General features: G+C 41.9%; 1 protein-coding gene across 2 annotated transcripts; it reads left to right on the top strand.

The window, feature by feature from the left end:
- The first annotated feature begins 27,299 nt into the window (after window positions 1-27,299).
- On the top strand, window positions 27,300-70,764 carry LOC109865055 (DENN domain-containing protein 2A). 2 transcript variants are annotated; one of them, XM_020453175.2, is made up of 20 exons: window positions 27,300-27,657; window positions 28,705-28,776; window positions 29,409-30,700; window positions 30,814-30,881; window positions 30,967-31,064; window positions 31,372-31,584; window positions 32,200-32,293; window positions 32,375-32,425; window positions 32,570-32,781; window positions 47,194-47,303; window positions 48,961-49,030; window positions 62,719-62,796; window positions 62,959-63,099; window positions 63,344-63,492; window positions 66,126-66,303; window positions 66,417-66,458; window positions 66,604-66,712; window positions 68,140-68,394; window positions 68,470-68,556; window positions 68,694-70,764. In XM_020453175.2, exons 3-20 carry the CDS (start codon window positions 29,550-29,552, stop codon window positions 68,723-68,725), a joined length of 3,138 nt encoding a protein of 1,045 aa, XP_020308764.1. In that variant the 5' UTR covers window positions 27,300-27,657; window positions 28,705-28,776; window positions 29,409-29,549; the 3' UTR covers window positions 68,726-70,764. The 2 variants fall into 2 exon arrangements, with proteins under 2 accessions (XP_020308764.1, XP_031653991.1); XM_031798131.1 differs by having other exon boundaries at window positions 68,140-68,556.
- The last annotated feature ends 1,325 nt before the right edge of the window (window positions 70,765-72,089 follow it).

Raw genomic sequence — 72,089 nt, 5'->3', positions numbered from 1 at the left:
CGATATAGGCCGATAGTTTTCTGGGTCAAGGTTCACTCATGACTTGATCCCATATTTTTCTGGCTTGCTGGGCATATACTGCCGGAAAGGACAACGACCTTTGGCAAGAAGAGATTAGCATCATCGGTAATTATTAGTATCAGTGTCACACAGAAACAGTCACAGACGTCAGTAGTGAGAATCACTTTTATTATATATATATATATATACAGTGCCTTGCGAAAGTATTCGGCCCCCTTGAACTTTGCGAACTTTTGCAACATTTCAGGCTTCAAACATAAAGATATAAAACTGTATTTTTTTGTGAATAATCAACAACAAGTGGGACACAATCATGAAGTGGAACGACATTTATTGGATATTTCAAACTTTTTTAACAAATCAAAAACAGAAATATTTGGCGTGCAAAATTATTCAGCCCCCTTAAGTTAATACTTTGTAGCGCCACCTTTTGCTGCGATTACAGCTGTAAGTCGCTTGGGGTATGTCTCTGTCAGTTTTGCACATCGAGAGACTGAAATGTTTTCCCATTCCTCCTTGCAAAACAGCTCGAGCTCAGTGAGGTTGGATGGAGAGCATTTGTGAACAGCAGTTTTCAGTTCTTTCCACAGATTCTCGATTGGATTCAGGTCTGGACTTTGACTTGGCCATTCTAACACCTGGATATGTTTATTTTTGAACCATTCCATTGTAGATTTAGCTTTATGTTTTGGATCATTGTCTTGTTGGAAGACAAATCTCCGTCCCAGTCTCAGGTCTTTTGCAGACTCCATCAGGTTTTCTTCCAGAATGGTCCTGTATTTGGCTCCATCCATCTTCCCATCAATTTTAACCATCTTCCCTGTCCCTGCTGAAGAAAAGCAGGCCCAAACCATGATGCTGCCACCACCATGTTTGACAGTGGGGATGGTGTGTTCAGGGTGATGAGCTGTGTTGCTTTTACGCCAAACATAACATTTTTCATTGTTGCCAAAAACTTCAATTTTGGTTTCATCTGACCAGAGCACCTTCTTCCACATGTTTGGTGTGTCTCCCAGGTGGCTTGTGGCAAACTTAAACGACACTTTTTATGGATATCTTTAAGAAACGGCTTTCTTCTTGCCACTCTTCCATAAAGGCCAGATTTGTGCAATATACGACTGATTGTTGTCCTATGGACAGAGTCTCCCACCTCAGCTGTAGATCTCTGCAGTTCATCCAGAGTGATCATGGGCCTCTTGGCTGCATCTCTGATCAGTCTTCTCCTTGTATGAGCTGAAAGTTTAGAGGGACGGCCAGGTCTTGGTAGATTTGCAGTGGTCTGATACTCCTTCCATTTCAATATTATCGCTTGCACAGTGCTCCTTGGGATGTTTAAAGCTTGGGAAATCTTTTTGTATCCAAATCCGGCTTTAAACTTCTTCACAACAGTATCTCGGACCTGCCTGGTGTGTTCCTTGTTCTTCATGATGCAGTGCAGGTGCATTTATACGGAGACTTGATTACACACAGGTGGATTGTATTTATCATCATTAGTCATTTAGGTCAACATTGGATCATTCAGAGATCCTCACTGAACTTCTGGAGAGAGTTTGCTGCACTGAAAGTAAAGGGGCTGAATAATTTTGCACGCCCAATTTTTCAGTTTTTGATTTGTTAAAAAAGTTTGAAATATCCAATAAATGTCGTTCCACTTCATGATTGTGTCCCACTTGTTGTTGATTCTTCACAAAAAAATACAGTTTTATATCTTTATGTTTGAAGCCTGAAATGTGGCAAAAGGTCGCAAAGTTCAAGGGGGCCGCCGCTCAACCCACTTTTCCCAGACCTCTCTTATGGCTGCCAGTTTGTCTGTTGCACGTCTTGCAGGTCTTGACTCACGTTCATCAAATTGTAGCTGTCTTGAGTAAGTGTGAAAGACTTTGAGTGGCATGGTGGCACGGAAAATCGCCCTTCCACTCCCTGCATCCCATAGACTAGCTGCAGCCTCACCTCGGGACCTGTATACACCTGCTAAGATTAGCAGCCTTATGTAGGCATGCAGGTCAGTCTCATCCACCCCTTTCCAGCTGTCTCCATATTTTCGAAACCCCTCGAGATTTGTCATGTCCAGGATGATTTTTTTCTATTGCCGATGTGATGAACAGGTAGAATGTTGAGGCCATGTCATGGGCATGGGAAATGGCATATGTTGTTGGTCCTGGGGTCATCTCCATGACCTTATGTTCAGCCTTCCTTCCCTGTTTGTGATATGCCATTGAGGATCATTTGATTTTGCCATTTTTTGGCCAGGAAAGTCTCGCTTTCAGCTAGAGGGATTTCTTCTTCTGAAGATGATACATCATGCTCTCGGTTGTATTCCTCCCCATCTTCATCTTCTGACACATCCTCCATTTCCTCTTCTGAATCAGAGTAGTCTTGCTGGACATTTGAAAAAATCTGTTCTAGAACCTGTTCAGCAGTGAAATGCACAGTCAAGGCTTCAGCGCCTTGGACAAGACCAGTCCGGACATGTAACCATGACAATATTATAATCTGTTGTTTCGTACAGCTTACACGGGGACATGAATAAAGGCAACATTTCACTTCTGGAATATTGGGGTCAGTCTAGGACAAGTCATCAAATTTCAAGTATACTGATATCATAATATTACAGAGGTAATTGTTTTCACTGCTGTAGTGTCAGGTTAAAATGACCCAACAACAGCGGGAGGGTTAATCAACACAGTGCCGGGTCACAGTGTCGGGTCAAAACGACCCAAGGACAGTGGGAGGGTCAACACTGTGTGGGGTCAAAATGACCCGAGGACAACACTGTCGGGTTTTGGGTTAATGAACAACTGTCCACAACCAAAACGCACTCAGGCCAAGACATTCTGTACAGGATGCAGGGGTCCTTGGCGATAGGGGCCCAACGTCTTATATTAATGACTATACTAATGACAGTAGCAAAGATCATGGTGTGAAATGAACAGTGAGTTGAGTCAAAGAGATACAGGTCTACAATTGGCTGGTAGAATGTGACACTTTCACTAGGTGTCATGATTAAACTCCTTCCCACGGTTACTTTGGGTTAGGGTTAGGCACAGTGGGTGCGGGGCGTTTTTAAAATGAATACCCAAACGCTCATGGGGCACAATTCATTTGCTATTCTCTTCTCTCTCAAACTCTCTCTGTAACTACACTTTATGCCACTGAATCACTCTCGCAATTGTTAGATGTATTGCATTCATCACATATCCCCGGTTCGCAGAGTGAATTGGGAAAGTTGCTTGGCAAGACTGACTATTTTAAGAAACACTGTGCGGTATGCCTTTCATAGTAGTGACGGAGAGACAGATGTAAGGATAGATACACATACTCAATAAAATGGGAGACACCGCCATGTTCAATAGACTGTTCAGTTATTTATTATGTATTCGTTTTCATTGTCATAGTACATGCTGTACAGGCACGGTGTCATGATTCAAGAGATGAGGCTCAGCTGTTGCTAGATCGCGGTCAAGTCAATCTCGTGGGGTTGCTTGTTTCCAACGATGGCTGTTTGCCGTGTAACAGCATGAAGGCTCACTGAACGTGCCTATGGGTCCAAGGTCCAGGTCAAACCTTTCCTTCCACTGGTGGATGTACTGTGATGACGATCATCTTCTTTACTTTTAGGCTTCTCTTTTCATGATGTCTCTTGGCTTGTCTTTTCTTTCCCTTACTCTTGTCTTGTCTCCCCTGCAATTGACAGCTGATCATGATGCGTGGACAACTCGCTGCACTGCTGCAAATTGCACGTGTCTCACAGGATAGTCAAACAAGCTTTTCACTGTCGGGTAGACACAGCACGCGTCATGGCTAATAGGGCGTCGAGATGCTGGTAGTGCGTCAACTCCACGTACATGGGTCTGGTGAAGGAACTGTCCTTGGGTCCTATCATTACATTGGGGCAGCAGGGTAGCCTAGTGGTTAGAGTGTTGGACTAGTAACCTGAAGGTTGCAAGTTCAAACCCCCGATCTGACAAGGTACAAATCTGTCGTTCTGCCCCTGAACAGGTAGTTAACCCACTGTTCCTAGGCCATCATTGAAAATAAGAATTTGTTCTTGACTTGCCTAGTTAAATAAAGGTAAAATAAAAAACATCAACTCTGTTGTGGATGACGGATCTCACGTTGAAACGGTCCAGGTTTTCCTTCTCGTGATCTGTCAGGGTCCTATTCTTCAGGAGGCAGTTGTACCAAGTGGCCATTGCGTTAGTCGATTCGGTGGGATCCTGGTGTAGATGGCGGGTTACTAGGGAGGAGAGGATAGGAGGTCTGCTTCGGTTATCTGAGGGGTTTGGTGAGAACGGGGAGCGAGAGTGACTGACTGGGCAGAGTTTGCTGCACCGAGATAATGTTTCCCCAGCATCACTTTCTTTACTTCTTTTGCCGTGGGTATGACTTCTGGTACTAAACCATGAGACGGTTTGCTGAGGAAGCTGTTTGTAAATACTGGGATGTGATGGGAGAGGAGCGCTCAGTGACACGCGCTCTCGAGCTTAACCGTTATACAGTTCCTCATGTGATCCCGGTGACCCTCGTATAGAAATCTAGATATTGTGGGCTTTACCTGGTGTAGCCTTCTTCCGAACCTTTCGGTGTCGGCTGCAACCCAATATGACAAGCCTGCCTCCCTTGTTGTTTCTTGTTGTTTTCTCCTTGGTTTTGTTCTATTTCTCATTCACATTCTTCTCAACTCGATCCTCGCTCCGTACCCAGTCACGTTGGTGGTGTCGTGGACGAGTCTGATATGAAGCGCCTGAACGGTGATGTGCACTACACTGTGACAGTGCACAAGAGTAGTCAGCTTGATAGGAAGGGTGATTGTAGTGGGAAGTTACCCAGATAGATAAGTGTTATCTCTGAAGCACACATAGTCCTCTCACACTCTCACAACCGCTGTTTTGACTGTATGTCTCTTTGATTACATTGTTCATCACAACCATGTTGGATTCAGACTCCAGAAACCATTCATTCTGCTCCTCATATTCCACTGCCGACTCCACTGATAGTGTTGATATGATTATTTTCTCATTTCTGTGGTACCCAGTTGTAATTATGAAAGTAATAACGCGCATCTCTGTCATTCGCTAGATGCCTGGTGGGCTGCTGCATTTACCCTTTCTTCAAGAATGAGTGTCTGGACACAGTCTACCACTGCCCTATCTGCAACGCTTCGCTGGTTGTAATAAAGAAGTGAAGTGAAGCAGCTATATGGTCCAGACAACTGTACGGTTTCATATGAACCTAAACCTGTGAATATTTTCTATGTTCCTATTCATAATATTTTCTGTTGAACGTCTGTCAATAAAGAGAGACCAGACTCCAAGAAATTGAGTCCTTGTCATTTATTCACATAGATACCACAGGTTGATCCACGACACACGTCTATATCGCTGTGACAAGTGAGGAAACACAAAGGGGGATCGCCCAATCACACAGGAGCCTATTCTGCTATTTGTACGATTGTTCCCTTGTTGTGGCCAGTGTATTATTCAGTTCAAAGAACTAATAAAAAAAGACAAAGAAAACGTGTTACATAACTCATTCGAAGGAGACGTAGGGTATATCCTGGAGGTACTGCTGTAGACATTGTTTTAATTTCTTCTGAAGTGCCGTGTCAGGTCAGCTGCTTTTGTGTATTGCTGATGCAGCTCCTGACACCTGGGCTGTAACCACAACACACAACACACTGAGGTCCTTGAAAATTATAGTAATAGCCATAACAATATACTAACTTCTCCAGAGACCTGCAGGCTTACAGCCTGTAGGGCGTGCTGTTCGGGTGCGTTCCAGCTCTAGGCTCCCTTTGTTTCTCAGCTCAGATGGAGGCGGAGACGTTAGAGAGGCTCGAGTTCCTTACATGAAGCTGGATTGTGAATTGTAAGGGTTGATGCTTCCTCTCGTGTAGTCTCGATCTGAGGAGGGTATGGTCACAGCCTCCGGGATGTCTCTACGATTATTTCATGCTTCCCCTTTAGAATGGTCGAAGTCAGCACCATGGTCACCACGTACATGATGTAGATTATGATGTTGAACACGGCAATAGCGCACTACATGTTATGCAGCCCCTGAGCTCCGCTGATCAGAGGTCGGTACAGCAACTCCATGCAGCCCTCGATCCCAGCCATGAACAGCTCAGTGTTCATCATGATGAGGCATGCCAGCACGGTCCTGGTGCTCTTGGTGGACTCCGGACCCCTGTAGGAGCCCTTGGCGTCGTCCATTTTCCGTTTGCTCTTGGAGGCGAAGTAGCTGAGCACTATACTCACGACCATGGCCAGGCACCCGAGCGGGATGAGGGCTAACCCCGAGTGGATGTAAGCGTACTCGTAGTGAGGTCTGCCTTCGGAAGGAGGTGACGACGTGGAATCTGCTTCCAGCTTGCCCGTGGTTCTCGTACCATGCCTGTTGTTGATGAAGTACAGAATGTTGTTAGGGATGGTCAGAAACCCCACAATGAGAGAGGTGATGACAGCTTGCCCCTGCGCCGCGCTCAGGATGGTGCCGTTAGGGACGGCTGACATTCTGCTGTTAACCTCTCTAGGGTATGTGGGACGCGTCCCACCTGGCCAACATCCAGTGAGATTGCAGAGCGCCAAATTCAAATACAAATATGCTAATTTAAAAAAATCTGAAAACAAAACATATATTACATGGCTTAAAGATGAACTTCTTGTGAATCCAACCACGGTGCAGATTTAAAAATGCTTCATGGCGAAAGCATACCTTACGATTATTTGAGAACATAGCCCAGCAGACAAATCATTACAAACAGTAACCAGCCAAGTAGAAGACTGGCTAGCTGTCTAAATCACCAACCAACCTCTCCACTCACCGGACCCTTTTGATCACTCGACTAAGCATGCCTATCCTTAATGTCAATATGTCTTGTCCATTTCTGTTCTGGTTAGTGTTTATTGGCTTATTTCACTGTAGAGCCTCTAGTCCTGCTCACTATACCTTATCCAACCTATTAGTTCCACCACCCACACATGCTATGACATCTCCTGGTTTCAACGATGTTTCTAGAGACAATATCTCTCTCTTCATCACTCAATACCTAGGTTTACCTCCACTGTATTCACATCCTACCATACATTTGTCTGTACATTATACCTTGATGCTATTTTATCGCCCCCAGAAACCTCCTTTTACTCTATGTTCCAGACGTTCTAGACGACCAATTCTCATAGCTTTTAGCCGTACCCTTATTCTACTCCTCCTATGTTCCTCTGGCGATGTAGAGGTGAATCCAGGCCCTGCAGTGCCTAGCTCCACTCCTATTCCCCAGGCGCTCTCTTTTGACGACTTCTGTAACCGTAATAGCCTTGGTTTCATGCATGTTAACATTAGAAGCCTCCTCCCTAAGTTTGTTCTATTCACTGCTTTAGCACACTCTGCCAACCCGGATGTTCTAGCTGTGTCTGAATCCTGGCTTAGGAAGACCACCAAAAATTCTGAAGTTTTAATTCCAAACTACAACCTTTTCAGACAAGATAGAACTGCCAAAGGGGGCGGTGTTGCAATCTACTGCAAAGATAGCCTGCAGAGTTCTGTCCTACTATCCAGGTCTGTACCCAAACAATTTGAACTTCTACTTTTAAAAATCCACCTCTCTAAAAACAAGTCTCTCACCGTTGCCGCCTGCTATAGACCACCCTCTGCCCCCAGCTGTGCTCTGGACACCATATGTGAACTGATTGCCCCCCATCTATCTTCAGAGTTCGTGCTGCTAGGCGACCTAAACTGGAACATGCTTAACACCCCAGCCATCCTACAATCTAAACTTGATGCCCTCAATCTCACACAAATAATCAATGAACCTACCAGGTACCTCCCCAAAACCTTAAACACGGGCACCCTCATAGATATCATCCTAACCAACTTCCCCTCTAAATACACCTCTGCTGTCTTCAACCAAGATCTCAGCGATCACTGCCTCATTGCCTGCATCCGTAATGGGTCAGCGGTCAAACGACCTCCACTCATCACTGTAAAACGCTCCCTGAAACACTTCTGCGAGCAGGCCTTTCTAATCGACCTGGCCGGGGTATCCTGGAAGGATATTGATCTCATCCCGTCAGTAGAGGATGCCTGGATATTTTTTTAAAATGCCTTCCTAACCATCTTAAATAAACATGCCCCATTCAAGAAATTTAGAACCAGGAACAGATATAGCCCTTGGTTCTCCCCAGACCTGACTGCCCTTAACCAACACAAAAACATCCTATGGCGTTCTGCATTAGCATCGAACAGCCCCCGTGATATGCAGCTGTTCAGGGAAGCTAGAAATCATTATACACAGGCAGTTAGAAAAGCCAAGGCTAGCTTTTTCAAGCAGAAATTTGCTTCCTGCAACACTAACTCAAAAAGTTCTGGGACACTGTAAAGTCCATGGAGAATAAGAACACCTCCTCCCAGCTGCCCACTGCACTGAAGATAGGAAACACTGTCACCACTGATAAATCCACCATAATTGAGAATTTCAATAAGCATTTTTCTACGGCTGGCCATGCTTTCCACCTGGCTACTCCTACCCCGGACAACAGCACTGCACCCCCAACAGCAACTCGCCCAAGCCTTCCCCATTTCTCCTTCTCCCAAATCCATTCAGCTGATGTTCTGAAAGAGCTGCAAAATCTGGACCCCTACAAATCAGCCGGGCTAGACAATCTGGACCCTTTCTTTCTAAAATTATCTGCCGAAATTGTTGCCACCCCTATTACTAGCCTGTTCAACCTCTCTTTCGTGTCGTCTGAGATTCCCAAAGATTGGAAAGCAGCTGCGGTCATCCCCCTCTTCAAAGGGGGGGACACTCTTGACCCAAACTGCTACAGACCTATATCTATCCTACCGTGCCTTTCTAAGGTCTTCGAAAGCCAAGTCAACAAACAGATTACCGACCATTTCGAATCTCACCATACCTTCTCTGCTATGCAATCTGGTTTCAGAGCTGGTCATGGGTGCACCTCAGCCACGCTCAAGGTCCTAAACGATATCTTAACCGCCATCGATAAGAAACATTACTGTGCAGCCGTATTCATTGATCTGGCCAAGGCTTTCGACTCTGTCAATCACCATATCCTCATCGGCAGACTCGACAGCCTTGGTTTCTCAAATGATTGCCTCGCCTGGTTCACCAACTACTTCTCTGATAGAGTTCAGTGTGTCAAATCGGAGGGTCTGCTGTCCGGACCTCTGGCAGTCTCTATGGGGGTGCCACAGGGTTCAATTCTTGGACCGACTCTCTTCTCTGTATACATCAATGAGGTCGCTCTTGCTGCTGGTGAGTCCCTGATCCACCTCTACGCAGACGACACCATTCTGTATACTTCCGGCCCTTCTTTGGACACTGTGTTAACAACCCTCCAGGCAAGCTTCAATGCCATACAACTCTCCTTCCGTGGCCTCCAATTGCTCTTAAATACAAGTAAAACTAAATGCATGCTCTTCAACCGATCGCTACCTGCACCTACCCGCCTGTCCAACATCACTACTCTGGACGGCTCTGACTTAGAATACGTGGACAACTACAAATACTTAGGTGTCTGGTTAGACTGTAAACTCTCCTTCCAGACCCATATCAAACATCTCCAATCCAAAGTTAAATCTAGAATTGGCTTCCTATTTCGCAACAAAGCATCCTTCACTCATGCTGCCAAACATACCCTTGTAAAACTGACCATCCTACCAATCCTCGACTTTGGCGATGTCATTTACAAAATAGCCTCCAATACCCTACTCAACAAATTGGATGCAGTCTATCACAGTGCAATCCGTTTTATCACCAAAGCCCCATATACTACCCACCATTGCGACCTGTACGCTCTCGTTGGCTGGCCCTCGCTTCATACTCGTCGCCAAACCCACTGGCTCCATGTCATCTACAAGACCCTGCTAGGTAAAGTCCCCCCTTATCTCAGCTCGCTGGTCACCATAGCATCTCCCACCTGTAGCACACGCTCCAGCAGGTATATCTCTCTAGTCACCCCCAAAACCAATTCTTTCTTTGGCCGCCTCTCCTTCCAGTTCTCTGCTGCCAATGACTGGAACGAACTACAAAAATCTCTGAAACTGGAAACACTTATCTCCCTCACTAGCTTTAAGCACCAACTGTCAGAGCAGCTCACAGATTACTGCACCTGTACATAGCCCACCTATAATTTAGCCCAAACAACTACCTCTTTCCCAACTGTATTTAATTTTTATTTATTTATTTATTTTGCTCCTTTGCACCCCATTATTTTTTTTATTTCTACTTTGCACATTCTTCCATTGCAAAACTACCATTCCAGTATTTTACTTGCTATATTGTATTTACTTTGCCATCATGGCCTTTTTTGCCTTTACCTCCCTTCTCACCTCATTTGCTCACATTGTATATAGACTTGTTTATACTGCATTATTGACTGTATGTTTGTTTTTTATTCCATGTGTAACTCTGTGTCGTTTTATCTGTCGAACTGCTTTGCTTTATCTTGGCCAGGTCGCAATTGTAAATGAGAACTTGTTCTCAACTTGCCTACCTGGTTAAATAAAGGTAAAATAAAATAAATAAATAAAAAAAGAGTTACACAAGTCAGAAATAGAGATAAAATTAATCCCTTACATGTGTAAGTGCCATTCTAAATTTTTTTAAATCTCCTCCATCAGTTCGTATTGGTCATACTAATTACACAGTACCCCAGTGGCCGAAGACACTGGCCTCCTAAACTATGGATTGTGAGTTATAGTATTTTCTGAAGTGGCTGAAATCAGAGTGGCGCAGTGGAAGCGAGCTGGGCCCATAACCCAGAGGTCGATTGATTGAAACCATTCTCCGCTAACCAGCTTATTTTTAACATTGAAGTGCGAACAAAAATAAAATAAAATGTGAAGTTTCATTGCATGTAAAAGTGCCATTATACATTTTTTTTTACCTCTTCCATCAGTTCGTATAGGTCATACTGATTACACAGTACCCCAGTGGCCTAACACACTGACCTCCTAAGCCATGGATTGGGAGTTCTAGTCTTTTCTGAAGTGGCTGAAAGCAGAGTGGCGCAGCGGAAGCGTGCTGGGCCCTTAAACTAGATGATAGGAACATTGTGGACAATTTTCAGCAAGTTGCAACCATGAAATACAGTTTTTCTATAAACAAGGTCTGAAACATGTTTGATGCTCTCTGTAAGTAATTATTTTTGCAGTACTGTTTAAACTAGATAGGAACACTGAGGACAATTTTCAGCAAGTTGCAACCTTGAAATACAGTTATAAAAAGGTTTCCATAAACAAGGTCTAAATCATGTTTGAAGCACACTGTAAGTACATTTTTTGCAGTACTGTTTAAACTAGATGATAGGAACACTGTGGACAATTTCCAGCAAGTTGCAATCATGAAATACAGTTATAAACAGTTTTACATAACCATGGTCTCAATCATGTTTGATGCACACTGTAAGTAAACTGCTGCCTGTGACTGGAACGAATTGCAAAAATCGCTATCTGAGCAGCTAACCGATCGCTGCAGCTGTACATAGTCTATCGGTAAATAACCCACCAATTTTACCTACCTCATCCCCATACTGTTTTTATTTATTTACTTTCTGCTCTTTTGCACACCAATATCTCTACCTGTACATGACCATCTGATCATTTATCACTCCAGTGTTAATCTGCAAAATTGTAATTATTCTCCTATCTCCTACCTCCTCATGCCTTTTGCACACAATGTATATAGACTCCCCTTTTTTTCTACTGTGTTATTGACTTGTTAATTGTTTACTCCATGTGTAACTCTGTGTTGTCTGTTCACACTGCTATGCTTTATCTTGGCCAGGTCGCAGTTGCAAATGAGAACTTGTTCTCAACTAGCCTACCTGGTTAAATAAAGGTGAAATATTTTTTTCAAAAGTAAAAAAAAAACATTTTTGCAGTACTGTTCAAACTAGAAGATAGGAACATTGTGGACAATTTTCAGCAAGTTGCAACCATGAAATACAGTTTTAAACAGTTTTACATAACCATGGTCTCAATCATGTTTGATGCACTCTGTAAGCATTTTCTTTTGCAGTACTGTTTAAACTAGATGATAGGAACACACTGGACAATTTTCAGCAAGTTGCAACCATGAAATACAGTTATAAACAGTTCTATATAAACAAGGTCTAAATCATGTTTGATGCACTCTGTAAGTAAAAATGTGTGCTGTGCTGGTAGGTCGAGATGATAGGAACACTGGACAATTTTCAGCAAGCTGCAACCATGAAATACAGTTATAAACAGTTTTACATAAACAAGGTCTAAATCATGTTTGATGCACTCTGTAATAACATTTTTTGCAGTACTGTTTAAACTAGATGATAGGAACACTGTGGACAAATGTCAGCCATTTGCAACCATTAAAAACAGTTATAAACAGTTTTCCATAGACAAGGTCTAAATCACGTTTGATGCACTCTGTAAGAACATTTTTTGCAGTACTGTTTAAACTAGATTATAGGAACACTGTGGACAATTTTCAGCAAGCTGCAACCATGAAATACAGTTACAAACAGTTTTCCATAAACAAAATGGTTTTAAAGTCTTTTTTTAGGCCTATCCGGAATGTCGCTTATTCGGCAAGACCGGAGTCACCGTTTCTGGGTCAAGAATATGAAAAAACAAATCTGCACTTTTTCGTGAAAATGTTTCTAAGTCACGATTATCAACAAAAAAAAGAGCACGTTATTGTGAAAACGGTTTTACAATCTTTTTTTTGCCCTACCCAGAATGTCGCTAGTTTGACATGACCGTAGTCACTGTTTCTGGGTCAGGAAAAGAAAAAAAAAAATCTGTACTTTTTCGTGAAAATGGTTTGAAAATCTTTTTTTTTCCTATCCAGAATGTAGCTAGTTCGGCATGTCCGGAGTCACCATTTCAAGGTCACTATTATAAAAATATTTTAGCACTTTTTCGTGAAAATGGTTTAAAATGTTTTTTTAGGCCTTTCCGGAATGTCGCTAGTTCGGCATGACCGGAGTCACAGTTTCTGTGTCCCGAATATCAAAAAATAATTAAGCACTCTATCGTGAAAATGGTTTTGAAATCTTTTTTTTAGGCCTATCCGGAATGTTGCTAGTTCGGCATCACCGGAGTCACCGTTTCTGGGTCACGAATATAAAAAAAACTAATTCAACACTTTTTGATGAAAATGGTTTTAAAATCTTTTTTTCGGCCTACCCGGAATGCCGCTAGTTCGGCATAACTGGAGTCAATGCTTCTGGGTCACGATTATGAATAAAAAAATCTGCACTTTTTTGTGAAAATGGTTTTAAAATATTTTTTTTTCCTATCCAGAATGTAGCTAGTTCGGCATGTCCGGAGTCACCATTTCAAGGTCACTATTATAAAAATATTTTAGCACTTTTTCGTGAAAATGGTTTAAAATGTTTTTTTAGGCCTTTCCGGAATGTCGCTAGTTCGGCATGACCGGAGTCACAGTTTCTGTGTCCCGAATATCAAAAAATAATTAAGCACTCTATCGTGAAAATGGTTTTGAAATCTTTTTTTTAGGCCTATCCGGAATGTTGCTAGTTCGGCATCACCGGAGTCACCGTTTCTGGGTCACGAATATAAAAAAAACAAATTCAACACTTTTTGATGAAAATGGTTTTAAAATCTTTTTTTCGGCCTACCCGGAATGCCGCTAGTTCGGCATAACTGGAGTCAATGCTTCTGGGTCACGATTATGAATAAAAAAATCTGCACTTTTTTGTGAAAATGGTTTGAAAATCTTTTTTTTTCCTATCCAGAATGTAGCTAGTTCGGCATGTCCGGAGTCACCATTTCAAGGTCACTATTATAAAAATATTTTAGCACTTTTTCGTGAAAATGGTTTAAAATGTTTTTTTAGGCCTTTCCGGAATGTCGCTAGTTCGGCATGACCGGAGTCACAGTTTCTGTGTCCCGAATATCAAAAAATAATTAAGCACTCTATCGTGAAAATGGTTTTGAAATCTTTTTTTTAGGCCTATCCGGAATGTTGCTAGTTCGGCATCACCGGAGTCACCGTTTCTGGGTCACGAATATAAAAAAAACTAATTCAACACTTTTTGATGAAAATGGTTTTAAAATCTTTTTTTCGGCCTACCCGGAATGCCGCTAGTTCGGCATAACTGGAGTCAATGTTTCTGGGTCACGATTATGAATAAAAAAATCTGCACTTTTTTGTGAAAATGGTTTTAAAATATTTTTTTAGGCCCATTCTTACATAGGGGTTCCTTTTGTCCAGTTGGGAAAGGGCAGTGTAGAGTGCAATTGAGTTTGCATCATCTGTGGATCTGTTGGGGCGGTATGCAAATTGGAGTGGGTCTAGGGTATCTGGGAGGATGCTGTTGATGTGAGCCATGACCAGTCTTTCAAAGCACTTCATATGGCTACCAACGTGAATGCTACGTGGCGGCAATAATTGAGGCAGGTTACCTTCGCTTCCTTGGGCACAGGGACTATGGTGGTCTGCTTGAAAGATGTAGGTATTACAGACTCGGTGAGGGAGAGGTTGAAAATGTCAGTGACGACACTTGCCAGTTGGTCCACATATGCTTTGAGTACACGTTTTGGTAATCCGGCTGGCCCCGCAGCTTTGTGAATGTTGAGCAGTTTTAAGGAACACATTCCAGTCTATGCTAGCAAAACAGTCCTGTAGCGTAGCATCCACCACATCTGACCACTTCCATATTGAGTGAGTCACTGGTACTTCCTGCTTTAGTTTTTGCTTGTAAGCAGGAATCAGAAGGATAGAATTATTGTCAGATATGCCAAATGGAGGGCGGGGGAGAGCTCTGTCTGCATCTCTGTGTGTGGAGTAAAGGTGGTCTAGAGTTATTTTCCCTCTGGATGCACAAGTGACATTCTGGTAGAAATGAGGTGAAACTGATTTAAGTTTGCCTGCATTAAAGTCCCCGGACACTGGGAGAGCCGCTTCTGGATGAGCCAATTATTGTTTGCTTATAACCTTACACAGGTTATGGTTGAGTGCGATCTAAGTGCCAGCATCAGTTTGTGGTGGTAAGCAGACGGCTACAAATAATATAGATGAGAACTCTCTTGGTAGATAGTGTGGTCTAAAGCTTATCATAAGGTACTCTACTTCATTAATATTAGACATTGCGCACTAGCTGTTATTGACAAATAGACACTCACCCCCACCCCTCGTCTTACCAGACGTATGGAAAAACCTGCCAACTCTATATTATCCGAGTCAGCAGTCACCCACGACTGTGAAACATAAGATATTACAGTTTAGTTAATGTCCCATTGGTAGGAAAGTCTTGATCATTGGTCATCAATTTTAATTTCCAATCATCGCACGTTGGCCAATAGAACGGATGGCAGTGGGGGTTTACTCGCTCGACAACGAATTCTCAGAAGGCAGCTCGACCTCCGCCCCCTTTTTCTATGTCTTTTATTCATGCAAATTATGGGGATTTGGGCCTATTCCCTAGGAAGCAGTATATAATTTGTGTCAGACTCTTTAAAGGAAAAAGCTTAATCCAGTTCGAGGTGAGTAATCGCTGTTCTGATGCCCAGAAGTGCTTTTCGGTCATAAGAGACGATAGCAGCAACATTATGTACAAAATAAGTAAAAAAATAAGTTACTAACAATGCAAAAAAACTAACAAAATAGCATGGTTGGTTAGGAGCATGTACAGCGTCAACCATCCTCTCCGGCACCATTCTAACATTGCTAGGTAAACAACGTTGAAGATCACACACATCACATAACTTTAGCTAACTAGCCAGCCAGCTAACGTTAGCTAGCTAAACAACTTGGAACACAGTGCGAAATCTTTATTACCTGTTACTACCCTGCATGAATACGGCTCTGGAATATGAATAATAACGTCAGCTAGGGAGCCAGCCAGCTAACGTTAGCTAGCTAACAGTACACATCAGCTTGAAATGAAACCACTTTGTCAAAATTAGAAACGTGTAATATGTATACATCTGAAAATGTAGCTAGTAATGCTAGACTGTCTTACCTGTAGATACCATCATGCATGATGGCCGCATCGCCCTGTCAGGAATGCCATACCACGGTTGCCCTTAGTTTGAAGATGTAATCCGGAGACAGGCTGCGTTCGACAAGATTACCAACACAGATCACTACCCACAACCCTATGATGGATCTCCAATCCCCCAATAGATCACTACCCACAACCCCATGATGGATCTCCATTCCCCCAATAGATCAATACCCACAACACCATGATGGATCTCCATCCCCCAATAGATCACTACCCCATGATGGATCTCCATTCCCCAATAGAACACAACCCCAACCTGTGGGAAATTTGTGACCACGTGTAACCACGCCAGCCCAGGACATCCGGCTTCTGTTGATGTTCAAATACAGGAGAACGAGACCAAATCATGGACGCTGGACAGAGTGGATTTCAGTTGTAGCAAAATGGCAGTTTATTGAGTCAAAAGATATCTTGTCCTGCAGTTTAACGTGCACGGACTTAGTCATATGACTCAGTAAGGAGTCAGCTGAAAAAGGGCTTAGACAAAGGTTACAGCAGTTTTTATACATGGAATAATGTAGGTAGAGTCTTGTCGTGTCGCCTTCTGAATGGTCCCGAAGGGTTGGAGGCAGACCTGCTCTAGCCAGAGCAGGAGCCCCATTGGTGCACAGCAGAGTCTTCTGCTCTGGGCACCCGACCAGTAGAGGGGGGATGAAGTGTGTGTGTTTATGCAAGAAGGTATTTGTGTGTCAGGGGATCGTGAGGTAGGGGGAACTGAGAGGGGCAGTTTTATGGCTGGTTGTGTGTGTTCGTGCGATGGAATGTCTGTGTGTGTCCTGGGGTCGTGCGATAAGAGAACTGAGAGGGGCAGTTTATGGTTGGGTATATGTGTTCGTTCCTGTTTGGGCAGGGATACGTGCAATGACTTGAGTCAGGCGGATTAGTTTGGCGCTGTATAATATGTGAGCTATGTGTATGAATATATGTATATATGACACTTCTTCACCTGTGGGAAAAACGTGGTCTGCGGTATTCTGATTGGCTGGGCCTGGCTCCACAGTGAGAAGTGTACAAATACATTCATATACTGGATCTCTTGTTTTTATTTTTTATGTTTTTATTTCACCTTTATTTAACCAGGTAGGCTAGTTGAGAACCAGTTCTCATTTACAACTGCGACCTGGCCAAGATAAAGCATAGCAGTGTGAACAGACAACACAGAGTTACACATGGAGTAAACAATTAACAAGTCAATAACACAGTAGAAAAAAAGAGAGTCTATATACATTGTGTGCAAAAGGCATGGGGAGGTAGGCGAATAATTGCAATTTTGCAGATTAACACTGGAGTGATAAATGATCAGATGGTCATGTACAGGTAGAGATACTGGTGTGCAAAAGTGCAGAAAAGTAAATAAATATAAACAGTATGGGGATGAGGTAGGTAAATTGGGTGGGCTATTTACCGATAGACTATGTACAGCTGCAGCGATCGGTTAGCTGCTCAGATAGCAGATGCTTGAAGCTGGTGAGGGAGACAAAAGTCTCCAACTTCAGCGATTTTTGCAATTTGTTCCAGTCACAGGCAGCAGAGAACTGGAACGAAAGGCAGCCAAATGAGGTGTTGGCTTTAGGGATGATCAGTGAGATACACCCGCTGGAGCGCGTGCTACGGGTGGGTGTTGCCATCGTGACCAGTGAACTGAGATAAGTCGGAGCTTTACCTAGCATGGACTTGTAGACGACCTGGAGCCAGTGGGTCTGGCGACGAATATGTAGCGAGGGCCAGCCGACTAGAGCATACAGGTCGCAGTGGTGGGTGGTATAAGGTGCTTTAGTAACAAAACGGATGGCACTGTGATAAACTGCATCCTGTTTGCTGAGTAGAGTATTGGAAGCTATTTTGTAGTTGACATCGCCGAAGTCGAGGATCGGTAGGATAGTCAGTTTTACTAGGGTAAGTTTGGCGGCGTGAGTGAAGGAGGCTTTGTTGCGGAATAGAAAGCGACTCTAGATTTGATTTTAGATTGGAGATGTTTGATATGAGTCTGGAAGGAGAGTTTTTATAGTCTAGCCAGACACCTAGGTACTTATAGATGTCCACATATTCTAGGTCGGAACCATCCAGGGTGGTGATGCTAGTCGGGCGTGTGGGTGCAGGCAGCGAACGGTTGAAAAGCATGCATTTGGTTTTACTAGCGTTAAAGAGCAGTTGGAGGCCACGGAAGGAGTGTTGTATGACATTGAAGCTCGTTTGGAGGTTAGATAGCACAGTGTCCAAGGAAGGGCCGGAAGTATACAGAATGGTGTCGTCTGCATAGAGGTGGATCAGGGAATCGCCCGCAGCAAGAGCAACATCATTGATATATACAGAGAAAAGAGTCGGCCCGAGAATTGAACCCTGTCAGAGGACCGGACAACAACTGTCCCATGAATATAATTAAAAACTAAACTATACATATCCTGTATATCCATTGGTTATCTGGAATGGAATGTTCCTATCCTGTATATCCATTGGTTATCTGGAATGGAATATTCCTATCCTGTATATCCATTGGTTATCTGGAATAGAATGTTCCTATCCTGTATATCCATTGGTTATCTGGAATGGAATATTCCTATCCTGTATATCCATTGGTTATCTGGAATAGAATGTTCCTATCCTGTATATCCATTGGTTATCTGGAATGGAATGTTCCTATCCTGTATCCTGTTGTGAAAATACCTTTCTGGGGTTTCAGAAAATGTAAAAGTCAGCATCAATTACAGTAATATTTTGATACATTCATTTCAAGTGACACATTTTATAAATGTATTGAGATTAATAGACAGAGCTGTCATATTTGTCCAACTTTTCTGAAATATGTCTAAAGAGGCTTAGTGTTACACTGGTGGAGGAAGACAGGAGGATTGCTTAGTGTTACACTGGTGGAGGAAGACAGGAGGATTGCTTAGTGTTACACTGGCGGAGGATGGCTTAGTGTTACACTGGTGGAGGATGGCTTAGTGTTACACTGGTGGAGGAAAGATACACACTGCTGGAGTTTTATTAACATACACATACACACTGCTGGAGTTTTATTAACCTACACATACAGTACACACTGCTGGAGCTTTATTAACCTACACATACAGTACACACTGCTAGAGCTTTATTAACCTACACATACACACTGCTGGAGTTTTATTAACCTACAAATACAGTACACACTGCTGGAGCTTTATTAACCTACACATACAAACTGCTGGAGTTTTATTAACCTACACATACAGTAACACACTGCTGGAGCTTTATTAACCTACACATACAGTACACACTGCTGGAGCTTTATTAACCTACACATACACACTGCTGGAGTTTTATTAACCTACACATACAGTACACACTGCTGGAGTTTTATTAACCTACACAAACAGTACACACTGCTGGAGTTTTATTAACCTACACATACAGTACACACTGCTAGAGCTTTATTAACCTACACATACACACTGCTGGAGTTTTATTAACCTACAAATACAGTACACACTGCTGGAGCTTTATTAACCTACACATACAAACTGCTAGAGCTTTATTAACCTACACATACACACTGCTAGAGCTTTATTAACCTACACATACACACTGCTGGAGTTTTATTAACCTACAAATACAGTACACACTGCTGGAGCTTTATTAACCTACACATACAAACTGCTGGAGTTTTATTAACCTACACATACAGTAACACACTGCTGGAGCTTTATTAACCTACACATACAGTACACACTGCTGGAGCTTTATTAACCTACACATACACACTGCTAGAGCTTTATTAACCTACACATACACACTGCTGGAGTTTTATTAACCTACACATACAGTAACACACTGCTGGAGCTTTATTAACCTACACATACAGTACACACTGCTGGAGCTTTATTAACCTACACATACACACTGCTGGAGTTTTATTAACCTACACATACAGTACACACTGCTAGAGCTTTATTAACCTACACATACAAACTGCTGGAGTTTTATTAACCTACACATACAGTACACACTGCTAGAGCTTTATTAACCTACACATACACACTGCTAGAGCTTTATTAACCTACACATACACACTGCTGGAGTTTTATTAACCTACAAATACAGTACACACTGCTGGAGCTTTATTAACCTACACATACACACTGCTGGAGTTTTATTAACCTACACATACACACTGCTGGAGTTTTATTAACCTACACATACAGTACACACTGCTGGAGTTTTATTAACCTACACATACAGTAACACACTGCTGGAGTTTTATTAACCTACACATACACACTGCTAGAGCTTTATTAACCTACACATACACACTGCTGGAGTTTTATTAACCTACAAATACAGTACACACTGCTGGAGCTTTATTAACCTACACATACACACTGCTAGAGCTTTATTAACCTACACATACACACTGCTGGAGTTTTATTAACCTACACATACAAACTGCTGGAGTTTTATTAACCTACAAATACAGTACACACTGCTGGAGCTTTATTAACCTACACATACACACTGCTGGAGTTTTATTAACCTACACATACAGTACACACTGCTGGAGCTTTATTAACCTACACATACACACTGCTAGAGCTTTATTAACCTACACATACACACTGCTGGAGTTTTATTAACCTACAAATACAGTACACACTGCTAGAGCTTTATTAACCTACACATACACACTGCTGGAGCTTTATTAACCTACACATACAGTACACACTGCTGGAGCTTTATTAACCTACACATACACACTGCTAGAGCTTTATTAACCTACACATACACACTGCTGGAGTTTTATTAACCTACAAATACAGTACACACTGCTAGAGCTTTATTAACCTACACATACACACTGCTGGAGCTTTATTAACCTACACATACAGTACACACTGCTGGAGCTTTATTAACCTACACATACACACTGCTAGAGCTTTATTAACCTACACATACACACTGCTGGAGTTTTATTAACCTACAAATACAGTACACACTGCTAGAGCTTTATTAACCTACACATACACACTGCTGGAGCTTTATTAACCTACACATACAGTACACACTGCTGGAGCTTTATTAACCTACACATACAGTAACACACTGCTGGAGCTTTATTAACCTACACATACACACTGCTGGAGTTTTATTAACCTACACATACAGTAACACACTGCTGGAGCTTTATTAACCTACACATACAGTACACACTGCTGGAGCTTTATTAACCTACACATACACACTGCTGGAGTTTTATTAACCTACACATACAGTACACACTGCTGGAGCTTTATTAACCTACACATACAGTACACACTGCTAGAGCTTTATTAACCTACACATACAGTACACACTGCTGGAGCTTTATTAACCTACACATACAGTACACACTGCTGGAGCTTTATTAACCTACACATACAGTACACACTGCTAGAGCTTTATTAACCTACACATACAGTACACACTGCTGGAGCTTTATTAACCTACACATACAGTACACACTGCTGGAGCTTTATTAACCTACACATACAGTAACACACTGCTGGAGCTTTATTAACCTACACATACAGTACACACTGCTAGAGCTTTATTAACCTACACATACAGTACACACTGCTAGAGCTTTATTAACCTACACATACACACTGCTGGAGTTTTATTAACCTACATATACACACTACTGGAGCTTTATTAACCTACACATACAGTACACACTGCTGGAGTTTTATTAACCTACACATACAAACTGCTGGAGTTGTATTAACCTACACATACAGTACACACTGCTGGAGTTTTATTAACCTACACATACACACTGCTGGAGTTTTATTAACCTACACATACAGTACACACTGCTGGAGCTTTATTAACCTACACATACAGTACACACTGCTGGAGCTTTATTAACCTACACATACACACTGCTGGAGTTTTATTAACCTACACATACAGTACACACTGCTAGAGCTTTATTAACCTACACATACAGTACACACTGCTGGAGCTTTATTAACCTACACATACAGTACACACTGCTGGAGCTTTATTAACCTACACATACAGTAACACACTGCTGGAGCTTTATTAACCTACACATACAGTACACACTGCTAGAGCTTTATTAACCTACACATACAGTACACACTGCTAGAGCTTTATTAACCTACACATACACACTGCTGGAGTTTTATTAACCTACATATACACACTACTGGAGCTTTATTAACCTACACATACAGTACACACTGCTGGAGTTTTATTAACCTACACATACAAACTGCTGGAGTTGTATTAACCTACACATACAGTACACACTGCTGGAGTTTTATTAACCTACACATACACACTGCTGGAGTTTTATTAACCTACACATACAGTACACACTGCTGGAGCTTTATTAAAAAAGGGAGTGGTTGAAGAAGGCCAGCCGGAGCTGCGGAGTCTTATTTTGTGCACACACAGTGCAGGCGGCGATGAATGCGGAGACATCAGGAACCATGGAAGACCACCAAAAGCGTTGTCGGATGAAAGCCACACTGTGGTGTGTCTCTCTGTGTTAGGAGACAGGGTATGGAGGGTTACATATACACTGTGGTGATATATGACCGCAAACGTATCCAGAGGTTAAGGAAAAAGTTGTCGTTCACACACACAGGACAAGAACACACTTCTACACACACACACACACACACACAGCATGTCACTCACAAGCAATCAGATACACACACACACAGTCAGACACACACACACACACACACACACAAAGTGTTTTTACCAAGCGCTCCTACACCAACATGTTGACTCAAGAGGATCAGCACATGGGGCCAGTCTCAAACCTCACATTCATAACCTTGATAGTCATATCAAAATAATGACCTACTCAATTAATGGTTGGCACTGACAAAAAAAATTGAATATATAATATTTAAATAAAAATCGACAGTGGCGCCTTTCCTCTTGTTTGGAAAATAAAAACAGCTTTTGACACGGGTTTCCAAAGGTGAACATGGATTGCTGTCGGTAACATGGATTGCTGTCGGTAACATTCAACAATGTGATATTAAACAACAGAGAACAGCCAAGGAAGCGAGAGAACAGCCAAGGAAGTGAGAGAACAGCCAAGGAAGTGAGAGAACAGCCAAGGAAGCGAGAGAACATCCAAGGAAGCGAGAGAACAGCCAAGGAAGTGAGAGAAGGGATTAAATTAGAGCAGCAGCAAGGGATGGAAAAATAGACTCTCCACATATCTCTGTTGTAAGACAACAATGGTGAGGACCCAGCTAATGAGGCTATCATGGAGTACTGAGAACTGACAGAGAGAGAGAGAAAGAGGAGAGGACTCTCTCCACCGGCCCCATACTCCTTAGCCGGCCCACAGGAATGGAATGGTATACCGTATTAAAAGCTTTGTCCAAGTCAATGTAAATAGCATGACAACATTGCTTAGAATCAAGGGCAATGGTGACATAATTTAGAACCTTTAACCTCCTTGTAAAAGAGGTCTCTTGACCTCCATATGTTTTCTTCTGGGGTGGCAGGTAGCCTTAAGGTTAGAGTGTTAGACCAGCAACCAAAAGGTTGCTGGTTTGCATCCCAGTGCAGACAAGGTGAAAAGTTTCTCTGTGCCCTGGAGCAAGGCACTTAACCCAATTGCTCTTGGGGTACTTGACGATGTGACCCCACCCCCTTGACTTCACCTGAAGAGGAAGACGAGTAGGACTTTATTACACACTGGCTGATTCAGCGTTGCTTCCGCGTCATTTCAATCAAATGACTTTGAGCCGACGTGGAATAGACATTGTATTGACACTGTGGGAACGTACAGAAGTTCCAAAGGAAATGTTCCTTCTGCTTGAACCCAAACCCTCTGATCTTCTGATCAATTTATCACGTATTATCATCATTACCATGTTGTTCAGCAATCTGTCCTTTCTAGCCGTTGGCAGCTAGCCACAGACTGACAAGACAGAACCCTTCTATATGGCAGATCAGTCATCAAGGCAAAGGGTGGCTACTTTGAAGAATCTGAAATATAAAATATATGTGATCCGATTCAGGAATCTAGACATATGTCACAATTCACAACTCAACAGGACAGCCATTTAAACGTAAAACATATTTGTTTATCAAAATGCGTTTTTTGGCAGAAAGGAGTTTTCGAACATGTGAACTTATAGCTGACCATGGCCACCCCTCATAACTCGGCACACTCTTGGCATTCTCTCAATCAGCTTCATGAGGTAGTCACCTGGAATGCACTTCAATTAACAGGTGTGCCTTGTAAAAAGTTAATTTTTTGAATTTTGTTCCTTCTTAATGCATTTTAGCCAATCAGTTGTGAAAACGTAGGGGTGGTATAGAGAACATAGTCAAGTCCATATTATGGCAAGAACATCTCAAATAAGCAAAGAGAAACGACAGTCCATCATTACTTTAATTAAGACATGAAGGTCAGTCAATCTGGAAAAGTTCAAGAACTTTGAACATGTTTCTTCAAGTGCAATCGCAAAAACCATCAGTTGCTAAGGATAAGTTCGTTAGAGTTAACTGCATCTCAGATTGCAGCCCAAATAAATGCTTCACAGAGTTCAAGTAACAGACACATCTCAACATCAATTGTTCAGAGGAGACTGCGGGAATCAGGCCTTCATTGTCAAATTGATGGAAAGAACTACTAAAGGACACCAATAAGATGAAGAGACTTGATTGGGCCAAGAAACACAAGCAATGGACATTAGACCAGTGGAAATTTGAAATCCATTCTTTGGTCTGAGTCCAAATTTGAGATTTTTTTGTTCCAACTGCTGTGCCTTTGTGAGACGCAGAGTAAGTGAACGGATGATCTCCGCATGTGTTGTTCCCACCATGAAGCATGGAGGAGGAGGTGTGATGGTGTGGGGGTGCTTGGCTGGTGACACTGTTGGTGATTTATTTAGAATTCAAGTCACACTTAACCAGCATGGCTACCACAACATTCTGCAGCGATACACCATCCCATCTGGTTTGCGCTTAGTGGGACTATCATTTGTTTTTCCACAGGACAATGACCGGAGGAGGACCTGAGCCCTAGGACCATGCCTCAGGACTACCTGGCCTGATGACTCCTTGCTGTCCCCAGTCCACCTGGCTCCAGTTTCAACTGTTCTGGCTGCGGCTATGGAACCCTGACCGGACATGCTACCTGTCCCAGACCTGCTGTTTTTCAACTCTCTAGAGACAGCTCAGCTGATGTAAGAAGAGCTTTATAAATACATTTGATTGATTGATGACCCAACACACTTCCAGGCTGTGTAAAGGCTATTTGACCAAAAAGGAGAGTGACAGAGTGCTGCATCAGATGACCTGGCCTCCACAATCACCCGACTTCAACCCAATTGAGATGGTTTGGGATGAGTTGGAACTCCTTCAAGACTGTTGTAAAAATATTCCAGGTGTTTTTACAACGGTCTACTTCATGAAGCTGGTTGAGAGACTGCCAAGAATGTGCAAAGCTGTCATCAAGGCAAAGGATGGCTTTTTTGAAGAATCTAAAATCTCAAATATATTTTGATTTATTTCATGTAGAATGTAGATTTATTTAGTGTAGAAAACAGTAAAATAAAGAAAAACCCTTGACTGAGTAGGTGTCAACTTTTGACTGGTACTGTATTTAAAAAAAAAGATATCTATGTATGGGGGATTGGAAATTATGCAGATAATTGCGTTGATGGAACCCCCAATATACCTGCAATATTAAAGCTGATCTACCCCCTTGCATTGGTAGAATGTTTTAACTTGATTTGGGCACACATCGTGCCAGTGTGGTCATGTTTGCTGGGAAAAGATGGCTTATTTCAGGCAAAGTGAGGGCTGAGGCGCATCGGCCAATTTGGGCAGCCTATGTAGGGCCAATATTTTACCTGCATTGGGTAAATGTGGTCATGTTTACTGGGCTCTCTCTGTTCTTTGAAGTAAATTGAACTCTCTGTCTGTCTGTCTTATCTTTTTTTATCAATACCCTTGGATGAGGAGCATCATACAATTTGAATACCTTTTCCGTCCTCAAAATCAATACAGAACCAACTATATTAATTTGGGACAGGTCGAAAAGCAGGAAACATTTATGTCAATTTAGCTAGCTAGCTTGCTGCTGCTAGCTAAGTTGTCCTGGGATATAAACATTGGGTTGTTATTTTACTTGAAATGCACAAGGTCCTCTATTCCGACAATTAATCCACAGATAAAATGGTAAACCAAGTTTGTTTCCAGTAATCTCTCCTCCTTCAGGCTCCTTCTTCTTATTCTTTGGACACTATATGGAGGTTGGCAACCAACTTTAAGGTGCATTACCACCACCAACTGGGGTGTGGACCTCAGTTCATCTTTCAATCACCCACGTGGGTATACGGTCCTAAAAACCAATGAGGAAATGGGAGAGGCGGGACTTGCAGCGTGTCAAGTGTCACAAAATGGTCATCATGTAAGGTGAACACAGGTAAGTGAACATTTTTTGGGAAACTGTTGTATTATGTTATTGTAAGAAGTGCTGCATGTACTGTGTGTGTGGTATCTGTTGTTGCACTGAAACCATTGATGCAAAGTTAGTTGAAAATAATAATGCATAATTATTTAAAGTTATGATATGAAGATCTTAAAAGTAATAGACTGGGATATTGCAATAACCTGTTGCTACATAATGACATATTAAAGTTGTTTTTCAGTATGTTACATGCAGAAAGATGTAGTTCTTGTAGCAGGCTGGGGATCGAAATGTGTAAGCACAGCTGCATTCCAACAGTGGTGCAGATAGACAGTTGCCATGAGAGGTTCAACACATGGTTTTTAGGAAAATTCATATCGTTGTCACTGTCCCTTCAATTACCCTTTCTCTTGGACTAGCAGTTGTTTACTAATTTAAATCGATAAGTTTGGCCTAATCATCATGTTATGAAATAGTTATGAACTTCAAGTTGCCGTAACCACAATAAACAGCAGATAGAGGTAGAGAAACAGACCAATGGAAACAATGACCTCGGAACAGTAAAGCAAAATCCTTCCTACAGAAATGAACTTCTTGACAGAAAAGTGAATAATCCCTGCACAGTGGATGAATTAATTTGAACCTATTACATTGCAAGTCAACTGAACCTCAGCCAGCTAAAATGTCCAATGATCTAGCTTAAGATGAGAAGTGGTGGAGAGGAACCAGAACTTTCAGTTAGCTGGGAAGGGACCATTGTGTAAGAGTGGGAGGGGTCTGCAGCTATAGTGGGAGAGCGAGTTTAGGAGAAAGGGGTCAGTTATTCCTTTAGGATACATGGCAAATAAAGCATATAGAGGGAAATACTAAATCAGACTACTAAAGCCTTGGAGCTGCGTTGGACTTGATGCAACCTTTGAGATACACTTCTTCATAATAAGCCAGGAGATGTTTTCCACAGTGTGTGAGAGATGATTGATGACTAGTGTTGGAGTCGTGGGAAAGGAGAGGCAGATCTTAGTATGGCAACATATAGTATATGAGAGAGGAGTTGACCTGCTTGTGATTGAGGAAGTCATGGATAATGATGCTGTTGTATCAAGGGTCACTGATGTGGAAATGAGCTCCTGTTCCACTGGTAGACTCACAAGCTATGTGCAACAGAGAAAGGTAAGGACGACTAGATGACGATTTGTGCATTGGCTGAGTTTGATAATATTGTATTCATTTCTTGTCCTGTGTCAAAATTCTAGGACCTCTACAAGGTTGATAAACGAGAATAATGCAATATTATGTATGTCCTGCTGTATATCCAGCAGTATGTGAACCCCTGGTGCTTTTTCAACTTATCTACGACTTAGTATAACAGCATCAAATCACATTTTATTGGTCACATACACATGGTGGGAGTGTAGCGAAATGCTTGTGCTTCTAGTTCCGACAGTGCAGTAATATCTAACAAGTAATCCAACAATTCCCCAACAACTACCTAATACACACAAATCTAAAGGGATGTATGAGAATATGAACATATAAATATATGGATGAGTAATGGCCGAGCGCATAGGCAAGGTACAATAGATGGTATAAAATACAGTACATTCATATGACATGAGTGATGTAAACATTATTCAAGTGGCAGACATGCGGTCTAAAAGGGTCTGCTTGGGAAACTCTACCCAAGATCTTCTCAGAAGCCCGTGAACTGAGAGACAATGCCCTGAGAACTGAGATACAGAGACAGAGTAGAGTCTCATAGAGTGGTTAAAGCATTTCCATTTGCCATTGTGACAGTGACAGGGGTTCAAACGTATCAGTACTCCCTCTCCAATAGTTATTTGTGACTCAAATGTTTTATTTGTGTGCTGACTTAGCCCCTCATGGGATCTGAACTATTTTTGTCATGGTTTTGTATGAGACTTAACTGGCTGTGCAAAATACTGTAGGAAACCAGATGTGAGGAATGAATGAGAGGTGGAAAATCAGTTATAGGATACTATTCTTACACTGATTCAGTCTCACTGGGACAGAGATGCCTCGACTCTAGATGTCTGGCTAGTGATTTTATGAGCTTCATAGACATATCTGCATGACTAGAACTAGGATTGAGGGAATCCAAAATATCTGATCTCTCTCTCTCTCTTTTTTATGCAGTATCCCTTTGTGTGTAACTGTAATTTGAAACTTGTCTCTATCTTCCTGTCTCTCTCTCTACAGGTGTATGCTGAGAATGGAGTCTGCTAGCAGGATGACTGCAGGGCAGGACTGCCTTTACCAAATTGTTAACAAGTGAGTATGATGAGAGTGGGGACCTGTAATGTTGGGGGAATATTTATGGGTCCATAGAAAAAGAAAAGTCACCAAGAAGATCATGGTTACAATGTAAAGTGGTTCCCCTTAAGCCATACTATTCTTTCAACTACAAATACACTTCCCAATTCAAAACCATCAACACACATACAACTAATTCAGTTTCTCTTTAATTAACGACTGTTAAGTTTTTATTTGGGTTCAGAATGCTTATTTAATCTATTTGCTTATTTCCATCTAAAACAAAAGAGTTTTAGATGGCTCTGGTCCATGTGGCTCTGGTCCAAGTATGTGTTTGTTTACTGAAGCTCTGTGAGAAGGATATGGTCGGTCACAGGCCTGTCCTCATGACATTTATGCTACCGCCAGACTAAAGACCCTGACTTTCCCATCAATGACTGAACAGACTGGAATGTTCCTTAAATGAGTCCTGTTGTTATTGTCTTTTTATGTTGACTAAATGGAGAATTTGAGGTCTACAATATATTTTAAAGTCTATTTTGCCTGAATTGAAAATTCAAGGTTGTGTTTGAGGTCTAAAAGTTTTAGTTGCCTGTGTTAATATGGTTTAGTAGCCGTTGTGTTGACTACCATTTGGACTGATATTTCAGACGTGGCCTTCTGAAAGGGGACAGTGCACCTACAGACCCTAACAACAGGCCAGGGCAGTGCCAGGACAGGGAAGGGCAACCAATCTGCCCCTCATCTCCCTAAACAACCTAAACAACCTGCTGGAGGTCCCAAGCATAACTATGCAGGCTGAGAGGAACACCTTGGCTGGGGGCAGAACACTCTCCAAACCTCCCCATGCGACCATCAAAGACAAGATCTCAAAGTGGGAAGGAAAGGAGTCTTCCCCATCCCCAACATTAACAACAGCTACAACTACACCCACTCAGAGTATTGTGGAAAGAACTGACTCCTTAATTAAGAGTGATTCCAAACCCACCATTGAGGACTGTGAAAGACCAACCAACAGGGAGAAGCAGAAGAACAATGGGAAGGAGAACATAGAGCATATCTCCCCAACAGTCACTACAGTTCCTATTGGGAAAATAACAGAATCCCTAAAAAAGATTGATTCCAGACCCACCATGGAGCACTGGAGTAGACCAGCCAGCAAGGAGACACAGCAGAACCATGAGAAAGATAATGTAGAAATGGCTGGGAATTCGAGGACTACCTCGCCTGTGGGGCATGTAAAGGACACTACTGTGAAAATAACTGAATCCCTTCAGAAGGATGTCAGACCCTCCGAGGAGCAGCATAAAGGACACTGCAGCAGGCTGGCCAGCAGGGAAAAGCAGCAGAACCTTGGGAATGCGATCATAGGAAGGGCAGGGGTTTCTCGGCCTACTGTGGAGCCTGTGAAGGAGCAGGTGATGGGGATGCTGAAGAAAGACAACGGTAGGAGACTGGTGGAGCAGAGAGCCGTCTTCACTCTCTTCAAGAAGCTGGAGCAGACCATGAGGGAGGAGAACCCCAGCAAGAGTCCTCTAGAGCTACCTGGCAACTACTTCTGCCCACCTAGCAGAGATACACATGTAGAGGCCAAGAGAAGAGAGATAGAATCCATTTTAGGAACATTGGATGCTGACGAGATGTTTGGGGAGTCAAGGCAAGGTGGGCAAGAGGGACGAGACCTGCAGAATGTGTACACAGAGCCAGGGTCACCACCCATAAACCCGGTCCCCAAACCCCAGCGCACCTTCCAGCAACGTACCTTTCAGCACCTCTCCAAATTTGAAGCGAGGACCCACTCATTACCGAGACATGGGAAAGGGCAGAGGAATCTGCCCCCACTGCCTTCCATCTCCCCTCCACCTCTGTCCAACCAGCCTTCCCCCAACATCTACAGGAGACCCAGGACAGACAGACAAAGAGATAGAGACAACCCCAAGAGGTAAAATAGAACAGACAACACTAAATTCACACTAACAGTAATTAATTCACTCTCATTTAAACATACACACAATATATTCTAAGTATTTCCCCCTTTCTTTTGCTCCTTCGCAGGAAATCATTTGAGTTTGAGGACATTCCATCATGTCATCCGCCTTATCATCATTATGAAATTATTACAGGTGAAGAATAAAAAAACTGATCTATTCACAAATAATAATTTGAACTAAATTCAATAGTGTTTAATTATCTTTGGTCTTCCTGCAGACTCTTCCAAGGAGAATCCATATGAGGACATTGAGGTATCCAGTCAGTGCTCATCACAACCTTCTCTACCTTCCTCTCCTGGGTCAGAATGCTCCAAGGTACATAACACTGTTTTAATGATGACATAACAGTCATGACAGTTTGTGTCGGTGTAGCAGATGGGGATCTGTGATGCTCACTCCTCAGCCTGAAGTGTCTCCACATGCGCTGTTGGATAGCCAGCTTTTCAGTGGCATGACTGGGTAAGATGTGTGTGTTTGCGGGGCAGAGATCTTGAGTTTGAGTCTCATGAGCCAAATCAGGAGGAAGCGGTACTCGCTAAGCAAGCAGTGTGATGTCCTTTACATTAGCTTATGACTTACTTTACTTCACAGATTGATCTGATTATTTCTAGTCTCTGTGCAGATCTCCAGGCCTGGTTTCTTCAGACAGAACTCTGGTGGGAGTTGCAGCTTCAAGCGTCCAGATCTGCGTAAGACCAACCATCACCGTAGTGATAGTGGAGTAGCATCTCCCCCCCGGCTCAGCCCCCAGTCCACCCCTCACAGCGCAGATGAGCTGCCCCACTGGCTGTCTGGAGGAGATTCCTATAACCACGCCTGCAGGAGGATACCAATGGTAAGAGACTGTGGGAGAATCTCAATAGTCTTAAGTGGCTTCCTCTCCTCTCCTCGTCTCCTCTCCTTCTCCTATACACTGAGTATACCAAACATTAGGAACACACTGCTAATATTGAGTTGCATACCCCCTCCCCCCCTTTGCCCTCTGAACAGCCTCAGTTCATCGGGGCATGGACTCTACAAGGTGTCGTAAGCGTTCCACAGGGATGCTGGCCCATGTTGTCTCCAATGCTTCACACAGTTCATACACATGGGAAACTGTTGAGTGTGAAAAACCCAGCAGCATTGCAGTTCTTGACACAAACCGGTGCGCCTGGCACCTACTACCATACCCCGTTCAAAAGGCACTTAAATATTTTGTTTTGCCAATTCACCCTCTGAATGGCACACATAAGCAATCCATATATCAATTGTCTCAAGGCTTATTAAACATCCTTCTTTAACCTGTCTGCTCCCCTTCATCTACACTGATTGAAGTGGATTTAACAAGTAACATCAACAAGGGATCATAGCTTTCACCTGGTCAGTCTATGTCATGGAAAGGTATTCTTAATGTTTTGTATACTCAGTGTATATCCAATATTGATATTTCTAACATTCATTCTTCCAACAGGATGTGCTTAAAATCAACAGTATCTTTGAGGCTCGTGTTGGAAAGAAACATCTGAGGAGGGTCTATCACATTGCTGAGACCAGCTCAGGGAGAGGTGATTGTGAGATTCTTTCAACCCCCAAAACATTATTTCGATGCTCTCCATTTTGTAACACTTTTTTCATTTTTGTTGCAGTCACAGATGAAAACACTGACTCAGAGAGTGAGACAGAGGACAGGGCTAAAGGTACTATGTGACCAACTGACATCTTTCACAATTCCATAAAGTGCTTCTGTCAGTATCAAATTAATCTTCCCTTTTTCTACCCCTCTCCTTCATTACCTTTGCTTTTCCTTCCTTTCCTTCCATACCCTCCTTCCCCTCTCACAGCCCATCGGCAGCGCATGTCCTCAGTCCAGTCTATCCTGAGCCAGCCGGGTGAGGGTCAGTACTGTAACAAACACAGCTCTCTGGACCTCACCAGGAATCTGAAGGAGCTACATCAACGCCAGCTCTTTGAGTACTTTCTGGTTGTGGCGCTGCACAGCACCAAGGCTGGCGTCCACTACCTGCCGGAGGTCACACAGCACTTTCCCCTCAAGGTGAGGAGAATGGAGTTTGAACATGGGGCTGCCGTCTTAGAGGCTCCTGCTGTTTTTTTTCATTATTTTCTATGCTGATCTTACATTTTTTTGCACATAATGTCTCCGCCATAATTTCCTATGACCGAAAACAGCTTTTGGACATCAGAACAGTGATCAATAACCTCGATTTGGATGAAGATTTCTACTTTAACAAGTCGACAGCCCTGGACGTTCTGCTTACTCTGGACCCTGATCCCAGGACTTGAAAGAGGAAGCGGTGGAGAAAAAAAAGAGGCAAGCTGTAACATAGATGCAGGGAGTCAGGAAGCAGGTGCAGTTATGGAATGATACAAACCAAAAGATACGTCTGACATGGAAACACTAACGATACTACTTGCTGACTGATAACTGAAGAGTGCTAAATAAAGAGTAGGTAATCAAGGGAGTAATGAAGTTCAGGTGTGACTGATGACGAGACTCTTGTGTGCGTAAAGATGGGTTGCCAGGACCGGTGGTTATTAAACTGATGATGTCGAGGGCTGTAGTGGGGAAGCGGGAGTGGACGTGACACAAGCGACGCCACGTCATAAGGAGATTACGTCAGCGAGCATGTAGACCGCGATTAACTCCTTCATTTGTAACAAGTTTCAGTAAATTATTTTTGGTAGCATTTCTATGTTAAAGATTTTTTTTGAAATTGGTGATTTTCCCCATATTCCATCCAGTTCGCTTTATTTTTTATAATATATTACACTTGATCGTTCTAGAATAAGTTTCTCCAGTTCTTTTTGGTTTTCCTCTAACTTATTCTGTACCTCTATGGGACAGTTTTATTGCTATCTATCTGTACTGTTAGTCCCTCTATTTCCATTGTTGATATACGACTCACCATCTGGATTTGGTCTTATGTAGCAAAATGTGATTTTTTTTAAAACATTATATAAAAGTAGAGACAAAATGGAATATCATACAGTGCATTTGAGGAACAATGGGAAAGCAATTCTGCTTCGAAAGTTGTTCCACTTGTAAACTCACTTTTGAGAAAATCTCCTTTTAATGTTTTGCTATCTAGTGAAGAGCACTTCTTTGTCTACACCCATTCAGCATCGTTCACACCCTAAGCTTTAGCCCCACCCATCTCGTTTCGCTCTTGAAGCGCACATTTGACGCTCTGGCCGATGATTTGTTTACCTCTGGATAACATGAAAACAGCCTAACCAGCTCTGCTGGCAGCAATTTCATTACTCTTTTTTACCGATGTTTACTGACACTGGCCATATTCAACGGGTGTTGTACACATATCACGTAACGTTAGCTAACGAGCCAACCAGCCAACGTTAGCAAGTTAAACAGTAAACAGTGCCAACAATGCCACAGTGCTGGGAGCTAACGAACCATATTCAATGTTAGCTAGCTAACATTAGGTTCTAACTAGAACAGCACACGGCTCTGGGAAATGAATAATAACGTCAGTTAGGGAGCCAGCTGGCTAACGTTAGCTAGCTAACATTAGGCTCTAACTAGAACAGCACACGGCTCTGGGAAATGAATAATAACGTCAGTTAGGGAGCAGGCTGGCTAACGTTAGCTCTAACTTATACATTTTATACAGCTAACGGTACATTTTAGCTTGAAATTAAACCACTTCCTGTCAAAATTAGAAAATGTGTAATATCTAAAAAGCTAACGCTAGTCTATCTTACCTGTAAACTACATCGTGCATGGACGCGTCTCCCTGTCAGGAATGCCGTGCCATGGTTGCCCATAGTTTGAAGATATAATCTGGAGAAAGGTGTTTCCTCCATCTCTTTAGCTATCATACTCTAATTCCACTGATTTCAAAAGTTGATCCTCCAGAAAGTGGAGAGCCACACTTATGCAGCTCCACTACACAATACAGTTTTTTTAAAGACGCGTTCGACAGGATTACCAACACAGACTGATTCTATGGCATACCAATCCGAACTCCTCTCTCGGCATGTCCAGCCCACTCATTATCTCAGCCAATCATGGCTAGTGGGAAGGTTGCTGACTTTTTCTGTGGCTTAACCAACAAGGCTCGTAATTTAACCTCTAATGACTCCCCATCCCGCATGAGGGAGAGTAATCATCGACTGACACTAATTAGCATAACGTAACGGACATAAATATTCCTATAAGATATTCCTATTCATGAAAATCACAAGTGAAATATATTGAGACACAGCTGTCATCACCCTGTCATCTCAGATTTTCAAAATATGCTTTACAGCCAAAGCTAGACAAGCATTTGTGTAAGTTTATCGATAGCCTAGCATAGCATTTTGTCCAGCTAGCAGCAGGTAACTTGGTCACGGAAATCAGAAAAGCAATCAAATTAAATTGTTTACCTTTGATGAGCTTCAGATGTTTTCACTCACGAGACTCCCAGTTAGATAGCCAATGTTCCTTTTTTCCAAAAATATTATTTTTGTAGGCGAAATAGCTCCGTTTGTTCTTCACATTTGGCTGAGAAATCGCCCGGAAATTGCAGTCATGAAAACGCCTAAAAATATTACAAATTAGCTTCATAATATCGACAGAAACATGGCAAACGTTGTTTAAAATCAATCCTCAAGGTGTTTTTCAAATATCTATTTTATAATATATCCACCGGGACAATTGGTTTTTCATTAGGACCGATTGGAATAATAGCTACCTCCTGTATTTTACGTGAGAATCACTCTGGGAGCCATCAGGTGACCAGTTGCGCAATGTAGCCGCTTACGGGTATTCTTCAACATAAGTGCGTAAAACTGCGTCACAATGCTGTAGACACCTTGGGGAATATGGAGAAAAAGTCATCTGGTTGATAGCCCATTCACTGCTCAATAGGGACACATTGGGACGCAGCGCTTTCAAAACATGAGGCACTTCCGGATTGGATTTTTCTGTTATGCTCACAGACAATATTTTTACAGTTTTGGAAACTTTAGAGTGTTTTCTATCCTAAGCTGTCAATTATATGCATATTCTAGCATCTTGTCCTGACAAAATATCCTGTTTACTGCGGGAACGTTATTTTTCCAAAAATGAAAATACTGCCCCCTACTCACAAAAGGTTAACAATTTTATTCATATTTACAGATGGCATACGAGTTTGTTATTAAGGCACATGAAAGCTCACATGTTCAAGAAAGCATTTCTGCCCAAAAAAATGCATTTTGATAAGAAAAACATGTTTTACGTAAAACGACTTTCCTGTGAAGTGAGACTTGTGACATACATCTAGTTTCCTGAATCGGGTCACATATGAACTCTTTTGACCTAAATCGCTTTTGTTTTAAAGATGAGTATGAGATGAGCGTGAGTGTTTTGTTGTCGAAGGTGCAATCTCGATTAGCACATTCAGAGGTGACATTTCTCATGGCCGGTAATTTTAATGCAGGACAACTGAAATCCGTTTTACCTCATTTTTACCAGCATTTATTTATTTATTTTATTTTACCTTTATTTAACCAGGTAGGCAAGTTGAGAACACGTTCTCATGTCACCTGTGCAGCTAGAGGCAACAAACTCTAGATCACATTTACTCCACACACAGAAATGCTTACAAGGCTCTCCCTCGCCCTCCCTTTGGCAAATCAGACCATAGCTCGATCCTCCTGATTCCTGCTTACAAGCCAAAAACTCAAACAGGAGGTAATGTGTTGTTTGCCTCGAAGCGAGCGTAGTTCAATACGGAAGTGGTCTGACAAAGCAGATGTTAAATTACAGGACTGTTTCGCTATAGCACAGACTGGAATATGTTCTGAGATTTACAACATCAGTCACCAGCTTCATAAGTAAGTGCATCGACATCGTCATCCCCATTGTGACTGTACGTACATAACCCAACCAGAAGCCATGGATTACAGCGAACATTAGCACTAAGCTAAAGGCTAGAGCTTCCGCTTTCAAGGAGCGAGACATTAATCAAGACGCTTATAAGAAATCCCACAACGACCACCGGCTAGCCATAAAACAGGCAAGGCGCCATTACAGGACCAAGATCGAATCCTACTATGCTGACTCTGATGCTCATTGGATTGTGGCCATGAAATGCTTTGAAAGGCCGGTCATGGCTCACATCAACACCATCATCCCAGACACCCTGAACCCACTCCAATTTGTGCACTGCCCCAACAGTGATGAGGGGTGGTTGTTTGACTGTGGACCCATAGCGGATGCAGGCAATGAGGCAGTCATCGCTGAGATCCTGACTGAAAACAGCAGATCCACAGATGATCTCTATTGCACTCCACATTGCCCTTACCCACCTGGACAAAAGGTAATACCTACATAAGAATGCTGTTCTTTGACTACATCTCAGCATTCAACACCATGGACCCCTCCAAGCTCATCATCAAGCTCTGAACACCTTCCTGTGCAACTGAATCCTGGACTTCCTGACGGGCCACACTCAGGCAGTGCGGGTAGAGAACAACAGATCCGCCACATTGACCAACACGGGGTCCCTCAGGGGTGGGTGTTTAGTCCTCTCCTGTTCTCCCTGTTCACCCAGGGCTGTGTGGCCATGCACAATTCCAACACCATCATCAAGTTTACTGATGACACGATGGTGGTAAGACTGATAACCGATGAGGCATTCTATAGGGAGAAGGTCAGAGAACTGGCAGTGTGGTGCCAGGAAAACCTCTCCCTCAACATCAGCAAGACAACGGAGCCGATCGTGGACTACAGAAAACGAACGACGGTGCGAGCACGCCCCCATCCACATCGAAGGGGCTGTAGTGAAGGGAGTCGAGAGCTTCAAGTTCCTCTGTGTCCACATCACTGACGAATTAACATGGTACACATACACCCCACTCAGTTGTGAAGAGTGCACATCAGCACGGGTCCTGAGATCTTCAAAAGGTTCTACAGCAGCAACATTGAGAGAATCCTGACTGGTTGCTTCACTGCCTGGTACGGCAATTGTTCGGCCTCCGACCGCAAGGCACTACAGAGGGTAGTGCGTACGGCCCAGTACATCACTGGGGCTAAGCTGCCTGCCATCCAGGACCTCTACACCAGGCGGTGTCAGAGGAAGGCCCTAAAATTTGTCAAAGACCAAAGCCACCCCTGTCATAGACTGTTCTCTCTACTACCGCATGGCAAGCGGTACCGGAGTGCCAAGTCTAGGACAAAAAGGCTTCTCAACAGTTTTTACCCCCAAGCCATAAGACTCCTGAACAGGTAATCAAATGGCTACCCGGACTATTTGCATTGTGTTCCCCTCCAACCCCTCTTTTACGCTGCTGCTACTCTCTGTTTATCATATATGCATAGTCACTTTAACTATACATTTATGTACATTCTACCTCAATTGGCCCGACCATCCAGTGCTCCTGCACATTGGCTTACCTCAATCAGTCTGACTAACCGGTGTCTGTATGTAGCCTAGCTGTTTTTATAGCCTCGCTACTGTTATTGTTCAGTCTTTTTACTGTTGTTTTTATTTCTTTACTTACCTGTTGTTCACCTAATACCTTTTTTGCACTATTTAGAGCCTGTATGTAAGCATAAGGTCTACCTACACCTGTTGTTTTTGGCGCACGTAACAAATTAACTTTGATTTGATTTAATAGGCTCAATCAAGCTAGTTGTCTTCACTACTTTCTTATGTCATTCTCGCTGGCTCCAAAAGTTTAAAATGTGTTGATAGGGGACAGAATGCGGTCGGACCATCAAATAATTGAAATTTACATCACTCTTAAAGATTTTCCACATTGGTGAGGATATTGGAAATGTAATCAAAGGCTGTTGGATGATAACTTGTTTTTAACCAGGACAGAATAGTTTATAACTGACTTTTCCAACATAACATAGATACAGCAGATCCCATTATTGTATGGGACACTTTCAAATGTGTCTTTAGAGGCCATGCAATTCAATACTCATCTTTAAAACAAAAGCCATTTAGGTCAAAAGAGTTCATATTAACAATGGAAATAGTACATATAGATAGCAAAAAAACTGTCCCATAGAGAGAGAACAATTTAGAGGAAAAACAAAAAGAACTGGAGGAACTTTTTCAAGAAAGATCAAATGTTATATATTATAAAAAATAAAGCGGACTGGATGGAATATGGGGAAAATTGCACCAAATATTTTTTTTATCTTCAACATATTAAGCATGCTACCAAAAATAATTTACTTAAACAAATGACCCATGATTCACCAAACAATTTTATTGAAAGAGGACGCAAAGTACTTTAATAAGCGTGATCACATCTGGCCGTGATTCATAAAGGTAATGTCATGTTTGGGACTCCCGAGTGGCGCAGCGGTCTAAGGCACTGCATCTCAGTGTTTCAGACGTCAATACAGACACCCTGGTTTGATTCCAGGCTGCATCACAACCGGCCGTGATTGGGAGTCCCATAGGGTGACGCACAATTGGCCCAGCGTCGTCCAGGTTTGGCCGGGGTAGGCCGTCATTGCAAATAAGAATTTGTTCTTAACTGACTTGCCTAGTTAAATGAAGGTTATATAAAAAGTTAATTGTAAAGATTTCTTTCCATTAATACAGCTGTTAATTAACAACTGTACAGAAAGACTAATTTGAAAGCCACATTTCAGAGGAGGAACTTCTTGATGCAATTATAGCCTTTATTTATTATTATAAACTCCAGGGCTGGATGGCATACCAGTTGAGGAATACCAAATATTTGTTGATATACTCAGAGGACCGTTATTAGCATGTTTTAACCACTCCTACAAAAGTTTTACATTATCAGATACTCAACAAGAAGGTCTGATTCTTGTTACTGAAACATGATCCAGGTGACCCAGGTGGTAATATAAAGATCCAGTCCATTACAAAAATTGGAGGCCCATACACTTCAGTGTTGACACGCAAAAATTCTAGCAAAATGCATAGCGCATAGATTTTAAAAGGTATTCTTGGATATTATTAAACCTAATCAGACAGTTTTTTTTTACATGGACAATACATTAGAGATAATATAGGACAAGTACTGGAAACAATAGAACACTATTGAAAATCTGGGAAACCGGGCCTGGTATTCATAGCTGACTTAGAAAAGTATTTTGATAAAGTACGACTGGCATTTCTATATAAATGCCCGGGATATTTCAATTTTGGAGAATCTCTTATACAATGGGTTAAAGTTATGTTAGGAACCCTATGTGTAAAATAGTAAATAATGACTACTTCTCAGAAAGTATTAATCTGTCAAGAGGAGTAAAACAAGGTTGTTCACATCGGCAAATGTATAGCCATCGAAATTTTTGCTATTAAAATCAGATCCATCAATAATATCAAGGAGCTAGAAATCCAGGGCTTAAAAACAAAGGTGTCATTGTAGGCTGATGATTCATGTTTTCTTTTAAATCCACAATTTGGATCCCTCCATGGATCTAAATTATGTTTCGATAGTGTTCTAATATAGTGTATATCATAATTTAGTTCTAATCCAGAGAAGTATCTGGATTAGAACTAAATTATGATATACACTATATTACATACAGTCATATCACAGGTTTTTTATGTGAGCAAAAAATATAAAATTTTATTTGGAATGTCAAGTCAGACAAAATTAAAAATATATAATGAATATTAATTTGGAGGGCAGAAATGATTCAATATTAAAGCACTTTAATTCAAATGGGTTCTCTAGCATATTCGTAAGAATGGCTCACCCTGTGTTCAAGAATGGCCTTTTTCTCTTTATTCAGATTCAAACCTCTCACTTTCAGATATTTGAAAATGAAATAATCTCCAAAATATTGTTATTTTTAAAACATGCCATACAAGTTGGTTACAATTTCAGGTTAATCCACTATAAAAGACAGAACATATATTACAACAAATATTATTGTTTAACTCAAATATACTAATTGATTAAAAAAAACATTATTTGCAAAAAAATAATACATTAAAATAGTATAATCTTTGTAAATTATATCATAAATAGGACTGGAGTTAAGTCACATTCACGTGCATGTACACCCAATATGGTCCCCCCTGTTGATGATGCTTATTATGTATTATGGTTGAATCAAAAGATGACATGTAATTAAATTGGAAACAATTAAATATATGTGAAATTAAATTAAGAACATCTTCAGGCAAGGGTCTATTTTTCTCAATTTCCACCTGACTGATGTGCCCAAAGTAAACTGCCTGTTGCTAAGGCCCTGAAGCCAGGATATGCATATAATTGGTACCATTGGAAAGAAAACACTCTGAAGTTTATAGAAATGATAAAATACTGTAGGAGACTATAACACAATAGATATGGTAGGTGAAAATCCAAAGAAAAATCAACAGGATATTTTTTTGATAGCCCATGCATGCTCTTCCATTGGAACATATAGGTAAATAAAATAATCTAGCTCCCACTATGCAATTCCTATGGCTTCCACTGGGTGTCAATAGTCTTTGTTCAAGGTTTCAGGCTGGTTTCTTCCAAAAAGAGTAAGAAATGCGAATTTTACTACAGGGACACAGACTTGGAAATTCATGTATGCGTGTGCGACGAAGAGGACATGCACCTGCTGATATCGTTTTCCTATTGAACATACTTCTTTCTGTATGAAATATTATAGTTTAATTACATTTTATTGTACCTGAGGATTAAGTAGAAATGTATTTTGACTTGTTTTAACAAAGTTTAGCGGTAGCTTTCTGGATTCATTGTTGAACGAGTGGACTACTCAAATCGATGACGCCAACTAAACAGACATTTTGGGACATAAAGAAGGATTTCATCTAACAAAACGGCACTACATGTTGTAGCTGGGACCCTTTGGATGACAAATCAGAGGAAGATTTTCAAAAAGTAAGTGAATATTTAATCGCTATTTGTGAATTTATGAAACCTGTTCCTTGGACAAATATTTTGATGTGGGGCGCCGTCCTCAAACAATCGCATGGCATGCTTTCCCTGTAAAGCCTACTGTAAATCGAACAGTGCAGTTAGATTGACAAGAATTTAAGCTTTTAACCAATATAGGACACTTCTATGTACGTAAAATGTTTAATATCCATCATTTTTACAATTATTTATTTTAATTGCGCTCCTTCCAGTTTCATCGGAATTTGTCCCGCTAGCCTTAAACAATAATGTATGTTGATGCTATTATTATATACAATATCCAGTGGCGATTTTAGCATGTACATCTTGGTGGTGCAAACAAAAAAAACATATTTTTTAGATGCATGCCAGCAAAGCCACTACACAACACAACACTAAACAATACATTAATTGCACTATAACAATGACAAATGGTGCACACAAACTGGTAAGGCCTACATAAAGCTGTCCCAACAGCAGTTTTATTTTCAGCTCCATGGAGTGAATCCTTACCACTGCTACACCTGGCCATTAGCGAAGCCTTGTCTGGCAGCAAAACAGTTAATTCAGCCTCATTTCCTGCTTAAAAAAACATAGCTGATACTGTATAGCTGACTTGCTTAAACAAATGTGGTTTCTACTGACAATTGAGATGTACAAACTATGGTATAAGGGAGTCATTGAAAATAAGAATTTGTTCTTATTAACTGACTTACCTAGTAAAATAAAGGTTAAATAAAATAAATATATATATATATGCTGTATATATAAGGGGACAACGAGTGGATAAGAGGCAATCGGTAATTTTGATTAAGACATTAATGAGCAAGCTAGGACAGTAGTAGTCAATATAATTATTTTTTCAGCACTTTTGAAATGTACAGTGACAAAATTCAGAACATGGGCCGTTCTTACAGTATTCTCCCTGTACACCAAGTCAGAACCGTAGGGGGCATATAACCAGACAATGAAATCACTTACAATATTCAATGATTACAATTCTCTAAAACAGACTATTGGCTACATGTACAGCACCAAGTCAGAATAGTACGCTAAGTTAAGGGGGAAAGGGACCAAATTATTAGCGTGAGGCACATGGGCTACTAACAGCTTCCCACAAAACATACAGTGGGGCAAAAAAAGTATGTAGTCAGCCACCAATTGTGCAAGTTCTCCCACTTAAAAAGATGAGAGAGGCCTGTAATTTTCATCATAGGTACACTTCAACTATGACAGACAAAATGAGAAAAAAAATCCAGAAAATCACATTGTAGGATTTTTAATGAATTTATTTGCAAATTATGGTGGAAAATAAGTATTTGGTCAATAACAAAAGTTTCTCAATAGTTTGTTATATACCCTTTGTTGGCAATGACAGAGGTCAAACGTTTTCTGTAAGTCTTCACAAGGTTTTCACACACTGTTGCTGGTATTTTGGCCCATTCCTCCATGCAGATCTCCTCTAGAGCAGTGATGTTTTGGGGCTGTTGCTGGGCAACACGGACTTTCAACTCCCTCCAAAGATTTTCTATGGGGTTGAGATCTGGAGACTGGCAAGGCCACTCCAGGACCTTGAAATGCTTCTTACGAAGCCACTCCTTTGTTGCCTGGGCGGTGTGTTTGGGATCATTGTCATGCTGAAAGACCCAGCCACGTTTCATCTTCAATGCCCTTGCTGATGGAAGGAGGTTTTCACTCAAAATCTCACGATACTTGGCCCCATTCATTCTTTCCTTTACACGGATCAATCGTCCTGGTCCCTTTGCAAAAAAACAGCCCCAAAGCATGATGTTTCCATCCCCCATGCTTCACAGTAGGTATGGTGTTCTTTGGATGCAACTCAGCATTCTTTGTCCTCCAAACACGACGAGTTGAGTTTTTACCAAAAAGTTATATTTTGGTTTCATCTGACCATATGACATTCTCCCAATCTTCTTCTGGATCATCCAAATGCTCTCTAGCAAACTTCAGACGGGCCTGGACATGTACTGGCTTAAGCAGGGGGACACGTCTGGCACTGCAGGATTTGAGTCCCTGGCGGCGTAGTGTGTTACTGATGGTAGGCTTTGTTACTTTGGTCCCAGCTCTCTGCAGGTCATTCACTAGGTCCCCCCGTGTGGTTCTGGGATTTTTGCTCAAGGTTCTTGTGACCATTTTGACCCCACGGGGTGAGATCTTGTGTGGAGCCCCAGATCAAGGGAGATTATCAGTGGTCTTGTATGTCTTCCATTTCCTAATAATTGCTCCCACAGTTGATTTCTTCAAACCAAGGTGCTTACCTATTGCAGATTCAGACTTCCCAGCCAGGTGCAGGTCTATAATTTTATTTCTGGTGTCCTTTGACAGCTCTTTGGTCTTGGCCATAGTGGAGTTTTGAGTGTGACTGTTTGAGGTTGTGGACAGGTGTCCTTTATACTGATAACAAGTTCAAACAGGTGCCATTAATACAGGTAACGAGTGGAGGACAGAGGAGCCTCTTAAAGAAGAATTTATAGGTCTGTGAGAGCCAGAAATCTTGCTTGTTTGTAAGTGACCATATACTTATTTTCCACCATAATTTGCTAATAAATTCATAAAAAATCCTACAATGTGATTTTCTGGATTTTTCTTCTTCTCATTTTGTCTGTCATAGTTGAAGTGTACCTATGATGAAAATTACAGGCCTCTCATCTTTTTAAGTGGGAGAACTTGCACAATTGGTGGCTGACTAAATACTTTTTTGCCCCACTGTACACTTAGTATTAATTTCCTAGCTACAGTATACATATCTCCCTGGCATATTACATCATTTATGCATCAGCATACAAGACATTGTTGGACTTACCTTGTTGTGCTGTGCTCACTTGAACAGCATGGCGGTCGTAGTCAAATTTTGTCCTCAAACTTTGTCATCAAAGTCTTGCATTCTTTGGAAAAAAAAACAAGGTTGAATCATGACGTCAGTGCACTTTAGGTCGGAGCTCTAGAAAGAGGCCCGAGTTCATGACTTGGAAATCCAAGTTGGATGACCGTTCAAAAAGTATTCAGAGTTAGTTCCCACTTGTCTTGAATTCACTGAAGTCTGAGATTTCCCAGTTCAGAGTTTCCAGTTGTTTTGAACACGACAGAAGACATGCTGGATTGCCAGCATGGCCATTGTATTCAAACTTTTCTGGCCCATGGTGTTGAATGTTCATCCTTTTAAGCTTGGAAAAGAGACCCTTAAACCCAGACTTGGACCACACAACCACTCCACTGAATAGCAGGCTAGTGATTGATTTGCAATGCTTGCAGTTAGCAAATGATTCCTTCCAAGCCACTAATTGTTGAATTTGCAAATTCCAATAGGTTGTGTGTGTAATGTTTACGTCCAATGAACACCGATATGTCTTATCTATAATTTCTCTTCGTATGACAAGAATTGAACAGGATATGCCAGTAGATTTTCGATGTGATTTTTGACGATGACTGCTTGTCTAGCTTGCTAGCTAAGTCCAATCAAAGCTATGGTAGATATAGCGTGATTTGAAGTCATTTTATATGTTGCCAATGAGCCTTCTTGGATGGGCACTTCTAATGTAACTCTATTGAATCACCCAAGGGGCTTGAATTTTTGAGCTCACTGTAGATTTTGCGTTGATGTAGTGTGCCCATGAGTGACAGAACACTGAGCCAATCATGCCGCAACTAGAGAACATTACTAACCCCTATGCTCAGTATTTTCCGTTGGCCGCCCCACCACCACAGAAAGCACTGAGCTGGTCTGAAACACCTGCATTTTGGAGCTGCCTTACTCAAGAAACCAAAAAAGAGACCATGTTTGTATGCGAATTTATTAACTCAATAACTTTTTGTTTTTACATTGTTGCAAACTGATATTTGACAGGTATTATTAACAAAATGAAATGCAAATAGGCAACAAAAATATATATTATTATTATTATATATACGGTCAAAAGTTTTAGAACACCTACTCATTCAAAGGTTTTTCTTTATTTTTACTTTTTTCTACATTGTAGAATAATAGTTAAGACATCAAAACTATGACATAACCAATATGGAATCATGTAGTAACCAAAAAACTGTTAAACAAATCAAAATATATGTTATATTTGAGATTCTTCAAAGTAGCCATATTTTGTCATAAAATGTATAAAGGTTGAGAACATTTGTGAAACAGCACAGTTGGAAATATATGGAAAATAGACATCAAACCTGGATGGTATTCAGAGATAGAGCTGAAGGGTGGGACTAAAAATAACAAAAAAAACAAGGTAACTAATGTAAAATATACTGTGTCAGTAAAATGTATATAGAATGTATATATGCAATATTAAAGCTGATCCACCCCACTTTAAAGATACTGTTTTATTTTTCATTAATGTTCATTAATCTTCTACTTTGACATTAAAGAGTATTTTGTGTAGATTTTTGACCCCAAAAATATTTAAATCATTTTAATCCCACTTTTTAGCACAATAAAATGTGGGAAAATTCAAGGGGTGTGTCACGCCCTGGCCTTAGTTATCTTTGTTTTCTTTATTATTTTGGTTAGGCCAGGGTGTGATATGGGTGATTTATGTGTTTTGTCTTGTCTAGGGGTTTATTAGATTAATGGGGTTGTGTTCAGTTTAGTTGTCTAGGAAAGTCTATGGTTGCCTAGAGTGGTTCTCAATCAGAGGCAGGTGTTTATCGTTGTCTCTGATTGGGAACCATATTTAGGCAGCCATATTCTTTGGGTATTTTGTGGGTGATTGTTTCCTGTCTTTGTGTTTTATGCACCAGTTAGGACTGTTTCGGGTTTCACGTTTATTGTTTTGTATCCTGTTCATTGTTGAGTTACCTTATTAAATTAACATGAACTCTAACCACTCTGCGTTTTGGTCCGCCTCTCCTTCCCAGGAAGAAAGCCGTGACAGGGTGTGAATACTTTCTGAAGGCACTTTATAGCACGTGCACACATGCATACTAACGTCACACACACCACATATGCTGCTCCTACTGTCTATCATCTATCCTGTTGCCTAGTTACTTCATCCCTACATACAGTATATGTACATAGCTAACCTCAATTACATTGTACATTGACGGTACTGGTACTCCCTGTATATATGTCCCATGTCACTTTTTTCTTTATTGTTCACTGTGCATTTATTCCTCGCGTTACTATTTACATGTTTTATTCTATATCTTTATCTTAACTCTGTATTGTTGGAAAAGGACCAATAAGTAAGGCTTTCACTGTTAGACTACAGCTATTGTTTACGAAGCGTGTGTCAAATAGAATGTGATTTGATTTGAGTGCCTGGACAGAAAATGTGCCCTGACCAAGCCCCTTCTCCTTTTCGATTTGCAGATATAAAATTATGCTGCACAGAAATTGCACTTTGGGGAGTATAAACATTTTGTGAATTTTAAAGTGACAGGATAGTTAGCAATCTGTCGATGGTTCCACTTAACCTTTCAATTGTCTTAGCATTGGGTAATTCTCTGAGATCTGCAATGGGTCTTCCGGAAAGTGTTTAGATGTTAAAGGCTAAGTGTTGATTTGGGTCGGGATTAGACTCAGTTTTTGATGGATTTCGTATTTTGACCCAGACTATGATGTTTTGTCCTGCTCTTTCTGCAGCTGGAGCGGAGCTTCAAGTTCATGAAGGAGACAGAGGATCAGCTAAGGATCATCCCCCAGTTCTGTTTCCCTGATGCTAAGGACTTGAAGCCAGTAGAGAACTACCCCAGGTCAGCAGGATCACACTCGTAATGCACTAATCTAATATAGCCTACATGTCTTTGTAATCATACACAGTTCTAATGTTTGACAAAAGCACTTTATAGATAGAATGTATTTAGCTATTTATTATGGATCTGGACCATACTTTACTCTTATTAACCTCATGAACCAAAATACTGACCTTGGAGACTATGTGGCCCAGTAAACATTACCCCATTGGGCCCATGTCGGTATTCAGTGGGCAAGGTGGGTACGGGCTAGCCCACAGCAATCCAACAACGTCCCAAACGGGCTAGCCCACAACAAGCCCAACACAGGCTAGCCTACACCAGCCAAACAAAGGTTATCCAACACCCATCCCACATCAGCGCAACATGGGCTAGCCTACACCAATCCCAAATCAGCCCAACACAGGCTAGCCTACACCAGCCCAATATGTGCTAGCCTACAACAGCCCAACACAGGCTAGCCAACCCCAACACAGGCTAGCCTACAACAGCCCAGCACAGGCTAGCCCATGCCAAGCCTTCAACAGCCCAACACATTTTAGCCCACACCAGCCCAACACAGGCTAGCCCATTACAGCTCAACACAGGCTAGCCCACTACAGCCCAACACAGGCCAGCCCACACCAAGCCCAATAGGGGCTAGCCCACACCAAGTGGCTCATTTCAATATTTGTCAGGCATGGTTAGCACACAATTATTTTCGGGGAAATTTATAGTACCTGTCCTGTGAAAATCTCACTTTTAAAAGTTCATATTATGTTAACTCATAACAAAATAATGTTGTTGACTCATCCTATACATCCTATGTATTTGTGGCCAAAGCTTACATTGGGAGGAGGGAAAAAAACACTTAAAAGATCTTAAACTTGTATGTCAAAGAGACCAATTAAAAATGCTTGCCATTTTGTCATAGATTAGCTGGCCAATCAGTGGTCTACTCACAGAAAAGCTGCTTTTCAACATGCTTAATTTTAATTTATTTCACTCATATTGTAATTAATTATTGGCCATATTTCATAAAAATCTTAAAACACTGAACAGTGACTTTGTGATCTGTTGTGTGATGAGGCATTTTGGGGGGATCTTGTGCACTGCCAATGATGAGGTCTATAAAATTACTTAAATAAGTGCCAAATGTGATATATGAGAAACTTAACAGTTTCTCTTGTAAAAATATATTTTGAAAGAAACATCTTGGTCATCCATGATCCCTTAAATACCTCTACGTCTTGACAATTATGCAATTTATGCATTGAAATAAAGTTTAATGAATTATAAATAAATATATTCCTATGAAATTGCAACAGCGTATCGGCCCAATATAGGCAGCTTACATGGGGCCAATATTTTTGTCCGCAATAGGCCCACATCGTTCTAATATGGACATGTTTGCTGGGAAAGGACAGGCTTATTTCAGGCAAAGTGAGGGCTGCCCTCATCAGATATGGGCTGGTCACACTGGGCCAATGCCTTGGGGGCCAACGTGGAGCTGTTGAGCAAAGGCACATTGGCCCAATATGGGGAGTCAGCATGGGGACAATATGTTTGCCTGCATTGGGCCCACATCATACCAATGTGAACATGTTTTCTGGGGGGTTTATATCACAATCCTGTAAGCATATTATACATACATTTATTGTATTTTATTTTTCCACAGTGAAATGTTCTCTTTTGTTTTGACTGGCGAAGATGGAAGCAGGAGGTTTGGATACTGTCGTCGTCTACTGGTACATTTTGCATGTATTCCTTCAGTACACATATACACTACTTGCCCAAAAGTGTGTGGACACCAGCTCATTGAACATCTAGGCTACCCTGGGGCGGCAGGGTAGCCTAGTGGTTAGAGCATTGGACTAGTAACCGGAAGGTTGCAAGTTCAAACCCCCGAGCTGACAAGGTACAAATCTGTCGTTCTGCCCCTGAACAGGCAGTTAACCCACTGTTCCTAGGCCGTCATTGAAAATAAGAATTTGTTCTTAACTGACTTGCCTAGTAAAATAAAGGTAAAATAAAATAAAAAATCTCATTCCAAAATCATGGGCATTAATATGGAGTTGGTCTGCCCCTCCACTTTTCTGGAAAGGCTTTCCACTAGATGTTGGAACATTGCTGCGGGAACTCGCTTCTATTTAGCTACAAGAGCATTATTGAGGTTGGGCGATTAGGCATGGGTCGCAGTGCATTTCGGGCAGGTAGCGTTCTCCTGGCATCCGCCAAACCCAGATTTGTCAGTTGGACTGCCAGACAGTGAAGCGTGAATCATCATTCAGAGAACGCGTTTCCACTGCTCCATAGTCCAATGGTGCTTTGCACCACTCCAGCCGACGCTTGGCATTGTCCACGGTGATATTAGGCTTGCTCGGCCATGGAAACCCATTTCATGAAGTTCCCAACAAACATTATTGTGCTTATGATGCTTCCAGAAAAAGTTTGGAACTTGGTAGTGAGTGTGGTAACAGATGATTTTTATGCGCCACGTGTTCAGCACTCGCTGATCCAATTCTATGAGCTTGTGTGGCCTACCACTTTGTGGCTGAGCTGGTGTTGCTCCTAGACATTTCCATTTCACAATAACAGCACTTACAGTTGACCGGGGAAGCTCTAGCAGAAATGTGATGAACTGACTTGTTGGAAAGGTGGCATCCTATGATGGTGCCACGATGAAAGTCACTCAGCTCTTCAGGCCATTTTACTGTCAATGTTTGTCTATGGAGATTGCATGGGGTGTGCTCGATTTGATACACCTGTCAGCGATGGGTGTGGCTGCAATAGCCAAATCCACTCATTTGAAGGGGTGTCCACATACTTTTGTGTATATCTATAGTGTACCATACAGACAGACAACCACTTCCTGTCGGTGACTGTCTATCTATGATGTCAGCTGAGTAAATAACCATGATACTGCAAATAGAGATGGACTGGTGGGAAACAGTTATTCCCTGAGATGGATTCAGCGGAAATATGTGTGTGTATGTGTGTGCTTATGCGTGTGCTTTACTGTGTGTATAGTGTTGTAGATGCTTGTGTGTTGTTATTTTTGTGAAAACATCCTCAGTCTCTTTCACCCTGCTGAAAAAAACAGCATAGACCAGCATACATTTCAAGCTGGTCAGTGCTGGTCTATGCTGGTTAGTGCTGTTCAGATGCTGGTCAAACTGGTATGACCAGCATGGTCTAACTGGTCACGCTGGTCTGATCAGCATGGTCTAGCTGGTTATGCTGGCAGACCGGCCTTCATTGTGTTTTCGCTGGTGACCAGCGTTTGTTGTGTTTTTGCTGGTGACCAGCCTTCGCTGTGTTCTCGCAGGTGACCAGCCTTTGCAACAACCAGCATCAAAACACATTATGCTGGCCAGCCAGAGTGGATTTTCACAAGCTACATTCAGAATAGAGAGCAATAGTAATAGCTTTTTGTTGTAGGCACTAACTCCGCCATGGCTTGTTGTCCAAAGTCTATGGAGAAATTAATGTTTTTTTCGTAGGGTTTTTGGAAAATAATATCTGTGGTAAACACAGTCTTAGGAGATCTTATGCGTTTTGTTCTATGAGATCATCTTCATCAGCTGACATCACTTCTTGTGAATTTTGAAGCATTTTTGTAATCAAAGCAAGCACATAAAGCACATAATGGCTTGAAAATTCATAACTGAACTGACTTGCCTAGTTAAATAAATAAAGGTGACTGATATTATTTATTATTTATTTATTTATTAGATTGAGCCTGTGTTAAAGGTGAACTGCACAGACTGATTCTGCATGTGTTCCGGTGCTCATTAAGAAATGCAGTGGCTATTACTGAAGCCCAAATGGGTTGTCTTTGGATTGTGGTTTAATGTGGGTGTTTCTTGGGTCTGTCTTTACCATTCAAGCACAACAAACAAACAAGGGCAGTAGTGAGTAACTTAGTGACAGCGAGGTAAGCTATGCTAGCTTTGTTATGGAGTTAAGTTTTGAAGTTGAGGACTTCTCGCCATCAGAAGATGTTATTGTTTTTAGCCAACCTGACAGCAGCTAGCTAGCTATATCTTGGGGATAGCTACAGCTGGCTAGCATATCTAGCTAGCTGATATTTCTCTGTCAAATCACAGTTATGCCAAGATAGCAAGAAGTACCAGCGTCTGGAATGTGTTTCATGAGACACTTGTTCTACAACACCTTGCTACTAAAGTAAAGTTTAGACATGTTACAGTTGAAACAATATCAACTGCCAACACAATATTCTACAACTGGCTAGTTACACTTTACCTATCAAATGAAAATAAGTTGTGGGTAGAGTACAACCATAGACAGAACAAGGGTTCTATCTGTGCTTATATTCTACACACAGTTAAAATACGTTTTGTGCACCAAATTGACCATGTTCTTTTTTAATCTTCAACATAGAAATGCTACCAAAAATAACTTACTGAAATTTGTTACAAATGACGGAGTCATCCATGATTCACCAAACTATATTTTGAAAGAGGAAGCAAAATTACTTTAAGCATATGTTTTTGTTTCAGACTCCTCCATCTCTACTAACCGAAGTTAATTGTATGGATTTCTTTTCTATTAATAATGTAAAACTAACAGCTGTACAGAAAGACTCAGGTAAAGGCCAAATTACAGATGAGGAACTTCTTGATGCAATAGCAAAAGTGTGCAAAGCTGTCATCAAGGCAGACTTTGAATAATCTAAAATCTAAAATATATTTTGATTTGTTTAGCACTTTTTTGGTTACAACATGATCCCATATGTGTTATTTCATAGTTCTGATGTCTTCACTATTATTCTACAATCTTGAACAGTAAAAATAAAACTTTTGTCTGGTACTGTATATCTTCCATTGCCGATACAGATACTGTAAGTATCAGCATTTTGTCTCCTGGTTGTCATCGCCTCATATGGTGTCCCATATAAGACAGTTCCCTGACATGTTCGAAGAATACACAGTGTCTAGTTTGGATGTTAAAAAAAATATATATTTCACCTTTATTTAACCAGGTAGGCTAGTTGAGAACAAGTTCTCATTCACAACTTTGACACAGCCAAGATAAAGCAAAGCAGTGCGACAAAAACAACAACACAGAGTTAGACATAAACAAACGTACAGTCAATAACACAATAGAAAAATCTATGTACGGTGAGTGCAAATGAAGAGTAGGGAGGTAAGGCAATATATAGGCCATGGAGGCGAAATAATTACAATTAGCATTAACACTGGAGTGATAGTTGTGCAAATGATGATGTGCAAGTAGAGACACTGGGGTGCAAAAGAGCAAACGGATAAGTAGCAATATGGGGATGAGGTAGTCGGGTGTGCTATTTACAGATTGGCTGTGTACAGGTACAGTGATCAGTAAGCTGCTCTGACAGCTGATGCTTAAAGATAGAGAGGGAGATATAAGACTCCAGCTTCAGTGATTTTTGCAATTCGTTCCAGTCATTGGCAGCAGAGAACTGGAAGGAAAGGCGGCTAAAGGAAGTATTGGCTTTTGGGGTGACCAGTGAAATATGCCTGCTGGAGTGCATGCTACGGGTGGGTGTTGCTATGGTGACCAGTGTGCTGAGATAAGGCGGGGCTTTACCTAGCATAGACTTATAGATGACTTGGAGCCAGTGAGTTTGGCGACGAGTATGTAGTGAGGGCCAAGCCAACGAGAGCATACATGTTGCAGTGGTGGGTAGTATATGGGGCTTTGGTGATAGACTACATCCAATTTGCTGAGTAGAGCATTGGATGCTATTTTGTAAATGTAAATGACATCGCCGAAGTCAAGGATCAGTAGGATGGTCAGTATTACGAGGGTATGTTTGGCAGCATGAATGAAGGAGGCTTTGTTGAGAAATAGGAATCCGATTCTAGATTTAATTTTGGATTGGAGATGCTTAATGTGAGTCTGGAAGGAGAGTTTACAGTCTAACCAGACACCTAGGTATTTGTAGTTGTCCACATGTCAGAACCGTCCAGAGTAGTGATGCTGGTCGGGCGGGAGGGTGCGGGACGCAATCGGTTGAGGAGCATGCACTTAGTTGGAGGCCTCAGAAAGATTGTTGTATGGCATTGAAGCTGGTTGAAGGTTTGTTAGCACAGTGTCCAAAGAAGGGCCAGAAGTATACAGAATGGTGTCGTCTGCGTAGAGGTGGATCAGAGAATCACCAGCAGCAAGAGTGACATCATTGATATATATATACAGAGAAAAGAGTCGGCCTAAGAATTGAACCCTGTGGCACCCCCATAGAGACTGCCAGAGGTCCGGACAACAGGCCCTCCGATTTGACACACTGAACGCTATCTGAGAAGTAGTTGGTGAACCCTGGGCTACCCTGGGGCGGCAGGGTAGCCTAGTGGTTAGAGCATTGGACTAGTAACCGGAAGGTTGTGAGTTCAAAGTAAAAATAAGAATATGAACAGAATATAAATGGCAGTAAAAATAGAATCACTAACATTCTGAGGAAACAAAGTAATAAATCACGCAAATATAGCCATAGAAAAGCAAAGTCGAGCAGGAACCGACAAGACGCATGCTCTCCTCAGCGCCGCCATTGTTCGTTCCACTTTTGTCTTTCTTGTAACAATGGTAAGCACTCCTTCACCCATTGTTTCCAGAATAGATTGGCCAAGTACTGAACTTGTCTCCACCTTCTCCTGGTGTAAAGTAGAGCACTTTTCTCACCAGATGAAGAAGACGCTCCCACATTCCACGATGATGAAAACCAGCAGGAGTGTTGAGGTTCCACTTTATTCCACTTGATAGCAAGACACTCTATCTTGCTGTGGTCCAGAGCGGCCAGTGCTTCTCTGAGCTCTCTTTCAGCTTCAATGAAATTTGTACCATTATTTGTGACACTACCTTATGTGAGACACTTGACTTTGGCGACACATGGCTCTTCGCACAACGTTAATACAGGAATTGGTGTCCAATAACGAACTTCAGGGTTTATTGCTCTGCCTGCCATGCAAGTGAAAATGATACCATATCTTTTGACCATATATTAATAATTCACCTGACTGTAAGGTGTGCGCAACCGGTAGCAGGGAAGTCAGACGCCGGAGAGCAGAACTAGGTAATAGCCGGAGCAGTTTAATAGCAAAACCAATGGCATAAAAATAACAAGACATGGGTACAAAACCCGTCGCGCACCAGTCAACACGTGCACAAGCACTTACAATAAACAATTCCACACAAAGACATGGGGGGAACAGAGGGTTAAATACACAACAAGTAATTGAGGGAATTGAAACCAGGTTTGAGGAAAAACAAGACAAAACACATGGAAAATTAAAAGTGGATCGATGATGGCTAGAAGACCGGCAACGCCGACAGCCGAGCTCCGCCCGAACATGGACAGGACCCGACTTCGGCGGAAGTCGTGACACTGACATCAGAGTGCTCAGCTGAACACTGTATATTGGAAACACTCGGTTTGTTACTTTAACTAAATGATAACCCATCTTTGTTAAACATAAATTCCAAACTTGTTTCTGCACAGATTCCTCAACACGGTTAGCGTTTTACAGCTAGGACCTACTATTTATTTTCCCAGAATCCTGCTTAAAGGACAGGTTAAAGCCTGCTTGAAAGAGCCACTAAGCTGCTAACATTAGCGATCAAGCTAACAAAGTTAGTCCCAGACGAGTTTTCCAATGGAGCCCTCTTTTTCTGGAGAGGTAAACAAATGGTTAAAGCGCTGTAGGAGCTGTATCTACTACGCTTTGTTTTGAGATAAACTGGATCACTCAGAGTTCCAATGCAGCAATTGTTTGCTTGCCGAGGATTATAGACTTGAGGGTGGCTTCCTTGATCACGCAGGTAACGCATGGTAGAATGTTTACCTTTTCTATACCGGTGGTTGGACGGTGTTCACATGTTGGATGAATCTCTGTCTTGACATTTGGCATTATCCAACTGGCCGGTGTTGCCCGGAGTTTGTTCGCCAGGGGAGCCATCTCCAAAACACGTTTTATAAGGAGGATGGGATCCACCCAAATCATGTGTGTTCTTGGATCCTTTCACAGCATTAATAGGCTGCGTTGAGACTGACTTATCTATGACCCAACCATAGCTCATTTAATCCCTGCCATTGTGTCGCTAAGCTGTCATAATGACTAGCACTATGTAGTACTCCCATGGTCTGTTCTGGACTTGTGGACTGAAGAGACCTCTGGTGGCATGTCTTGTAAGGTATGCATGGGTGTCTGACCTGTGTGCTAGTCGTTTAAACAGACAGCTCTGTGTAGTAGTCAATTTCTTTTTTTTTTTGCAATTTCCCTAAATCCCTCTTTGTGGCACCTGACCATTTGACTGAATCCATAATAAATACAAAAACCCCACATTTGTGAAATGAGGACTGTCAGGACAACAATTCTTTATTTTGGCAAATCTGCCATATTCTGTTCTCCAAACTTCCCGTGGTGATGCCGTCAGATGACACGATCAGAAATAACTTTTCTGCAGGCAGAGTTGGCCCTCATAATACAATACTTCTTTAGAAGTGCAGATAATGTGGTTTCTTCCAGCATGTCCCAGCTGCTTGTGAATGCGCTGTAGGAATCTTTCTCTCTGACTGAAACTAAAGAGTAATAGACCACCCAATGCAGCTCTGACCTTCTGTTTCTACTTTGACTGACTGTACTTGGGAGTCACCAGCAGAGGTCAGTATTTAGTATTTTTTATTTTCCTTCTGAGCTATAGAAGAGTATCTCTGAGTTTAAGAAACCAAGCAACTGAGGCTTTGAGACATAGTTAATCAGTCGATTAGTTGCGCTCTGAGTCCTTTACAACAACATTCACCGTCAGGCCCCTTTTAATCTCTGGATCATCTGACGGGATTGAATGGGGTTCCAAAGCAGGCTTTGGCCATTCCTCCTCTGACTTTAAGAGAAAGTCTGGGCCCTCTATCCATCTTTTACAAGCCAGAAAGCTGTCAGCCTACAACCCTCTGGAAGCCTCATAAGCAGAATTCTACTTGATGCTGATATATCTCCACTAAGACATTTTTGTGGCTTCTCTTAAGGCTGCTACTTGGTTAGCCACAAAGTTGTGAAATCGTCTCTTCTCACTTTCAATGTCCAAAACCTTGACTGTCCCAGTTGAAGTGACAACTATTTCCTCAACATTCTGTCGACTTGAACCGCCAACACAGCAGCCGTGAGAATGGTAGTCTGCTTCAAGGGAGACTCGCTTTTCCCAGCATGAATGAAAGATGTACCGGTTTCTTGTTAACCCTGCTGAAAAAAAACAGCATAGGCTAGTGAACAGTCTTTGTTGTGTTTTTGCTGGTGACCATAGGGGTATATTATGTACTGGGTTTGAGGAGTTAGTGGTAACTTTTTTGTCAGTGCTGAGTTCAATTAAGGATAACTGGTCATACGAAAGTGGCTCACCTTTTAGCCAGGTACATTTCTATGACAACAAATCCTTCAGAACTAAGCTGGTTGCTAACTCAAGTGTGTCTGGGCCACAAGTTGAGGATCAATGAAATCAGATACAATCTTTGCAAGAGGAAAGGTGTCATCATCCCCTTCACTGGACACACTCATTTCAAGATGGTGGCAAGCACTTATTTTTTTGTCTGATCTGTGTTTGTAGCTGAAAAGTTGTGTGGATTTTTGTCTCCATTTACCTTCATTTCATCTTTCTGTGAACACATTGGACAATAGTGCAATATTGCATATAGAGTTAAGGAAACATACAAAACAGGTCTGTGAAACTTTTGAGGCCTACTTGGATATACCTGGGCACCCTACACTGCACTGGGGCATTATCTGAGCAGATGCCTAACTACTGCTGCTTTCATCCTTCCAAACAGACTTTTTCCAGATTGGTGGCTACCACCTTAAGAGGCTAAAGTGAACGTTTCACATACGACGAGTGTCCGTGCCGGTGTAGTAGGATTTGATCTTGGTCTTGTATTGAAACTTTTCCTGTTTTTATGGTTTGTCGGAGGGCGTAGCGGGATTTCTTAAAAGCGTCAAGATTAGTGTCCCACTCATTGAAAGAAGCAGCTCTAGCCTGTAGCTCAGTGATGATATTGGCTGTAATCCATGGGTTTTTGCTTGTAATTAGGTATCAGGAGGATAGAATTATGGACAGATTTGCCAAATGAAGGGTGAGGAAGAGCTTTGTATGTTTCTCTGTGTGTGGAATAAAGGTGATCTATAGTTTTTTTTGCCTCTAGTTGAACAGGTGACATGCTGGTAGAAATGAGGTAAAACAGATTTCAGTTTTCTTGCATTAATGTCACTGGCCACTAGGAGCACCACCTCTGAGTGAGCATTGTCTTGTTTTCGTAAGTGTTTTGACGCCGACAGATGGCAGCATCGCGACTAGCTCTTAGGAAACTTTGCTGTTATTTTATGTAAAACAAATTTACATTTATTAATTCAGGAAATGTTTTGTCATTACATACAGCCGGGAAGAACTATTGGATATTAGAGCGGCGGTAACTCACCAGTTCTTCCAGCATTATGACCAGGAATACGACTTCCCAGGAGCAGATCCTTCGTTCACTCTCCCCAGAGCAATTTAACTTATTCCAGAGGCCGACCCAAAACAAAAATCCAGCACGATTCTCAGTACATCACACAGACGGGAATAAATATCTCTCCGGTAAGCAGAAGGGTGGAGGGGTATGCTTCATGATTAACGACTCATGGTGTATTTCTAGGAACATACAGAAACTCAAGTCTTGTTGTTCACCTGACCTAGAATACCTCACAATTAAATGCAGACAGTATGATCTCCCAAGGGATTTCTCTCCGTCATCGCCACGGCCGTTTACTTCAAGCAGAAACCTCAATGGCCCTCGAACTTCACTGGACATTATGCAAACTGGAAACAACATATCCTGAGGCTGCATTTATTGTATCTGGGGATTTTAACCTCTCTGGTACAAGTGGGTCGCTAGCCTCCCAACTCGACAACAGCCAGTGAAATTGCAGGGAGCACAATGCACGCTCTCAAAACCAAGACGAAAATTCAAAAAAGTACAATAAAAGATAGTAGAAACGTGTCAAATGATGTTTAAACTCAAACCTCAGGTGGTTTTTGTCATAAATAATAAATAATATTTCAACCGGACAAAAGCTTCGTCAATGGAAAAGGTAAACAAGAAATGCGCGCTCCCGATCACGTGCTTGTTTCATGTCTGGAAATTTCGACTGTCCTCTCATTGAAAGCGGTGTATCTCCCTCATTTTTCAGAGTAAAAGCCTGAAATAATGCCTAAAGACTGGTCACATGTTGAGGAAGCCATAGAGATTGTGAACTGGGTCCTAAGTCTTTGTATGGTGGATAGGCTTTCAATGGAAAAACAGCCTTTCAAAATAATAGTACCTCCTGGTTGAATTTTCCTCGGGTTTTCGCCTGCCATGTCAGTTCTGTTATACTCGCGGTCATTATTTTAACAGTTTTGGGAACTTTAGAGTGTTTTCTATCCAAATCTAATAATTATATATGTATACCCTAGCTTATGGGCCTGAGTAGCAGGCAGTTTAATTTGGGCACTCTTTTCATCCAAAAAGTTATATCAACATATCAACGGTCATACTTGCACCATTAAGACTCTTGACCATTGCTATTCAAACTTTCGGAATGCTTACAAGTCCTTCACCCGCCCTTCTTTCGGCAAATCTGACCACGACTCCATCTTGCTCCTCCCGTCCTCAATGCAGAAACTCAAGTGCTTCGTGCTATTCAATGCTGGTCTGACCAATCGGAATCCACGCTTCAGGATTGTTTTGATCACATGGACTGGGATATGTTCCGAGTAATCTAGACGCATACACGGATACGGTGACTGAGTTCATAAGGAAGTGTATAGAAGATGTAGTACCCACTGTGACTATTCAAACCTACCCTAACCAGAAACCGTGGTTAAAGGAAAACCAGACACTTCCCCGAGACCACCGTCTTGCTTCCGGACAGGCTAAACACATTCTTTGCATGCTTTGAGGATAACACAGTGCCACTGACGCAGCCCGCTACCAAGGACTGTGGGCTCTCCTTCTCCGTGGCCGACGTGAGTGAAACATTTAAACGTGTTAACCCTTGCACGCGTACTCCGAGCAGCGTACTCCGAGCATGCTCAGACCAGCTGGTTTGTTTACGGGCATATTCAATCTCTCCCTATCCCAGTGTGCTGTACATGTTTCAAGATGGTCACCATTGTTCCTGTACCCTAGAAGGCAAAGGTAACTGAATTCAATGACTATCGCCCCATAGCACTCACCTCTGTCATCATGAAATGCTTTGAGAGACTCGTCAAGGATCATATCAACTCTACCTTACCTGCCACCCTAGACCCACTTCAATTTGCCGCCCCAATAAATCCACAGACGATGCAATCAGCATCGCTCTGCACACTGCCCTATCACATCTGGACAAGATGAAAACCTATGTAAGAATGCTGTTCATTGACTACAGCTCAGCATTCAACACCATAGTACCCTCAACTCATCATTAAGCTTGAGGCCCTGGGTCTGAACCCCGCCTAGTGCAACTGGGTCCTGGACTTCCTGATGGGCCGCCTCCAGGTGGTGAAGGTAGGAAACATCACCTCTGCTGATCCTCAACACTGGGTCCTAACAAGGGTGCGTGCACAGCCCCCTCCTGTACTCCCTGTTCACCCATGACTGCATGTCCAACTCAATCGTCAAGTTTGCAGACGACACAACAATGGTAGGCTTGGTTAGCAATGATGACGAGACAGGGCTCGGAGATTGGTGCCTGGATAACAACCTCTCACTCAACGTCAACAAAACAAAGGAGATGGTCGTGGACTTCAGGAAAGGGCAGAGGGCGCACACCCCAATCTAGATTGATGGGACCCCAGTGGAGAAGGTGGAATGCTTCAAGTTCCTTCGCATATACATCACTGACAAACTGAAATTGACCACCCACACAGACAGTGTGGTAAAGGCGCAACAGAGTCTGTTCAACCTCAGGAGGCAATTTGGCTTGTCACCTAAAACCCTCACAAATGTTTACAGATGCACAATTGAAAGCCCCTGTCGGCATGTATCACCGCCTTTTATGGCAACTGCACCGCCCACAACCGCAAGGTCTCTCTGGAGAGAGAGAGTGGTGCAAACTACCCGCCATCCAGGAAACCTACAGCACCCGATGTCACAGGAAGGCCAAAAAGATCATCATGGACATCAACCACCCGAGCCACTGCCTGTTCACCCCGCAATCATCCAGAAGACAAGGTCAGTACAGGTGCATCAAAACTGGGACCGAGAGACTGAAAAACAGCTTCTCTCAAGGCAATCAGACTGTTAAACAGCCATCTCTAGCACATTAGAGGCTGCTGCCTATAGGCATAGACTAGGAATCACTGGCCACTGTAAGGAATGGAACACTAGTCACTAATAATGTTTACATATCTGGCATAACTCATCTCATATGTGTATGTACTGTATTCTATACTATTCTACGGTATCTTAGTCACTTAATGTTTACTCATCTCATGTGTATGTACTGTTTTCTATACTATTCTACTGTATCTTAGTCCGTTCCTCTCTGACCATGATCATCCATATGTATATGGACTTAATTCATTCCTACTTAGATTTGTGTGTATTGGGTATATGTTGTGTAATTTATTGGCTATGACTTGTTAGATATTACTGCACTGTCTTCTCTGTTGGAATCGCCAGTCCATCTGCTGGCGAGTCAGTTCATCAGAGAGTCTCTGGCTAACTTCCCCAGAAGTTACAATGTCTTTCGTAGTTGTCACTTTCTCAGCAGCTCTGGATACTGTCTGTTGTAATGGATATGTCAGGCGTACAGATGGTTGTTGCATAGAATAGATGCTTCCGTGGTTGTCAGTATTCTCATACTAGATTTACGTAATTTCCAGCTGCAGACTAGTAATTCTATGTATAGAATTTGTTATTTCTCTGTAGTGATTGATAGTCTCAGAGTTTAACCATTTCCAGCCATGTAGCCAACACTACACACTGTCTGGTCTCCTGGGCCTATAGCGTTGTAGTTCTTAACCATTTCAACATATTTTCTGGTCTTCTACACCATTTGAGACATCCGGCTTATCGTGTGTCCCTTTGACATGAAATGTACATTTCATCATGGGTGGTTTTATACTCTAGAGTAGAAAAGGGTGGTTCCTTGATGCCTGATGTATTGTCTGGCTCATGGGGGTGTGGCCACTGACCAGTTCAACTTTATATGAAAATCCATACTCTCATTTAGAAGGTTAACATCATATTACATCTTTTCACAAATAGTTGAATGTTTAATAACATACGTTTCACAATATTTCGATGTAAACCACATAATTAAGAAGTGTATACAACCAAAGACACAGTAATGAGTGTTTCCTGTCCATCATGAGATTGCCAAATGAAACAAACTCATCATGACTGTCCCATAAGGGTCCAATATTGTTTACTTTTTCAAACATTTGATGTCCAAGGGTCTTTCTGTGTTCCACAGTTTACATTCCAATCTCAAATACTACAGAGCATAGAGGCAGCGGATTTTATGATTGTCATAAAACAGCAGACTTCCTGCTCTCCCCCTCTACGAGAGAGCATGCTGTAGAGCGGACCCACTGTAACCTGATAATTCAGATCGTCACAGGAGAGTTATGACAAAGGCTACAAAAAATATAGACAAACTCTTTGGTAAATAGTGTGGTCTACAGCTTATCATGAGATATTCTAACTCAGGCGAGCAGAACTTCCAGACTTAATATTAGAGATTGCGCACCAGTTGCTGTTAACAAAGTGACACACACACCCTCTTGAACTTCCCAGACGCAGCCGTTCTGTCCTGCCGATGTATAGAATTAGCAGCTAGATTTATATTTACCATGTCCTTTTTCAGCTACGACTCTGAAAAACACTTTGCTAGGATAGTCTCGAATTGAGCTCTTTCAGTTGATTCTCAAGTGATTGTACATTCGCCAATAGAACGGAGGGTACAGGCGATTTATCCACTCACCAAAGTAGTCTCATCAGGTATCCCGCACTCAGGCCTCTGTAGTGTTGTCTCCTCCTTCTTTGAGTGTCAGAGAATTGGGCCGCGATAATCAATATGTCATTCGCCTCCGACAAATTGAGGTTATTGATAGCTATTCTGATGTCCAGAAGATCTTTTCGGTCATGCAATAGAGAGTATGTGTGGAAATATTATATATGGTTCTATGTAGAACCCTTCTTGCTTTCCAAAGAATCCATTGTGCCTTCAAAGAATCATCAAAGAACTCTTTCCTACAAAAACAGCTCATATGATGTTAAAGGCTCTAGGTAGAAACCTTTGCCTTACAAATAATTATTCTCTTCCAAAAGGGTTTCTTCAGATCCAAACGGTTCTTTGTAGATGCTGGGGATTTTACAGCAGGAACACGGCTTAGTTTTTCCTAGAGGGGCTATGACAAAGCATTAAAATATCCTCCTCTCGTCTCTCAGCCCAGTGGGAAAGGAAAGCGTCTCCCTGAAGTCTACTGCATCGTCAGCCACCTGGGATGCTTCCACCTCTTCTCCAAGGTATAGTGTACTGTACTTCAGCCTCCTGGTTGTCACCTCTCATCCTGTTTCCCATCAAGCCCAGGATTCGTGCTGGCAACTCTTCCATTGCTGGCCCATCTCTCAAACCTCTAGGCTACCTGCTGATCTCTCTGTCCTGCCGTGTGTGTGTGTGTGTGTCAGGTCCTGGATGAGGTGGAGAGGAGGAGAGCCCTGTCTCCAGCCCTGGTCCAGCCCTTCATGAGGGCCATTATGGAAGCTCCATTCCCTGCTCCTGGCAGACCCATCACCATTAAAACCTTCCTGCCCGGATCTGGTACTGAGGTAGCTCCTTGATTTTACGTTAGTCTCCAAAGAAGACTTCTAATAATATTACATACAGATGCCATGCAAAGTGTTTGAGTTGAAGTGTTCTATACTGCATCAGTTTTGTATTACTTAGTAAAATATGTCTCACTCTCCATTCACTTTGTCTCTCTCTCCTCTTCTCATTATCTTTCTTTCCATGTCACTCCCTGTCTGTTTCTCACTCCCCCCTTCTTTCTACCCACCAATCCACCTGTCTCAGGTAATGGAGCTATGTCGTCCGTCTGACTCTCGTCTGGAGCATGTGGACTTTGAGTGTCTCTTCTCCTGTCTGAGTCTGCGTCTGCTACTCAGGGTCTTTGGTTCTCTCCTGCTGGAACGTAGGGTCATCTTCACTGCAGACAAACTCAGGTGTGATGCCATTAGCCTGGTAGGCTACTCAGCTACTGTATGGCAAAGTGAATAGGTAGAAATCAAAACAATTTGAGGTATTATTTGACAATTATATTTTATTTCAAAGCATCCCCAAAGAGGGTAGTGAAGCTGGGACTGTGGATTTTATAGCTGAGAGGAAAAACACAAGACAGAATAAACAGAGAAAATAAAATAGTGGCTCAGCCTCATGGTTCAAATGTTTTTCTTCAATGTGACAGGGAGATAATGAGTGATGCCTGCTGTTGTGTTGATTCTGTCCCTTTTAGAAACGGTTTATTTCTCTTTGGAAATAGCCTGTGAGAGCCAGAGATTAATAGGGTCACTGGGGTCAGTGTAGTAGAGAAGAAGTACGCAGAATGGAATGACACAGTTGTCCTAGAGCTGGTTTCCGCAACTGGCAGCCCACGGGTGATTATGGTACAAAATTTGACATTGATGGACATAAAAGACTGTAAAAATAAAAGCAAATCAGCTTGAAGTGATTTTATTTGAGGAAATCTGTTCCAAAGTATTCCCACTCATAATAGAGAGATATACACTGAGTATACCATACATTGCACACACACCCCCACACACCCTTTTTGCCCTCAGAACAGACACAATTCATCGGGGCATGGATTGTACAAGGTGTCGAAAGTGTTCCACAAGGATGTTGGCCCATGTTGAATCCAATGCTTCCCACAGTTGTGTCAAGTTGGCTGGATGTCCTTTGGGTGGTGGACCATTCTTGATACACACGGGAAACTGTTGACCATTAAAAACCCAGCAGGGTTACAGTTCTTGACACAAACTGTTGCGCCTGGTTTGTCTTGCCCACACACCCTCTGAAAGGCATATATACACAATCCATCTCAGGGCTTAAAAATCCTTCCTTAACCTGTCTTCTCCACTTCATCTACACTGTTTGAAGTGGATTTAACAAGTGCCATCACCTGGATTCAACTGGTCAGTCTATGTCATGGAAAGAGCAGGTGTTTTGTATACTCAGTGTACGTGATCGTATACAAATGTAAGCAAGTTTGAAATGATTGGGTTTTAGTCAAATGTTATATCTGCTTGGGCTACTTGTGGTCAATTTCCAGTTGACATATTATTTGTAATTATGTTCAGGCCCTGACCATCCGCTCAAAATCAAATCAAATGTCATTGGTTACATACACATATTTAGCAGATGCTATTGCAGGTGTAGGGAAATGTATGTGTTCCTAGCTCCAACAGTGCAGTAGTATCTAACAATTCACAACAATATACACACATCTAAAAGTAAAAGAATGGAATTAAGAAATACAGTGGGGAGAACAAGTATTTGATACACTGCTGATTTTGCAGATTTTCCTACTTACAAAGCATGTAGAGGTCTGTAATTTTTATCATAGGTACACTTCAACTGTGAAGTGGGAGGCTGAGCAAGTTTGCACGTCGGCATGAAGAACGAGAGCCCAAAGTCCTTGGTAGCGGACCACGTCGGTGGCACTGTGTTATCCTCAAAGCAGGCGAAGGTGTTCAGCTTGTCCAGGGGCAAGACGTCGGTGTCTGCGACGCAGCTGGTTTCCAATTTGTAATCCGTGATTGTCTGTAGACCCTGCCACATACGTCTCGTATCTGAGCTGTTGAATTACGACTCCATTTTGTCTCTGTACTGACGTAATGCCTGTTTGATTGTCTTACGGAGGGAATAATTACACTGTTTGTATTCAACCACATTCCCAGTTACCTTGCCGTGGTTAAATGCTGTGGTTCACACTTTCAGTTTTCCGCGAATGCTGGTCAGACCAGCGTTGAATAGACCTTAGCACGGGTACTTCCTGTTCGAGATTCTGCCTATAGGAAGGGTGGAGCAGAATGGAGTCGTGATCTGATTTGCCGAAGGGTGGGCAGGGGAGGGCCTTGTAGCCATCCTGGAAGGGAAAGTAACAATGGTCAAGAGTTTTTGTAGTGCGAGTACTACAGGCAACGTGTTGATAGAACTTCAACAGTGTTTCCCAGCTACAAGAAATAAATATTTGACACCACACTTTCTCACTAGTGGTGAAAATACTCATACAAACTTTTTAAAGAGCAACTGATGGCAATAAACATCTTCTCTGGTACAAAATGGCCTATGTGTCATCAATATGAGTCATTAGAATGTATTCTAGTGTCAAAATTGACTAAAAAGTTTAAATATATAAAACAGATTTGCGAGATATTTAGGAGAGAAAAAAATTGTCACAGAATGAAGGGTAACCATTTAAGTTTATTTGGGGTTGTTTTTTTCCAATCCTGCTCACATACCCGCAGCACCCAATTTAATCATCAATTTGGAATGCAGCTGCATGCGACCCGAACGTATTGCCCATGGTCAATTTGGTTTGACATAATCTATATGGGGCTAGTTACGGACCATCAGTACATTACACAATGTACATGGGACAATATTTTTCAATGTCAATAGCTCCAGATTTCAATGACTTAACCTCAAACCAAATATAAATTTAAATTTAATGACCCTGTTTTAGTGTGCAGCAAAGAATACAGCGAGTATATCATCAAACCTGTTGTGATTCAACTTGGAGGATAACTAGCTAACTGTTTGAACTTGAATCACTTACCATTTCTCTTCTCTGCAGTACTCTGTCTCAGTGCTGCCATGCGGTGGTGGCTCTACTCTACCCGTTCACCTGGCAGCACACCTACATCCCCGTACTGCCCCCTGCCATGCTGGACATAGTGTGTACCCCCACCCCCTTCATCGTAGGGCTACTGTCCAGCTCACTCCCTCAGCTCACAGAGCTACCCCTAGAGGAGGTGAGAATACAACCCCTGTCTGGTGGTCGAAACTCAACAGGAGAATATATGTACTGTAGATATGTTTTGATGGCCAGGACTCACACACTCTGTCTGCCTTCCCTACTCTCCAGGTTCTGGTGGTTGACCTTGGAAACAGTCGCTTCCTCAGACAGGTACTGTTTCTTCACTGATTACCCTGAAAGACACAAATTTAGCCTAGTTCTGGACTCAAATGCAGCTTCATTGAGTACACTTCATCTATGTCTATGATATTTAGCTAATCATGTATACTGTATTTCTCTTGAATTCCCATGTCAGCTGGATGATGAGGACACTATCCTGCCTTCTAAACTCCAGTCAGCCCTAGAGACAGTCCTGGAGAGGAGGAGAGAACTGGCGTCAGAGCGAGGAGGAGACGGTCCTAATGGTACAATTATACTGTTGTGATAACTCACGCAACTGCTGCAGTAGAGAACCAGAGAGAAAATTGACTCCTTTGATTACTTGTGATTGGCCGACAACAACAACAACAAGCTACACATGACATTTTTGTGAAAAACCTGAGCAGCAGCATTATATGGCACTAGCCTCTGGCTCTGTGTGCCGTGGCAAACAAGTTAGGAGATCAATGGAAGATGAACTAAAATGACGTAATTAAAGTTAATGAGAAAAGGATAGGCTACAATGACCAAGAGCCAACAGGTAGGCTGCTACTTAATACTCTGAATGGAGTTGTTGTAATTGTGTAGGATGGGGAAAGAGCAGCCTCAGTTAGCCTACCCTGCTAGCTAGGTAGCTAGGTTACGTAGCTTTTCTTCTGGGTTTGACGCAGTCAAAACAGTTACTATGGAATCAGATTGATGATAAATAACCTAGAAGTTAGCAGCTAGAAGTTGGTAACTAGTGTGATTCAGCTTGGTTGCTGTCTCTCTTCCTCCTCCAAGCTGCCTGCACCTCACACTACTTACACACACTGCATATGCACAGTGCCTCGCCCGCCTGCTGCTAGAATTCCTCTCTCCCTTGGCTCTCGGCTTGTGCATTAACAGCTTAAGTTAATAGCCTACCTTAACTTCAATTGAACGCTGAGTCTCAAATAGCCGACTGTCCCTTTGAATAGCCGGGCAATGGTACACATTTCAGCAAATAAACGCCTCTTTCAAATAAATGCCGGCAAGTAAGAACTGCTGAAATGCACAGTCAAAGAGGAGAATAATTATTCTGTCAAGGAAACTTATTTTTCCTTCTCGAAATAGAGGCATACTAAGACAAAAGAAATGTGACCGTGTGTAAATGCATGTGCAGCAAATGTTAGTCCTCTGTGGCTCAGTTAGTAGAGCATGGTGCTAGCAATTTCAGGACCAGTAAAAAAATGTATCCACTCTGCTGAATGACAAAAATGTAAATGAAAAATTTATTAAAATTCTGGAATGAAACAATTAAGTATGCAAATTTGCTAAACCTGTGTGCATTAAGGATATAGATGCCTGGCTCAAATAGAAGCGTGTCTCTAAGTGCCTGTTGTGTTTGGTGATTTAAGCAAATAAACACCAGGCAATTAATACAAGTTTTATTGTCGGTAAAAATGGACTTTTCCTCTGGTTCCCTCACTTGGATGGCTCAGATCAGGTCTGGGCCTGACCGGGTCTATACAGGGCTGGGTCTGGTTGTCCTCAGTGCCATTTGGACCGGGTCTCCATGTTTATTTATTCAGGTAGGGTCCGTGGAGGACATCCCCGGGTCCATCTCGGAACTGGAGTAACTTTTTAGACCCTCGAGATCATTAGTTTGAGGGAGACAGACCAGTGTTTGGACTGTAGCAATTTTGACTCTCTCTCTCACTCTCTCACACAGACTCTGGCCACCTCAGCACCGTTGTGTCCGAGGCCTTTGTGCGTTTCTTTGTAGAACTCGTCAGCCACTATCCACTCTTCATCACCCAAAGGGACGTTGAGGCCTCCTCTCCCATCCCTTCTTCTTTCCAACGCGAGTCCTTCCGTAAGTCTGTCTCGTCTAAGAGTATGAGACAGTTCCTGGAGGTCTTCATGGAGACACAGATGTTTGGACTGTTCATCCAGGAGAGAGAGCACCACAGACAGGCACTGAGAGGTACGGGTCAAAGTTCAGATTCAAAGCTTTATTGTCCAACTTTGTATAACACAAAGTTTGTTTGTTTTTCTACAGGACTGTTTGAGGTGAGGGTGCACGAGTATTTGGATTCAATTCATGGTAATGAGCATCGCAGGGTTAACAAGTTCCTCAAAGGACTGGGTAAGGATTACAACATTACATAGGAGAGTATGAACTGAGTGTTAATGGAGTCTGAGAAGACAAGCTGGTGCTCATATTGTTTAAGTATGTACCTGTGCTTAAAGCTGGCATGTTTTTTGTTGTTTTTGTACCTCCAGGAAATAAAATGAAATTCCTGTCCAAAAAGTGATCCCCTCTCGATCGATAATCTGTTAAACCAGTAGCCTACATGCAGATGAAGATGGGACTGGACACATTAATGACTGAAGAACCAAGAGACCGACTGACAATGAGTTTATTGTGACTGAGGCTATGTCTAGACTTGACAGTTAATGCAGTTTTTTGTATTCTGATCATGGAGTTCTGATCATGGAATTTTGAATAAATAATTACATTTTATATAATTGTATTTAACCAGGGAAAAACGCATTGAGACCTAGGTCTCATTTGCACATGTGCCCTGGTAACAATACAGAACACCAAATTTAATAAATATAAAATATTATATAAACAATCAAACTAAAACAAACACATTTATATATTTTAAAAAATCCCCAGCCTTTCTCCTAAATTGACCCAGAGACAACAGCACATTCAAATGATTATTCCACATGATAGGGGCCTGGTAGGAAAAGGCAGATTTACCCAACTCTATGGATACACGTGGAGTCTCCATCAGTAACCAACCCTGTGATCTAATGTTGTAATCCGCATTTCTATATTTCAACAATGCTGTTAAGTAAATTGGTAGTTTTATTGAGTAAGGCTTCATAAATAAAAACAGAATTATGAAGTGACCTATGTGTTTTTAGCTAGGTCCAACCAACATAATGATAAAGGATGCAGTGGTCAGTGTCAAAACTGTCAGATGTTATAAAACAAAGTGTGCTATGATAAATTGTGTCCAAGGGCTTCAAAACACTGGAAGCAGCATTCATGTATTTAATATCACCATAATCTAAAACAGGAATAAATGTAGCCTGAATTATCTGTTTTCTACTACTTAAATGAAAGGCTGGCCCTATTCCTATTAAGCCCAACTTAATTATTAATTTATTGACAAACTCGTCAACATGCTTTTTAAAAGATAGCATGCATCTACACCTACATTTAAATGTGTCTACTGTGTCCACACTTTGTTCTGGCTTGCATTTATGAGGACAGCAAACACGTTCCTCAAACGCTATAAACATATTTCCTCCAACATTATAATGAAAAGGTAGCCATCTCTGAACACAATCAGACCACCTGTCTTTTCAATCCGATCCTCATATTCTGATAGCAGAAGTCGCATGTAAGTGTCAAGTGTAGACATGCCCTCAGGGACACATGAAGCCTGCAGTGTGTACATGATAGACCCAACAGAGAGAATCCTGTATACTGGGAGACTGTACAGCACAGCCTGTAGAGAGACTGGTATTGTACTATATAGTGTACTTATCCAGTCTAAATTATCCAAACTGCATTTGAGGCCACATGAGGGCAGTAGTTCATTTTATTTTAACATGTATAATGTAATTGCTATGAGTGTGTCTGATTTGATGAATACAGATATTTGCCCTGACCATTGTTCTTGTGAATGAGACTCTGGCCAGGATGCAATCAGATTGAGCGTTTGCCAGCATTGACCGATATCCGCTTAGCAAATGTATTGGTGGTGTTGGAGGTGTAACTGCAGTATGAGCTGACATATTCGTGAGCGGCTGCTCTTGTGTGTCACAAACCACTCCGTTATTTATTATACCTATTGCGTTAGAAGTTCAAAACTGCGCTAGAAAGTGAAGGCTCTATCGATCTTCGAAATAATGACTCTCAAATGTCAAACCATTGATGTTAGGCTAATGCATGTTAATTTGGATGGGGGGGATGTATGCCTATCAATATATATTTTGTGTTTGAACTTGTAAAGTGGCTGTATGGGATTTGTCGGATTATAGTCAGGTGTGGTTTCATTGCATCCAATGGCAGTCTGCAATAAAGTAACGCAATAAACTGCTTGTGGATTTGACAGCTCTAACGCAATTCCAGCTCAGATACCGTCAAAACAACTCTATGCGGATGTCAAGCTGATTGAAACCTGCCCTCTGACTGGATAATTATTAGCGGACAAAACCAACAGCTTTTGTTTCCCTTGAATTCCTTTGTTTATTTCAGTGTTGTGTACAATAAATGTTAGTACATTGAGGGTCTAAAAAACGGACAACTTAAAATGTACTGTATGAAGTCGAAGATGCATACTCATTCCTAGCATGCATGTTTGTCAGCCTACATATTCAAAAGGCTACCTAGGATAAGGGAAGGTGCTGGGGATAGGTGATCGTGATAGGTATATCTTGATTTTATTCTCCGGCCAAAAAACGGACACGCCAACATACAGGGCGCATAGAACAGACCAGCCCAAAACCAGGACCAAACAGTCCGGAGAATACACACATGAAAACCAAAATCCAACAGAGTAACAAAAAACAATCCCGCACAAAACAAGGGCGGGACAACCTACTACATATAGGGCAGCTAATTAAACTAAAATACACACAGGTGAAACTAATAAGACAAAACCAACAGACAAACGAAAAAGGGATCGGTAGCGGCTAGTACGACGGTGACGACGACCGCCGAGCACCGAGCCGAGCAGGCAGGGGAGCCAACTTCGGCGGAAGTCGTGACACATGTCTACATGTATGACATTCCTGTAAAAAACTGAGCTGGTATTCACCCTTGACATGTATGATATTCCTTTTTTACCATTCATTTGTAACATTGGAACGGAATTGAAAAGTTTTAAAAAAGAAAGCGGGCTGTAAGCAACAAGGGCCACCAACTCGGTGCTATACAAAGCACACTATTACAGCCCATTCAAAGCACATTACAAAGGCATCCTATGCTGCTCCTGACATACCATAGATTTTCCACAGCCAAACTTTATTTCCAGAGTAAAGTCATAGGGTGCGGGAGAGCCCTTCTCCAAAGTTGTGCACTATGAGGAGAATAGGGTGCCATTCGGTATGCAGATTACTTAATTACTTGATTTAAGGGAGGTAGGGAAGATAACTAATCTGCAACTACTGTATCATCAATCAATTACTATTTTATTGAATCTCTCTGTAGTGAATTGTACATGACGTATGTCTCACTGTGTCTTGGTGTGTACTGTTGCCCACTTTACTGGCTCAAATAGCCAACCAATCAGCCTGTTACTAACCCTTAGTAAACATTTGGGGAAGAAATTGTGTTTGACCAGATACAATGCTATTTTATAGTAAACAAATTGACAACAGACTTTCAAATCAAATCAAATTAAATCAGGCTCTAACCAATAATGAAAAAAGGTATTAGGTGGACAATAGGTAAGTAAAGAAATAAAAGAACAGTAAAAGACAGGCTATATACAGTAGCGAGGCTATAAAAGTAGCGATTTCCATGAAGATATGATGAACACAATGAAAATAGTCTGGCTAGCCATTTGATTACCTGTTCAGGAGCCTTATGGCTTGGGGGTAAAAACTATTGAGAAGCCTTTTTGTCCTAGACTTGGTACTGCTTGCCTCCGACCG

The sequence above is a fragment of the Oncorhynchus kisutch genome, linkage group LG19 (assembly GCF_002021735.2).
Source record: "Oncorhynchus kisutch isolate 150728-3 linkage group LG19, Okis_V2, whole genome shotgun sequence".
NCBI lineage: Eukaryota > Metazoa > Chordata > Actinopteri > Salmoniformes > Salmonidae > Oncorhynchus > Oncorhynchus kisutch.
The sequence above is the reverse complement of the archived record's forward strand: the minus strand, read 5'-3'. Positions and strand labels throughout refer to the sequence as shown.

Coding starts and splice junctions, on each gene's coding strand:
- LOC109865055 (XM_031798131.1), top strand. CDS start 29,550: ATGCAGGCTGAGAGGAACACCTTGGCTGGGGGCAGAACACTCTCCAAA. Junction 30,701..30,813: donor GATAGAGACAACCCCAAGAG/GTAAAATAGAAC, acceptor GCTCCTTCGCAG/GAAATCATTTGAGTTTGAGG. Junction 66,459..66,603: donor ACAGTCGCTTCCTCAGACAG/GTACTGTTTCTT, acceptor TTCCCATGTCAG/CTGGATGATGAGGACACTAT.